Raw genomic sequence first — 58,073 nt, forward strand, 5'->3', positions numbered from 1 at the left:
GCCCAGGTCCCTGTGTGGGCTGCTTTGACTCAGCGCCGGGAGCCGATCTCAGGCAAACCACGCCGCACTGGACGTCGTTCAAGCTTTTACAGGCGCTCAAATTGGGGCTGGAGCCGGAGAGGAAATACTAAAATCCTGTGTACACAACTTCTGTCTGTGCGCGCCGGGGGCTCCAGCAGAAACGGGCGCGGCGAGGGACACATTTGCGCTCTGTGGAAGGCACCTCCCGGGTTCTGCTTTTCACCAGGCATCGCTCAGAACCCGACCCTGGGGTGGCCCTGCGTGTCCTGCTCACCCCGCTAAAAGCTGGGTCCAGGAATCCCCTGAGCCATTCATGAGCTACACATCCTGCAGGGCCCACCTCCCGTTTCCCCCCATCCTGTACCCCGCCGTGGAATACTGGGTCCTTAGAGCCAAGGACAGTGGCTCACCACCTCACAGCTATGTGACTTCAGTCAGGGCCCCCATTTCCTCATCTGTAAAATGGGTAGTTGGGGCTTTCCTGTGAAGGTAGCAGACATGAAGTAGGTAGGGAAATAGCCACAGAGCCAGGCGCATAGTATGTGCTCACTAAATGGTAACTGCAGTTATTATTTATATAAAGTAGTAGTACGAGTAGGCGCTGAGCACTTCAAACAGTTTGCTTAATCCTCACAGCAAGCCCAGGAGATAATCCTTTAACCCCATTGAGGAGCTAGAACTTCGAGCAGCTGAATGACACCCAAAGTCACACAGCTGGCGACTGGCTGTGCAGTCAACTGAACAGTTGCACCCAGGCCATCTTTTTTTTTTCTTTACTAGACCAGGTGTTTTGAGACCACTTTGAAGTTGTCACAGAGGAGGAACTGGTGGCCAGAGCTGCTGGTTAGCTGTGTGTCCATGGTGTGTTCAGCCTGGCACGAAGCTCCTCACACCTGCACGCTCCCCGGCTGTGCCAGTTCCATCCCTGCCAAGCACTCTGGAGCACCTCCTCCTTGAGCACACCAGGCTCCCAAGATCCGCTCCTGCCTCCCAGGCTGGGCTCTTCCCCTCCCCTAGCCCAAAGGACCTCTGCTGACACCCTCCAGAGACCCCATCACCCTGTCTTCCTCTGTCCCGACCCTCTCTGCCTTTGGGCCGCTCTGGTCTGTGATGGGTTTGTCTTCCTCTCACCATAGTCCCTAGGGATCGGGCCCAGTCCCTTGTGCAGAGCACCATCTCCCACTGGGGCAACGAAGAGTCTGTGGTGGCAAATCTGGGGCAATTGGTGACACTGCACTCTCTGGGGACCTGTGTGAAGAAGCCAGCTTGTGTAAGAAGGCCAGAGACAAAGCAGTATCACCTGTGTCCCTGACACCCGCTGCCACCAGGCATAAGTCAAGTGGGTGAGAGCACAGCCAGGGGTCCCCTGCTCACCTCACCCTGACTGTCCTGTCACCGGGGCCTCCCGGGAGCCTGTGTGTAGTCACAGGGAGAGGGAGACGCCCACCAGGTATCTGAGTTCCCTCTAGCTGGGTTCCCCAAAACAGCAGCCTGCAACAGACACCAATTCTGAGGTGAAGGGCCCCAGACCTGTGTGACCTGACACCAGCCTACAAACAGTGGAGCAGACCTCAGCCACACAGCTACAGCCAACACCTGCTCTCCCCACTGCCGGGAGTCCCAGGGCCCATACTCAGGAGGCTCAGATGTGCTGCAGAAATAACATGGCTTTTGGAACTGAGATCTCCGCGTTAGTCCTGGTGCTGCAGCGCACGGGGTTTTGGGCAATCACTTAACCTCTTTCTAAGCCTCAGTTTCACATCCAAGTACTAACCAGGCCTGATCCCACTTAGCCTCTGAGATCAGCTGAGATCAGGCCCGTTCAAGGTGTTATGGCCGTAGACTCTAAGCCTCAGTTTACCCATGAGAGTAAGTATGTCTACATTTCTTTGGGACTGACACATAAGAGGAAGAGTTTGTTTCAGTGGGAGTCATAGCTGGGGATACCTAGCCCCCCCCATCAAGTAGCCTGGAGAGCTGTGCTTGAGGGTGATGGAGTGACTCAGAGCACCAGCTGTGGCAGTGAGAATGGAGCAGGTGCTGTTGTCCCCTGATTTGGCCTCTGCAGAACTTGTAACTGAGTCCCCCAGCTTTCACAGAGTAAGAGGTTTTCTTTGCTTCCTTGGACCACTTTGTAGCTTTGACCCTAGGGAAGGGATCCATGTCTGTGTGTAGGCTGCTCGGAGTTTGGGATTCCACAGGTGCTGCATGGGACACCTCAGATAACTGACAGCTGCAGCAATGCCGTGTGGATGCAGACTGGTTTGGGGCCTCACTTGAGCCTCCCAGGGGCTTCCAGAGGGAGCTAAGGATCTATCAGTGGGAGCCCAAGAGAGACAGAATCTGGAACCATGTCACTGCTATGAATTGGTGAACCCCAGAGCCTGGGAGTCTGGATTGCTTTTTGAAAAGGGGGGCAGATGTTGGACACCACACGTTGCTCTCTTTGGTTTTGACTGCGGGCCATCTCAGAGCAGGAGTCCGCATGGGGTAGCAGCGCCCTCTGCTGGCTAGTCTGGGCAGGCACGACTACCCCTGTGCCCAGAAGTAGGGGATGCTGAGGGGTTCTCCTGCGAGGGTGGTGCCTGCGCAGTATGAACCAGCTGTGACACTCCAGCGCTCCTGGACTCAGGGGCCATTTCCCTACTTATGTCAAGTCTATACCCTTTACAGGGCCCTCCCCCAAGTAGCTTACCATTTTCACACCCATTTTACAGATGGGGAAATGGGTGCCCTGGCTGAAGTAGCAGCTGCAAAGCAGTGAGTGGCTGTCCTCGGCTTACCTGTCCCGGTAGGTAAGAAGTCCTTTCCCACTTTACAGGCAAGAAGCCCGAGGCTCGGTGAAGCGAGAGAAGTGGCTTGGGGCCCCACAGCTCTTAGTGGCCTCGCCTGACTCAGCCTGCAGAACTTTGCCACATTGAATCATTTATGAGACTATAACAGCACACACTGACCTAGAAATAGCACTTTTCGAATTGCACCTGACTCCATCTCTGCAAGACTGCAGAAAAGTTCCTTGGGTCTGGTACTGGAAGGTAGGAGTGGATACAGCTCTTCCCTAGGCTGTGCAACTACCCAGGAGCCCAGTGTGATGCCAGAGAAAGGGCAGGACAGGGCGTTTCCATCCATGTGTCAGGCCCTGCCCACACAGCCTGGCCCTGGCACCTGATGCCTGCCCTTGCTGGCGGGTGCTGCTGCTCCTGGGCCCTCTCAACACCTCTCTCTCAGGCCTCCTTCTCCTCCCTGAGCCCCAGCCTGGTCCCACAACAGTGTAGCTTGGTACTTGTCATTAATTGGTTCCTGGAGGTGCCGCCAGTATCAAAAACAGTAAGTACCAAACAAATTGTTTTGGCTGGAAAGGGTAGTGTTTGCAGGTTCTCCGTGGTGTGTTGAGTACTAAACAAATGACAAGTAAACAGGACAAAATTTATGTGTTAAAATGTTTCAAGTACCAAATTCCATGAGTTTCAAAGCAGTCAGGTACAAAGGTATGACTATAAATTGTTCAAGGTTCTAGAAAATAAGAGCAGGAAAGAGCCAGAGGAGGAGGAGGAGGAGGAGAAAAATATATCACTACTGTGGTATAGATCTAGAATGTTCTCCCAAAGCCTCATATGCTCAGAGGAGAGGCTTCTGGAAGGTGACTGGATTATGGGGGCACTACAGCTAACTTTCTGTAGGAAGTGGGGCCTGATTAGAGGCAGGCCATAGGGCACAAGGATATCTCTCTCCCCAGGCTTCTCTTCTCTCTCTGCTTCCTGGCTGCCATGAAGTGAGGAGTTTTCCTCCATAGTAGGTCCCTCTGCCACACTACTTCTGCATTTAACCCACCAACCATGGACTAAAACTTCCGTCCTTCTTTAAGTTATTGGTGTCTGGTATTGTGTCCCAGGAACATGAAGGTGACTAAGACAATCAGGATCAAAGGCAAGTGACAGAGGCCAGGGATTTAGCTCAGTGGTTCCACTGCCTGCCTCCAAGCTCAAGGTCCCGAGTTCAATCCCTCGTGCCAGAAAAAAGCGGGAGGCAAATGATCATCTGAGGAAAAGTTCCTGCCCCACCAAACTCTGGGCTGAGTGTGTGCCTTTGGGAAAATGTGCCTCCTTGGAGGGACATCCAGGCTCTGTCAGAAGTCAGCAAGCCACAGCTCAGACAGGGAGTAGGTTGGCTGACTCCATTTGAAAAAATTGGGGCCAGGGATTGGTTATGAAGAATATGGCCAGCCACCTCCCCGACAGAATCAGTGAAAGTTAAAAATAAATTATGGAAGACTGAATAGGGGCTGCATGCTCAGCAAGCCTGGTTTGTGAAACCAGTTCTGTCAGAAAGGAATAAACCAATTAAAAGAATCATATCATAGTGAGATATGTACCTGTATGTTTATAGCGGCACAGTCTATAAGCCCCTTTGCCCATCAGCTGGAAACTGGATAAAGAAGATGTGGTTTTTCTATAAAACGGAATACTACTCAGCCATAAAGAATGAGAAATTAGAGTCATTCATAGGGAAATGGATACATATTGAGGATATACTCCTAAGTGAAATAAAGAAGTCACACATGTGTTAATACAGAATAGTTTCTCTGGTGTGAAAAACTATGATTGTATGTAAGATCCTAATGATATAATTGACAATGTGAAATAGGAAGAAAAGGGCTAACGGTGTAGGGGAAGCAGAAAGGGTAGGGGAAAGGAAATAAGGGAAAAGAAAAAAATGAGAAAATGAAAAAATGGAAATAAAGTTTTTGTAAATAGGGAAGGGAGGAGGGGGTGAAGGGAGGGCAGGGATAAGGGGAAAAAATGAGAACCAAGACCTGTCATATAAAGGTACAAGATCCCAATGATGAATGTAACTGTACTGTATACCTAAAATGTACCAATAAACTCAATGAGAAAAGAAAAAGAAAGGAATAAATCAGAGGTCCCCTCATGTCACTGTAACTGTAAAAAGGACCTGGTGGATGAAACTGTGGCCCTCTGGACTCAGTGGCAGCCAAACCTGCAATCCTCAGTCCTGACACTGACCAAAAAGGGTCGTCTTGCAGTATACACGCATGCGCAGTGCCACCAGTTTCCAGAGGGCGGAGCTCGGCTTTCTGGAAATGGGGCATCCTCTTCTTCAAGAACACTTTTCTATCCTGAGACAGCAGTTTAGGTTTAACCATGATGATGATGGACAAGTTAAGCCTGTAAGGATCAAAACTTTCATGTTAACTTTAGGAGTAATCTGGGTATAGATGTTCCTTGTTTAACAACCTACCTGTTTAATGACTGAACTTACGATCAGGGCATGCTGTTTGGATTTACAACCCATTGCTGGGACTTATGACCCATCTATTTTTTTTGCACAGTTCTGTACATCTTGTTGGTTTTTTTCTTTTTTTTTTTTTTTTGGTACCGGGAATTGAACTCGGGTCCTTGCTCTTGCAAGGCAGGCCACCGAACCGCTGAGCTAAATCCCCGGCTGTACATCTTGTTTATAGAGTCCCAATGCCTTATTTTTGTACAGTACACCTTGGTTATACAAGACTGATATTTTTGCTGATTGTACAGTACAGTACTACAGTTTTATGTTCTATTATACATTGCAGTACTGCATGTAAGAGTTATGCACATAAAAGCAAAGTTATCAAGTTGTCATTTCCTTTGACCATTTATTGTTCTGACTACTGTAATATATATATTATATACATACAGTCCTTTATTTATCAACCAACCCATGTGATGGCTTAGTCATGTGACCATAACTGGCTGGTCTTTAAATGAGGAATGTCTCTATGTTTCTTTCTTTAAAATTTTGTAACAGTCAAGAGAATCTAAGATATTAAAGATGAACAGGTTAGTCCAAAGCCCCAGTTTTAAATAGGTAATAGAATCTAGCCTTGTGATTTTTTTTTTTGCACCGGGGGTCGAACTCTGGACCTTGTGCTTGTGAAGCAGGCAGTGGAACCACTGAGCTAAATCCCTGGCCCAAGACTTGTGATTTTTAAATTGAAAGAGGAAAGAAAGTGTGAGTCTATTCTGATCATTATTGGGATTTTAATGAAAACTAGTTATGTTAATGAATTGTATTTCTTAGACTCTTGAAAATTTATTAGTTGAAGATATTTTGCTAGTTAAGGTCACAAGTTTGCTTTGTTCAATAACTAAAGTGCTCATAAGGGAAACGTGATATATTATATTTATAATAGAGTTCAAAATGTTTATGGGAATTTAATTAATTACATTTCCAAATGATTTTTAAGGGAGCTTAGTGTTTTCAAGTTAAATTAATAGCTCATTAGCCAAAGTAAATTGAAGGTCATTGTTCTTATCTTTCTTCGTTTATAAACAGAGTAACAAGATTTGTAGACTGGATATACAATTTACGGGTAACTAGGTTACTTCTATCCTAATGAAAAGAACATTTATTTAAAGCCCAAGTAACTGTTCATGGTCCTTTCTGGACTGCTGTCAGATGTAAGAAAACAGTTCACAGTGACAGCTACTGACACTAATCACCATCATCTGGACCGTGGCTTATACCCAGGTCTCATTTCATCTCCCGTAACAGGTGAGAAACACTGAGGTTAGTGCCATGCTCTAGGGCACACCTCCAGGAGTTGGATGTGAACGTGGCTCCTGTCTCTGGAGGCTGTGCCCTCCACCACTTTTTGGAAGATGTGCGGGTCCTGGTTTCTTGGATTTGCCTTAGGTCCCTGGAGAATAAGCTAACACTCCCCTGACACAGTCATTCTTTGCTAACCACCGAGGCCTGTTCCAGGACTCCTGTGGATACTGAAATTTGCAGGTGTTCAAATCCCTTAGAGAAAATATCATACCATTTGCATATAACCTATACATATCCTCCTGGGTCCCTTAAATCATGTCTAGATTACCTGCAATACCCCATGCAATGTGAATGTTATGTAAATAGCTATACCCTTCATTTCTTAGGGAAAAATGACAAGAAAAAAAGCCTTGGACTTATTTAGTACATTCGTAACTATCAACAACATATACATGAACCAGATATGAGACAAACAACCTTCAAACAAGGAGTGCTATGGAGAACCTGAGAAATAGAGGAAGGCTACAGCAGGGTTTGCCTACATGGCTCTTCATTGGAATGATTCAGCATAGTACTCAGCACACTGCAAATTCAAGTTTTGCTTTTGGAACTTTCTGGAATTAAAAAAAACAGTTTTGATCAATGTTTGGTTGAATCAATGGATGCAGATATAATGGGGAGCACAGGCTATACCCATGAATGCAGTCTTGTTAGCACTTTCATCTGCTCAGCCTCTTGGGCGCTCAGCAGAATTGGGTGGTCAGGATCCTGCGTGCCCAGATCTGAACCCAGAGTGACGTTTGTATCAGGCATTCTCGTATCAGTCAAGGCCTGGTAACCAGCTCAAGATATGATCTGTGGGAGCTATGCACGCTTTCTTCCTTGTTGTATTCATGAATCATTTTCCCTTGCTATCTTTCCCTTAATTTACATTTTAAAAGTTGCTGGTGTTTCTTTTGGAAATGGGGTGAGGACCAAGAGATGAGAGAGAGAGAGAGAGAGAGAGAGAGAGAGAGAGAGAGAGAGAACAGAGGGAGGAGATAAAGAGAAGTAAAAAGAATTAATATGTGCCACGCACATATACCAACTCCCCATGATAAATATAATCATTATGTACTGCAAACATGTATTAATGATAAATTTTAAAATATATTTTAAAAGTTGCTGGTGTTTAGTATTACAATATAGTTTAGTAGGGTTTTTGTTGTTGTTGCTTTGAGACAGGGCCTTGCTATATGGTTCAGGCTGTCCTTAACTCACTATGTAGCATAGACTAGCTTTGAACTCAAGGTAATCCTCCTGCCTCAGCCTCCTGAATGTTGGAATTATAGGTATGCGCCACCGTGCTTTTACAATATAGTTTAAGTTACAGAAAGTTCAAGTGGGATTGATGACTGAATAAGAAGAGGAATTAAGATATCTTAAAGATGGAGGCAGTGCCCAGTAGAACTATGGATCTAATTTTTTTGTGGACAGGGTATTATTCATTAATATAAGTAATAATTGGGCACCTCTCACTTGGCTATACCATTCTCTCTACTGCCGGGACTGGAAGCCTGAAAATTACATTCCAATACTTTCGTGCCTTTCTGTCTGTTGGGTTCTGCTAAAGAGAGACAGTGGTAGGAGGTTAGAAATGAGAGAAGAAGCCTTTTTGCGGGGTGAGATATCTTGCAACAACTTTCCTAATAGCAGTGGTAGCAGGTGGGGAGTGTGGGCTACTGGGTAACAGTGGTTTTGCTTTTGCTTTTGGCAAGTGCAGCCTATACATAGTCTTACCTTCCACTTTTCTTTTTATACCAATTCTAACACCGCTATCACTAATGCTCAATATTGAATCACCTGTGTTTAAAATGTTACGGTAGTTCCCACATTGCTGCTTGGACACTGACATACATCTCGTTCTCTGGTTTGCTTGTTGTGCTCAGCTCTTGGATATTAAGTTAGATTCATTTTGCTGTCTAGACACCAAGGCTTTTGTGTCAGACTGTTGCACAGTGCTGCACATAGCCTGCATTGGCCATGTAATATCTATCTACTCACCTAGATTGCTGCCTGCTGTAGTCAGGGTTTGGCAAGGGAATAGATTTAGTCTAAGACACATAATTTGTAGGATTATTTTATAACATTCAGCCAAAAAGTCAAATGCAGGGGAGTGCAAAAGATCTGTCCACACATTAGAGACCTGAAGAATCCAGGCAAGGACCTGGGTCCCATGGCAATGTCACACCCAAGTCCAGCTAAAGACCTAAAGCCCAAGACTATGTCCTCCATGAGTCTAGCCAGAGGCCTAGAGTCCACAGCTGTGTCTCGTCCAAGTCTGTAAAGCAGATCTTCCCTGGGAAGGCCCAAAGATCAGTGGTGGATGCTGGAAAGCCTGCCCCAGCAGGGTGAAGGATTTGTGCAACCAGGCTGAGGAATCTACACTGGACCGAGGAAGCGAGACTCAAGGTGAGGATCAGAGATGAGAACAGCAGCCATTCCCAGCGACAGCGAGGACTGAGCTCTCCGACAAGGAAAACAGCTAAACTGCATCAGGAAAACCAGCTGTAGCAAGCTTCTCCAAGAAAATCTATGGCCCACTATCTTCCCCTCAAGTAGTCTTTATGCTGTTAGTAACGATAGTCGGGTGGATCCTCCACACCCGAACCACCCTGGCTTAGTTCAGCCGGGTGTTCCAAGATTACCATTAGTGAATTTACCACACTGCCCGGTGTCTTGCGATAAATATCCTTATACGTGTCCTCTTTTTGGACCTTTCTAAGAATTTCTCTGGGATAGAAATATATACCTAGGAGTGAAATCGCTTTGTTATAGATCATAGGTATGTCTACTCTGACTTGAGGTCTAATGTAGCTGCTACTCTGCCCACCGTATTTGATTCTCTTATATAACTGGACCTCAACAGGGAAGCTTAAAAAAACCTAGATGCAAACCATAATCAACTATGGAAACAACCAAAACTGTATTTAGGATAAAGTTTCAGGAATCAGACTACAAATCCCAGCTCTTCCACTTACTGGCTGTGTGATCTTATGCTAGCTGCCTAACCTTCCTGGCTGCCTGCTTTCCCATTAATTAGATGGATATAATAATGGCACTTACATCATTAGTATGTTAGGAGAATTAAATAGGATAATGCATGTATTTCAGAATATTGCCTGGCACATAGCAAGTAAATGTTGGCTATATTGTTTAACATTCATTTAGGCCCCCCCCACTGCAGTATTTTTTGCTGTTTCTCATCAATGCTGAAACTTAAGTTCAAGATTGTTTTTTAAAATTGGAAAAAAAACACATAATATTAAATCTATCTTAGAAATTTCAGATTCTTAAGTGTCTGGTGAGTACTCATAGCCAGCCTGGGTTTACCAACTCTTAGCTTTTGACACTTGGAGCTCTTTTATTTATTTATTTATTTATTTATTTATTTATTTATTTATTTATGCTTCTTCTTCTTCTTATGGTACTGGGGAACACAGGACTCTATGCTAGCAAGGCAAACACAGGGCCACTGAGCTAAATCCCCAGCCCCACTTGGAGCTCTTTTAACAGTGATGGTTTCTGTCCAATGCTGTACCATCAAGGCCTGTAGCAGGGAATTCCCTTTCTGGGTTTCCCAGTTTCTTCACAGCCAGTGTCCCTGCCAGAGGCTGCCTGAGGCCCTGAAGTGGGTGAGACTGCGTAGCCTAGGCTTAGGCCTGGCAGGAGAGTGTCTATACAAGGCTGTGTGACATGAAGCGACAGACTTGATTCAAATCCCTGCCCCATGGAAAGTGACATCATCTCTCTGAGAACTGCGGACTCAACTGTGCGATAGAGGTGACAACTGTCTCACTGTGCTGTTGGAGACGAAGAGCAGGAAAAGATGAGATAATATGTCTACATCAGGCCCAGGACCACCCACACTGGGGGGCAACCTACTTTACTGATTCAAGCGCTAATCTCAAACATAATGTTTAATGTGGGCATCCTGTGGTCTACTCAAGTTGACACATGAAATTACCCACCATAGGCTCTAGTGGAAAAAGAGGACAACATATAAAGCAGATGACAATGTAAGCACAGAAATGGAAACTCTATTAAAGAATCAAAAGGAGATACTTGGGAGGCTGAGGCAGGATAATTGCTAGTTTGAGGCCAATCTGGGTAGCTTAATGAGATCGTGTCTCAAAATAAAAAATAAAAGGGCTAGGGATATATACTTCAGTGGAGAGCATTTTCCTGGCATGCACTAGGTTCAGGGTTCTATCCCCAATACTACAGGGAGAGAAAGGAGCAGAAGAAATATGTGATTGTGATAATGGCTCAGAATTTTCAAAAATTAGTGACAGACATCAAATCACAGATCCAGGAAATTCAGATGACAGTAAACAGGAAAAATACCAGAAACAAATGAAACCCAAAAGAACTATACCTAGGCTTATTGTACTTAAACTTTAGAAAAACACAAACAAATAGAAAGTCTTAAAAGAAGCTAGGGGGCAGAGGGCAGTCACCTTACCTGCAGAAGAAAAGATGTTATTAACCATGTCAAACTTCTCATCTGAAACTGTGCAAGAAAAAGGAGTGAAGTAAAATACTTACAGTTTTAAACAAACAAACAAACAAACAAACCCAACAACCACCAAATTCTTTGTCCAGTGAAATTATCCTTCAAAAATGATGTCAAAGGGGCTGGGGATTTAGCTCAGTGGTTTGGCTGCCTGCCTCACAAGTTCAAGGTCCCAAGTTTGATCCCAGTACCAAAAGAAAAGAAGTCAAAGTAAGATTTTCTTGGCATCTGAGGGTTAGTAGCCAGTAGAACTGCTTTGCAAGTAATACCAGATGGAATTTTTTCAGCGGAAAGAAAAAATGACAGAGGTCAGAAATTTGGACTAAATAAGGCAAAGTGCCACAGAAGGAAGAAATAGAAGTAAAATAAGATCTCAGCTCATTCTTATTCTTAATGAATTCAGTGGTTCACTATGTTAGAGTAACAGCAGCAGCAATGTGTTTAGTGATCACCGCACCTAGCTAAATGAAATGAAGGACAGCAGTGATGGGAGGGGAACCAGGGAAGCTGGACCTGGATTAGTTGTTAATGTATGGTATACTCTAGGGCAACTAATAAAAAATGTAAAGAAAAAGTATAAGGTGATAAGCCAGGAGAGACAAGAAAACAGAATCCTAAGGTGGTCAGTTAAACTCAGACAAAGCAGGAAAAGAGAAGAAGATTTTTAAAAGTAAAGAATAAGTGCAGCAAAGAGAAGACAGTTGTAACATAGTAGGCGCCAATCCAATCATATTGAGTCACTAAATGGGAATAATTTAAGTAAACCAATTAAAAGAGACATTTGAATGGATCAAACAGTGGATAACATGCAGTTTATGATGAATTATATAAAGACAGATCAAAAGTAAAGGGATGGGGCTGGGGATTTAGCTCAGTGGTTCCACCACTTGCCGTGCAGGTGCAAGGTCCTGAGTTCGATCCCTGGTGTAAAAAAAAAAAAAAAAGTAAAGGGATGGAGAAAGATGAACAGTACTCTGCTGATATTAATAAAAATTAACAACAGAAATTTATTTTCTAATGGCTCTGGAAACTGAATCAGACAGCTATGTTAATTTCAGACAAAGCAAGTTTCAGAACAAGAGAAAACAAATGTTTCAAATCTCCCAAAAAACATAGTAATCCTTTCATGTAGGCACCTAGCAAGAGTGTCAAACTATGTGAAGCAAAAATGGAAGTGCAGGAAGAAAAGACAAATCTGCTATTTTACTTGGAGAGGTCCATGCCTCTCAGTAATGGATTGATTCAGAAAGGCAGAAAATCAGTGATTACATAGTGGAACTTAACATCACTATCTACTGTCTGGATCCAGTTGACATCTGTAGACTACTTCATCCAATGACGTAAGAACATACATTCTACCCAAATTTACACAGAATAGTCACCATGTTACAGACTGGCTACTTGTGTCCCTTCCAAACTCATAGGTCAAAGTTCCAGCAACCACATGGCTGTATTTGGAGATGAGGCCCCTAAGGAAGTAATCATGGTTAAATGAGACCATTAGGGTGGGACCTGATTCAATAGGCTTAGTGTCTTTCTGAGAAGAGACAGCAGAGGACTGTGACCATGTCTCCCTTTCCATTTGTGTGGTTGCACAGAGAAGAGGTCCAGAGAATACACAGCAAAAGGGGAGTCATCTGCAATGCAAGGCTCACCAGACTCCAACTTTGCTGGAACCTTGCTCTTGAGGTTTTCAGACTCCAGAACCATTAGAAAGTAAATTTCTGGCACAAGAACGTGAGTTCGATCCCTGGTACCAAAAAAAAAAAAAAAAAAGAAAGTAAATTTCTGTCATCAAGCCACCAAGCCTATGAAGTCTTATTATAGCAGCCTGAACAGCTTAAGGCACCAAGAAAGACCACATTCTGGGCAATGAGATATATTAAAACAATAGAAACCATGCAAAGTATGACCCTAGCCCACAGTGGATTGGAACAAGCCTTTACAGTGAGAGTTCTGGAGTTTAAATTCCACTGACTTCAGCCCAACCTGCTTTGCTGGGCTGGACTGGGCATAGCTGACTTTTTCAAATTTCTCTGTCTCTGTAGACAGACTCCAGGGGTGTAAAAGAAATTCTGTAGTTGTAGGGATCCAACAAAGCAAAGGAGCCAGTCTTTAGAGTGCAGCCATCCAAGAGCCAGCCAGCTTCTGTTACTATTCAGGGCCTGGAAACAGATTTCTGGCCCCAGGAGAGAGGGAACTGGGAAAGTGGCTCATGGCATGGCCTTGAAGACTCAGAGCTTCCTTTGGCCTGCCAGGGTCCTGTGCAGGAAGCTGCATGGAGACTTAGGTCTAGGGAACGATGTTGCTTCTGCTGACTGTGTGCACTTCTTAGAGTCTGCACATAAGAGTCCCCAAAGTAAGCAGCACCACCAGGCTACACTGGAGGAAGTTCCCAGTGTCCTTCACTGGCAGCTGTGCTCGGTCATTGTAGCAGCAGAATTTGCTGCATGTAGTCTCTAAGGTGCGGGAATACTTGCTGGAAGTGGGGTCCGGTCCAAGCAGCAGAAAGGACAGCTGAACCTATTCTGGGGCGGGAAGGGTGCATGGCAGGAAAGTTGGCCACATCTCAATGTGAAGAAGGTTGAATGACATTGATGTCTGACTTGCAGCACCTAAATGGCCACAAAGAGATGTCCTGGGAGGGCTGGGCATTTAGCTCAGTAGTTCTGCCACCTGTCTTGCAAGTGGAAAGTCCTGAGTTCAATCCCCAGTACAAAAAAAAAAAAAAAAAGGAGAGATATCCTGGGTTCTGCAAAGGTCACAGACAACTTCAGTGTGTTAAGGAGGACGAAGAGAACTTGAGCAATGTTTGTTTTTTTTTAATTTATTAATTTTATTGAGTTTATTGGTACATTTTAGGGATACAGTACAGTTACATTCATTGTTGGGATCATGTACCTCTACATGGGAAGTCTTGATTCTCATTTTTTCCCCTTACCTCTGCCCTCCCCTCACCCCCTCCTCCCCTTCCCATCTACAAACACTTTATTTTCATCTTTTCATTCTCTCACATTTTTTTCTTTTCCCTTTTTGTTCTTCCCCTACCCATCACACCTTCCCTGCACCTTTAGCTCCTTTCTTCCTATTTCTAAATGTCTAATGTAATCTTATTAGAATCTTATGCATTGTTGCAGAATATTCACACCAGGGAAACTATTTGGTATTTACACATGTGTGACTTATTTATTTCACTTAGGAGTATATCTTCAATATGTATCCATTTTCCTATGAATGAATCTATTTTCTCGTTCTTTATGGCTGAGTAATATTCCATTTTATAGAAAAAACCACAACTTCTTTATCCAGTTTCCAACGGATGGGCAAATAGGCTGTTTCCAAGATTTAGCTATTACAAACTGTGCCTTGAGCAATGTTTTTTTACAAAGGTTTCATTGAGATGTAATTCACGTCCACAGTTCAGTAGTTCTTAGTACACTCATAGACTTATACATCATCACTGCAATTAACTATTATTCAAAAACAAAACAAACCCAGCAGCTCCCAGCTACCACTCCGCATCTCCTCTAGGCTTAGTTGATCATTAATCTCCTTTTTTGTCTCTATAGATCCACTTATTCTAGATATTTCATAAAAATTGACATATAATATATATGATCCTTCTTTCACTTAGCATAATGTTTTCTAAGTTCATCCATCCTTTATCAGCATTTAATCCATTTTATGGCCACATAGTATTCCACCGTGTGGACAAACCACATTTTATTTATTCATTCATCGGTTGATGGACATGTGGATTATTTGTTTTTGGCTACTGTGAATAATGTCGCTATGAATATGTACCAGGTTTTTGCGTAGAAATGTTTTCATTTCTCTTGGCTATGCACTTAAGGATGGAATTGCTGATGTGGTTAATCTATACTGAACCATTTGTGAAACTGCTGTACAGCTTTTCAAGGCCGATTTCATTGTTTTACAACTCCGCAAGTCACACATTGTTGACACTTATTATTATCTGTCTTTCCTAATAAAGCCATCCTGTAGGTGTAAAGTGGTACCTCACTGCAGTGTTGACTTACAATTCTCTCATGGCTGATGCTATTGAACATCTCTTTGTGAGCTTTGGCTATTTGTATCTCTTCGTTGGAGAAGTATCTATTCAGATCCTTTGATAACTTTTAAGTTGGGCTATTTTTATGATTGAGTTGTAATCATTCTATATATATTTCAGGTGCAAATTCTTTATCAAACATGCAATTTGCAAAAAAAGGCTCCCATTCTATAGAATGCCCCCGCCCCTTTGGTACCAGGGATCAAACTGAGGTCCCTGCACTTGCGAGGCGGGCGGCGGAACCACTGAGCTAAATCCCTGGACCCCCTTTTCCCTTTCTTGATGCACAGAAGATTTAAATTATGAGGAATAATTTATCTCTTTTTTTTGTTGTTCATGCTTTTAGTGTCATATTTAAGAATACAATGCCAAATCCGAGGTCATGATTTGCCAGTAAGCTTTTTCCTGTGAGTTTTATGGCTTTAATTTTGTTATAGGTCCTCAGTCCATTTTGAGTTAGTTTTTGTGTACAGCATGAGATCTCTACCAACCTTTGTCCTTTTGCTTGAGGAAATCCAATTGTTCCAGCACCGTTTGCAGAGGGGACCATTCTTTCTTCATTGGGTCCACCTGGCATACTGATGAAATTTCATTGGCCACACATGAGGGGGTTTATTTCCAGCCCCTAAGTCCTATTCCTTGCTGTCTGTAGTCATTCTCTGGCCAGTCCCACACTGTTTTTATTACTGTTACTTTGTAGAAAGCTTTTAATTGAGAAGAGTAAATACTGCATCTTGATTTTTCTTTTTTAAAGATTACTTTGGATACTTGGGTTTTCTTGTATTTCCACATGTATTTTTGGAGGAACTTGCCTATTATTGCAAACTGGCAGTCAAAATTTTTGTAGGAATTACACTGAATTTATAGATCAATTTTGGATTATAGTAATCTTAATATTAAATTTTTGGATCTATGAACATGAGATATCTTACCATTTTTTAAGGTCATTTAAAAACTTTCAACAATGTTTTATAATTTTTTAAGTATAAATTCTGGACTTCTTTTGTTGTACATATATTAAACTATTGTATTCATTATGATGCTCTTCCAAATGGAAATGTTCCTCAATTTCATTTTGATTTGTTCACAGAACCCCAAATTACATTTCTATCATTGATTTTTGCACACTGACCTTGTATCTTGCAAACTTGTACTCTTTTATTAGTTTAGTCCTTTTTTGTGGATTCCTTAGTATTTTCAGTGTATAAGATCAAATTATCTGCAAATGGGACCATTGTGCTTCTTCCTTTTCAGTGTGGTTGGCTTTCCTTGTTTTCTTCTCTTGCCTAGTTGCCCTGGCCAGACTCTAGGGCCATGTTGACTAGATGTGGTAGGAGCAGACATCTTTTTGTCTTACTCCTGATCTTTGGGTAAAAGCATTTTATCTTTCAGTGAACACCCATTAGCTGTAGCCTCTTCCCAGATTCCCTTTATCTGGATGAGGAAATGGAGGTCTTCATTGGAAGCATTCTGTCAGCGTGGCCAGCTAGGAGGAGGCAATGTCCTGCAGAAAGTGGACTGGAGACTTAAGGGGAGTCCTCACTACAGATTTGATTTGAGTGTGAGAATAAGAAAAGGCCTTATCAAGGGGGTAGTTTGACCCCTGGACATGGATCTCCCAGGAAGTGATCACAGAGAGAAAAGGAGAAAAGAAAGATTCAAGGACAGAGACATGTGAAGAGGAAGGGAGCCCAGAGAGAAGGGTCTGAGAAGGAGGAGATCCAGCTGATGCAGAATGAGAGAAGCGGCTCAGCCGCTGGACCCCTGCGGAGTAGCAGGTCAGACTCGCCTCAGCAAACCTAACAGCCGCGCACACAGCTTCCCCACGCCAGGTGGCGCTGCGGACCACCTAACAACCACACTTGGCTCTTCTGGTTTTCTTTTCATTGAAGAGAAATTAATGTGAGCCAAGAGCCTGGTAAGGCCTTATTTAACAGATAAGAAACCAGAAGAGGGACTGTGGCTTGCCCCAAGCATGCAGGAGCATTGAGGCAGAGATAGGGCTGCCTCCTGGCTCCTGTCCTCCCTGATTTATCCACCAGTCACCTTCCAGAGAATGATCTAGTACAGCAGGATCCCGATCAGAAGGGAGCGTGTTGGGTTGAGAGGCCCACCAAGCACCCGGTCAGTGTGCGGTGAAATGCACTTCCTTGGTTTTCCCTTCCTGCAACCCTAACATCTACCTTGGTCAAATTTGTTAGACTTCTTTCCCCTGTAGACTGAACTTCCAGGACGATGTACCTGGAGTCCGTCTTGTTTGCAGCCTATCATCAGGCTCCAGCTGAGGCTCTCTAAAGTGGTCAGAATTAAAGCTGGCCATGCAAGCGGGAAACAGTGGTATACACCTGTAAGCCTAGCACTTTGGGAGGTTGAGGCAGGAGGATTGCAAATTCAAGTCCCACCTGGGCAACTTAACAAAAGCCTGTCCCACAATTAAAAAAACAAAAAACAAAAAACTTTAGTGGTATTGATCCTCAATACCACTAAAGTAAACAAACAAGCAAAGGTGGCCATGCTGGTAGGGCAGGAAGGAGCCAGCCCTGGGAGTCGGTGCTTAGCAGTATCTAAAATACATCTAGGAGTGTTTGTCTAGAATCGTGGGCAGATAATCAACTGTTTTCTGAGTTTGCACAAGTGGTGTTCAGAATAGAATGGCCTGCCAGAACCACAGAACTGAGTGTCCTCCAGAAGGGCCCACTTGGTCTCATTTCCATATCTCAGGACTTGGTGTATTTAGTGTGTGTGAAAATAAAGCCATCCCTGCATTTAATTTTATTTCTCAGTTTGGGAAATGTGGGGTACATCTGCAGTAGATAGGTCTCAAAGGGCATTTGTCCTGTTCTCCAGAGACCACTGAGCCAGACAATGACAACACAGTGGGACCCACAAGCTGATGGGTGACAAGTAGCCAGTGTGCCATTCTTTGGACACATTGACTTTGGATTGTGTCCTGTAGGACCAACACTTCAAAATACCTCCCTCTCCTCTCTTGCAACTGGTTGCATCTTGCTATCCGAGGGTTTGAGTGTTCCCAGTGTGTAGTGAGGACAGTTGCTGGCTACTGGAATGCAAGTTTGTTACCAATGGAGGCCACCAATCTCTTTACTTGAATAGAGACTGCCAGAAAAGGCATGGGGATGAAAAAATGACCTAAATACACGTTCTTTGTTTCTATTTCCTATTTCAGTGTTAAGTGATGTATAAAATTTTGCTGTATTTTTTTGAGAGTACTCAAGATTAGGTGTTAGGAAGGAAATAGAGACTCTGACCAACAAGAACAAGGCCACAGGCTTCAGATCTTCTGAAAACCATCATCTGAAACCTACTGTCTTCCTGAAGAGGGAGGGTCCATTTTGGCTGGGGAAAAGCTAAACCAATATACAGGACAGGAAATGAGCAAGGGGAGAGGGAAAGAGAGAGCAGAACTGATTCTTCATGCAGAGAGGTCTGGGGAAAATTCTGGAGACATTCTGAAGTAGCTGTAGGTTGAGATAAAAGTGTTCCACCACTAAAAGTGACTCCAAATGTCTTGGGATAAATCCTTTTAAAACATAAGTCATGAGGAACAAATATATAAAATAAAGAATATGGCAAGCATATGTCCAGAGGCAAAATCAGGAATTCTGGTTGGCTGGCTGGTTGGGCAGAGGCTGTGTGCCTCTTCCAGATGAGAAGCGCCAGGCTAACGTGCTTGGACCCAGCAGGAACTGCTTGTCTGGAAGCAAGAGACTGGGCCAGTTGATTTCTCCATTCCCTGTCCGTCTTCTGTGTGATGAACAGTGGCTATGATGGCAGAGTTGGGGAGTTTAGCAAGGGAACAAAGGCTTTGACCCTTTCGAACACTCCTTAGCTGGCTCCCTGGGATCACATTGTTCACCATGCTCTTAAGCACAGGGCAAGTATGCAGGTGGGAGTGACATAGATGAACCACAGGCACAGGAGGGAGAGGGAAAGGCCACTGAAAAAACATAACACCCAACCATTTGAGTCCAAGACTCTTGGTTTAAGTTAGAATCTAGTTTCATTTATGTGTGTGTGTGTGTGTGTGTGTGCATGCACCTATGTGCAACCTGTGAGATGTGGTCTGAATGTTTGTGCCCCACTTTCCCAATCCATACATTGACACTAACCTCCAATGTGACAGTGTTAGACAGTGGGACCTTTCGAACATGGTTAGGAAATAAGGATGGAGCACTCACAACTAGGATTAGTGCCCTTGCAGAGAAGGTGTCAGAGAGCTCCTATGTGCCCGCACCATGTAAGGATACAGCAAAAAGCCAGGAAGTGGATCCTCACCACTCAAGTTTGCCAACCCTTTATCTTGGACTTCTCAGTCTCTAGAAGAGGGACAAATAAATTTCTGTAGTTTACAAGCCACCAGCCTATGGTGATTTTTTAGCAGCTGGAATGAACTAAGACAGCGTGTGTGTGTGATTTTGAACTCACTCACTCCTCATGCTAAATATCATATTGGAGGATCAGGCAACAGTGTAACAAAATCCACAGTCAACAAATCTTTTGTCCATCACACTTTAAGAGAGCACTATATAATTACAAATTATCAGATCTTTAGTAATTACCATCTTTTAAAAATAATCTTTATTAAATAAGCAATGAGTGGCAAAAAACCAGCAGAGCAATGTTATTCAATGCAAGAATATTCTGTTGCTCTCCAAATCCCAAATAATAAACTCACTACAATGGCTTTGAATATAGAACAGAGGTTCTGATTCAGGAGCTCCCGTTAGAGTCTAAAACTCCAGCCTACACCCTGGTATATATATACTAGAATGCTCTTGGCAAGGTGAGGTGCACACACATTTTATAAACTTCAGCAGTTTTTTGAAATGGATGGTTATATGTACAGTCATTAAATGTACAGATTTTGGCACATTCTTTTAAAATATGACTTAACTAGGAAAATCACACGTATAAAAAGTGATTGCATTCATTAACCACATTCCATTCCTCTACCCAGGATTCTTAGAATCCTCAACCCAGAACCTAGACCCCAGAGCTCTTCATTATGTTCATTCTCAGACCATCTCCTGCCCATTTTTCACTTTCACTGAAGATGTAAAATCAAAATATATCTGCTAAGTGCCACCACAGGCAAGGCCTTGTTATAGGTGCGGTCGGTGGAATAAAGCATAAAGTTGCCACTAAAGGGTTCATATCTTCATTCCTAGAATTCTTATTTTCTTAGCACTGATAGTTTTTTCTACTCCAACGATCAGTCAGGTAAGAGTTGATGTGAAACCACTTTTTTTGTTTGCCTACTGTTCTTGATCAGCCTTAATTGGCTCTCATCACATATGCTTACCTTTAGGCAACTGTCATGATTGTACTAGTGTTTGACAATTCAGGGTGTGGTCTTTCTTGTCATGGACCTAATGTTTTAAATGAACTTGTCATTAATGTCAACTTTATTGGAGATTTCTTCATAAGCCAGGCAAGAAAATATGGAGTGTAAACACATTGCTCTTGTAGAACTTCCAGGTTTTTAGTGCATAACAGTGTCCTTCTGATTCACACTTTAATTTCCTGTGGTTTCAGTTACCTGGGGTTAACCATGATTGGGAATGGTTCCAACCATTCCCATGAAATGGAAAATTCCAGAAATTAGGTGACTCATACATTTAAAATAGCTTTTATTACAGTATAAGAATTATTGTTGATTTTAAAGAATTGTTTCTAATTTATAAACATTATTATAGATACAGGAAAAAAACCCCAGGATACTGTATATATAGGGCTTAGTACTCTCCATGGCCCCAGATCTCTGCCGGGGTCTTGGAATACAAGCCCTGCAGATTAGGAGGCATTTGTACAGCTATTAGAATGGCTGCCGTGAAGTATCTACTGAATGGTCAGTTTCTTTATTCTTTCTGGAAATTCATGTTTTTACATCTGCAGCTCCACAAAGGCTGTAACCATCGCCAGTTCTGGATGGCAGCCTGGCACCAGTGTGAGACTTGACATTCACTTCTTCCAGACAGAAGAAAAATTCATCAACTTGTCTTCCTTCCTACATGGTTTATTGGGCACAACTCTCTGGAAAATTTTTTAAAAAGTTACAACTAAAAGTATTGCATATTGGTGCATGATATTATTCTAATATGGTCATATTTCTTCCTTGTTAAATGGATTGCAATTCATTGTTAGTAATCAGTCAAATCTAATTATTCAGATAATGAAAATTAAGCTACTAAGACTGTAATTTCATTTTGGAGAATTTTTTAGTCAATAAAATGATGTGTGTTTGTGTGTGTAATAAACAGTCCTCCTTCACAATTTAGTTGTCTATTGTTTGTTGGAGGTAAAGAGTTAACCAGATAAATAACTTGCTTCATAAATGCAAATCCATGCTGTGCAAAATGACGTAGGAACGTGAGAAAGGAGAGAATAATCAGGAGGTTGGGCCAGGGGGTTCTGCCCTCGAGAGGCAAAGGTGGGAAGTGGCATGTTTGTGTGTGGCATCTGCTGTCCTCTCATCTGAGAGCTGAGTGTGTGTTCATCAGGGTAGCCCTCTGCAGAGTGTCAGTGCTCTGGAAGAAGGTCCTTGTCCCATGAGTCACAACACAGGGTCCTTTGATTGAGGAAGTGTTTTGTTACAATGTTTGTATGAAGAGAAGGCTCAAGGGCCCACAGTTGTTTTCTATGCACAAGTGTATATTAAAAGCTTACTTCTTTCCAAGACGAATTCAGTTAAATTCTTTCTCAGCTGGACTCACTGATGTGTTACAAAGAACGGATGGAAATGTAACTTACACTTGGATGGTCTACACCTGACAAGGACAATATTCATTGCATTCTTTAATCTTCCTACAATGCTGGTCTAAAAGTTTCTTGAGAAAGTTAAAGCCAAATTTTATAATCCCCTTTATATGTAATCTTATGGTTTAGGTCTAAAATGTTCCCTAACAAGTCTGTGTGAAGAGGTAGGGCTTTCAGGTTGATTGGGCCATGGAGGTACTGTGCTCATCAGTAGATTAATTCATGGATGAGCTCATGGCTGAATGTGCTGTTAGGAGGTGGGGCCCAGGACTTAGGTCACTTGGGGTCTGCCTCCGGAGGGCACATCTCTCTCTGGGTTTTATGTTCTGCTGCCTGGCTGTTATGGGTTGAGCAATTTTTCTCTGCATTCTACCACCCCATTTCTGTCTTGGAGCCAGCTCACCACAAACTAAACTCTTTGAAACCATGAGCCAAAATAAATCTTTTCCCCTTTAAGTGGTATATAACAGGTATCTTGTCCCAGCAATGAAAAGTGGCTAATATATCTAGCATGGGACCAGAGTGCTGGGTTAGAAGGGAGCCAAATCAAAGTGATACTTAGGCTTAGAAGTCTTTAGCATCCTAGACTATAGTCTGACCATTGCTTTTTTCTGTTATAATCAAGGCCACCTTTGCCACTCAGCCCATCATTCAACAAGGAAAGTTCAGTCATAAAAACTGGTTTGAAAGCTTATTTTAACTAACAGATCCAACAAATGAGAAAAGCCCTTCAATCTGTGGAAACAGACATTTCCAATGCCTTGCTCTTGGGGACATGTGACACAAAATGATCCATGAGAAAAGTAAGGCAAGATCTGGACTACCTGAAATTGTTTTGTAAGATCCTAGTTCAACTTTGTCTAAATACATGGACATCCCATGTCCATGAAGCATTCATCCCAGTCCCAGAAGCATTTCCGAAGGTCACCTAGGTTCCTCAAGAGGGTCGTCTCCATAGGAAAAACCAGCAAACTAAAACTCTAGAATGTAGAGGATGTCTAGTCCACTCAATGCCATCTGTGTAAGAGGGGCATGCATTTGCACTGTTAGGATGAGAGTGCAACCTGTTACTGCAGCCCAACCTTAGGACATTCTGAGATGCCAAGAAAAGGTCTGTTTTCAGAAAAGCAGGTGTCAGAGCACCAAAACAGGGGGGGAACAAAGTAGGTATTTCCAACAAAAATGCTAAAGTGTTAGAAGCCCTGAAAGATGATCTTGGGTCAACCCTTGTAAGACTGGTGGGTTCCATCCAAGGTCTAAAAGTTTATTCCTTATTTACTTATTTAGGGCATGTACTTACTGCCCGTGAGGAGGTAGCATTTGAGAGGTGTGCACAAAACATAAGGATGCAAAAGTGGGCCATGCAGAGGAGGGGCTGGGACGAGAGTAGGCCTGGCCATTGCTGGAAGCTGACCAAGTACAGGCCTAAGCTTCATGCTTCCCAGCAGCCTGGCCCGGCAGGAGGGACCCGAGTCCGCAGGTACCAGTGAAGAGGTGTCCCATATAAAGACAGTTTTCTGAGAAAGTTTCAACCGATGTTATTATTATTAAAACATGTGGGCTTTCCCAATTAATCCTAAGGGCTGAGGGGTGGGCCCAGGGCCAGATGGTGCCATCCAAGCCCAACCTGAGCTACAGGGAAACTGAACCATCTTCCTGAATCTCAATTTTCCAAATGAAGCCATATACCTAGTGAGACTTTTTGAATACTTTCTTTTAAACAAATCATCTTTTACAGTAGAACCCAAAATCCAGGCAAAATTTTATGAAAAGATACCATAGAAATACTATTTGGCTCTACGAGCCACTCTGAGCCAGAGCCCAGAGGCCTGGAGACGGAGGCCCACTAAGTGGGTGCCATGACTGGTCACAGCCACAGGTCAGCGCTGCTAGACCGTGGGCAGCAGGGCTGCAGGAGAGAGAGAGATGATGGAGAGACTGGGGTGGGGGTGGGGCAGCACAGACCTGATCTGAGACCAAGCTGGTTCCTGGGTCTGCAGCTGTCTGGATTCAAGAATCTTGCCAGGAGGGCTCTACTGAGCAGCAACATACAAAGGCAACGTTTTAGGTAGACTTGGAAACTTCTTTTCTTAAAATAAATACTCAAATTAAGACTACAGGGCTCCTCAAAAGCTTTTATTATTCTTTTTCTATTTTTTTTTTCCTGCACCAGCACATGGCTTGGTACACACTGCCAGGTAGGCATTTAAAAATCTAGGTTTTTTAAAAAATAAGCAATTTATAACACTGGGAGGATTGCATTTCAGTATTTCAAAAAATGTGGTTATTCCTGGAAAGGGTTTATTCCTCTTGACTCTGGAAAGAGAGGTTTTGTTCTCATCTTTTCAGCCACCTCAGACAGTGGCACATCTAGATAACACTTAAATGCTTTGGAAGGGTGATAAAAAAATTCTCAAGAAATTCAAGAGCCTTCACAATTGCTGGGAAGACATGGCTTCTGCAGCCTAGGGCAGCTTCACAGTACTCGGGGATACCTCCCCTGCCGGATTCGGATTCTGGGAGTCCTTGGCAGAGGACAGACTAACGGGTGGGGGTAGGGGGTCCTTGAACTTGTCCAACTGGCTCCAGGCCTCCCACAGCTGCCAGTGGTTTAGCAATTGGAAGCCTCCTTGGGCTCCCGGAGTGGCGAGGACCAATCAGGCATTCAGGGCCATCATCAAAGGGAAGCTTCCTTCTCCTTCCACTTCATTACCTGGTATTCGATGTACGCACTACATGGACAGAGTTCTCACCAATTAAATCTTAAAATAAATTTCTTAAAATAAACATCACTCCATACAATTCTCCTAGAAAAGTCTTTCCAACTCTATTCTTCAATGTAACTTACAAAATGTGCAAAAAACAAGCACTCTCTCCAAATAAATAAAAAAGTGGGAAGAGCTAAACTCTTTGTTTTCTTTAAATTAAAAGTTTAAAACACCAGCTGCACTTCAAAGTATTTGCAGGATGAAATGCATCCAGAAGATGATTCAGAACAGCTGGCGGTCCCTGCTACAGTTCCGAGCGGTCCGCCCTGCTCAGAGTTCACGCTGGATGCCCCCGCTGAGATCTGTCACCACGCCCTCACCGACCAGCTTCTGGAGGAACTTGGTCTCCGTGGTCACGTTGTGCATTGTCTGCCAGTTCATGGCAGCCATGCACAGATTGTCAAAGTAGTGCAAAGGCATTCTGGGTTGACTGAGGTCATATCCAAAACCTGCCAAGCTCACCTCATCACACAGATGTGTGGCTAAAACCACGGCAATAATGCCCATTGTGGGGACGTTCTGAAAAAGAACAAAGACCAACATTAAAAAGTTTTAACATAATTTGCTGCTTTGCAGGTACTGGATATGCTATGCAGTCATACAAGCTGCATTGGGGGCTCTAATTTTATACATCATGTAATTTTACCTATCAATTTTAAAGCCTCACACTCCATGCAGGTCAGAAATCTCTTTTTTTTTCTTTTAAATTGAATTTATTGGTACATTCTAGGTAGACAGTACAGTTACATTCATTACTGGGATCTTGTACCTTTACATGCCAGGTCTTGGGTCTCATTTTTTTACCCTTGTCCCCACCCTCCCTTTACCCCCTCTTCCCCTCCCCATCTTCAAACACTTTAATTCCATTTTTACATTTTCTCATATTTTTTTCCTTTTCCTTTGTTCCCCTTTCCCTATCCCTCTCACTGTCCCTACACCTTCGGTCCTTTTCTTCCTATTTCATGTTACTAATTTCCCATTAGGATCTTGAGTACTATTTTAGTTCTTCACACCAGAGAAACTATTCGGTATTTGCATATGAGTGACTTATTTATTTCACTTAGGAGTATATCCTCAAAATGTACCCATTTACTTATGAATGAATCTACTTTCTCATTCTTTATGGCTGAGTAGTATTCCATTTTATCCAGTTTCCAACTGATGGGCAGATGGGCTGTTTCCAAGTTTTAGCTATTACAAACTGTGCTGCTATAAACATGGGTGCGCATACTTCTCTGTGATATGATTCTTTTAAATCTTTTGGAAAGATACCCAACAGAGGGATGGCTGGGTCAAATGGAACCTCTAATCCTAGCTCTTTGAGATATCTCCATATTGACTTCCATAGTGGTTGCACCAGTCTGCACTCCCATCAACAATGGAGAAGGGTTCCTTTCTCCCCACAACTGCACCAACATTTGTTATTGTGTGATTTCTTGATAGCAGCCATTCTTTGTGGGGTAAGGTGAAATCTCAGTGTTGTTTTCATCTTCATCTCTCTAATGACCAGTGATGTGGAGCACTTTTTCATATATTTACTTGCTGCTTTTATTTGTCTGAGAAATGTCTGTTCATTTCAGATGCCCATTTTAGAATTGGGTCTTTATATTTGGGGGGCTGATTGTTTTGAGTTCTTTATATATTTTAAATAATAGTCCTTTGTCTGAGGAGCAGCTGGTAAAAAGTTTTTCCCACATTGTAGGTTGTCTCTTAGTTCTGTTGATGGTTTCTTTTGCAGTGCAGAAGCTTTTTAATAAGATGAGATCCCAGTTGTTGATTCTTTCTGCTAGTTCCTGTGCTACTGAGGATTTGTTCATAGTCTTTTCCTATGCCAATGTCTTCCAGAGTTCTGCCTAACTTATCTTCCAGCAAGTTTAGCGTTTCTGTTTTAATATTTAGATCTTTAATCCACTTGGATTTTAATTCAGTGCGTGGTGACAGATAAGGGTCTAGTTTTTGCAGGTTGAGATCCAGTTTTTCCAACACCATTTATTAAAGAGGCTATCTTTCCTCCAGTGGGGACTGTCACCTCCTTTGTCAAAGATGAGGTAGCTGAGTGCATCTGGAGTTGTTTTTGTATCTTCCAATCTGTTCCACGGATCCTCAGGTCTGTTTCTTTGTCAGTACCATGCTGATTTTATCACAGTGGCTTTGTAGGATAGTTTCAAATTGGGAATTGTTATACCCGCTGCCATGTGTCTGTTGCCTAGGATGGCTTTTGCTATTCTACATCTCTTCTGGTTCCAAATGAATTTGTGGATTCTTCTTTGTAGTTCTGTGAAGTATAATGTTGGGATTTCAATTGGCATTGCACTGAATTTGTATAGCAGTTATGGTAGTATGGCCATTTTCACTATGTTGATTCTTCCTACCCAGGAGCAGGGAACATCTTTCCATTTTCTTATATCCTCCTCGATCTCTTTTTTCAGAGTGCTGCAGTTTTCAGGGTAGAGGTCTTTTGCTTTTTTTGTTAGATTGATTCCCAGATACTTCATTTTTTGGGGTGCTATTGTGAAAGGAATTGTTTCCCTAATTTCTTTCTCAGTGAGTCTGTTATTTGTGTACAAGAAGGTTGTTGATTTTTGGGTGTTGACCTTGTATCCAGCTACTCTGCTAAAAGTGTCAATTAAGTCTAGAAGTCTTTTGGTGGAGTTTTTTGGGTCTTCAATGTAGAGTATCATATCATCAGCAAATAATGACAGTTTAACTTCTTCCTTTCCTATCTTTATTGCTTTAATTTCTTTCTCTTGTCTAATTGCTATGGCTAATGTTTCCAGAACTATATCGAAAAGGAGTGGTGATAGTGGGCATCCTTGTCTTGTTCCTGATTTTAACATGAAAGTTTTTAGTTTTTGGCCATTTAATATGATGTTGACTGTTGGCTTATCATAGATAGCCTTTATTAAGTTGAGACATAGACCATCTATTCCAACTTTTTGCACAGTTTTTATCATGAATGGGTGTTGAATTTTGTCAAATGCTTTTTTCTGCATCTATTGAAAGGATCCTGTGCTTCTTGTCCTTTACTTTGTTAATATAGTATATTATATTTATTGATTTATGTATGTTGAACCATCCTTGCATCCCTGGAATAAATCCAACTTGGCGAGGATGTATAATCTTCTTGGTGATCCTCTGTATTCTGTTTGCTAGTATCTTATTGAGGATTTTTGCATCTATATTCATTAAGGAGATTGGCCTTAATTAAGGAGATTCTCTTTTTTAGTTACATCTTTCCCAGGTTTGGGAATCAAAGTGATATTTGCTTCCAGGAATGAATTTGGAAGTATTGCTTCTCTTTCAATTTCATTGAAAAGTCTGAAGAGTAATGGCAGTAGATCTTCTCTAAATGTCTTATAAAATTCAGCAGTGAATCCATCAGGACCCGGGCTTTTCTTTGTTGGTAAGTTTTTAATTACATTTTCAATTTCACTGATTGTGATTGGGGTGTTTAAAATGTTTTTATCTTCGTTCAACTTTGGTAATTCATAAGTATGTAGAAATCTGTCCATTTCTTTTGTATTGTGCATTTTATTAGAGTACAGGTTCTCATAGTATTCTCTGGATTTCTGTGGGATCTGTTGTGACTTCGCCTTTTTCATTCCTAATTGCATGAATCTGAGCCTTTTCTTTCCTTTTTTTGATAAGGTTTGCTAAGGGTTTATCAATTTTATTTATTATTTCAATAAACCAACTCTTCGATTCATTTTTGTATCATTTTCTTAGTTTCCATTGCATTGATTTCTGCTCTAATCTTTATAATTTCCTCTCTTGTTTGAGTTTTGGGTTTTTCTTGCTCTTGTTTTTCTAGGAGTGTAAGAGTCATTGTTAGGTTGTTTATTTGAGCTTGCTCTGTTTTCCTAATGTGGGCATTCAGTGCTATGAATTTTCCACGTAGAACTGCTTTCATTGTGTCCCATAGATTCCTGTATGTTTTATTGGCATTTTCATTTATTTGTAAAAACTGTCTGATTTCTTCTTTAATTTCCTCTGTGATCCACTAATTGTTCAGGAGAGTGTTGTTCAATTTCCATGTGTTTGTGAAGTTGCTACGGTTTCTTATGCTATTGATCTCCAGCTTTATTGCACTGTGATCTGATAATATACAGGGAATAACTTCAACTCTTTTGCATTTATTCAAACCTGTTTTGTGAGCTATTATGTGATCTTGGAGAATGACCCATGTGCAGCTGAAAAGAATATATATTCTGATTTTGTGGGGTGGAACACTCTATAGACGTCTAATAAGTCCCTACGTTCAAAAGCTTGGTTCAGTTCTAGTATTTCATTGTTGATTGTTTGCCTAGATGATCTGTCTATTTGTGATAGTGGGGTATTCAGATCCCCCACTACAATTGTATTAGTGGTTATGTGGTTTTTCATGTTACTTAATATTTGCTTTATATAGTTGGGGGCATTTATATTTGGTGCATGTATGTTTATGATTGTCATTTCTTCCTCTTGGATTGTTCCCTTTACAAGGATGTAGTGGCCTTCTTTGTCTCTCTTAATCAGTTTTGGTTTGAAGTTTGCTTTGTCTGCGAATAAGACTGCTACCCCTGCCTTTTTCTGGGCTCCTGTTGCCTATAGAATTGTTTTCCATCCTTTCACTTTCAGTCTATGGGCTTTTTTGTACTAGGTGTGTTTCTTGTATACAACATGGATTTTGCTTCTTAATCCATTCTGCCAATCTATTTCTCTTGATTGGTTAATTGAGGCCACTGACATTGCCAGTTATAACTGATATGTACTGACTTATTATTGTCATGTTATTGTCCTTTTATTGACTCTTTTTTTATTTTTTTGTTATCTCCTTTTAGTTTCTTGCCTTGACTATTTGATTTGCTCTGTTGGGCCTCCTGGTGTTGTGATCTTCATTGTCTTTTTCTAGGATATTGTTTAAAATTCTTTGTAGTGCTGGTTTAGTATTCATGAAGTTTCTCAAGTGTTTTTTGTCATGGAAATATCTTATTTCTCCATCCATTTTGAAAGAGTTTTGCAGGATACATCAGTCTAGGCTGTAGGTTTTCTTTTAGGACTTGAAATACCTCACTCCAGGCTCTCCTTGACCTGAGGGTTTGTGTTGAAAAGTCTGCTGTGATTCTGATAGGCTTTCCTTCGCATGTGATTTGTTTCTTTTCTCTTTCTGCTTGTAGTATTTTGTTCTTCTGTTGGGTTTCAGGGAACTTGATTATTATATGTCTAGGTATGGTCAGAAATCTCTTAATGGGGTCTGAGATGTGAATACTTTATTTTTTAATTTTTAAATTTTTTCAGATGTGAATACTTTTGACAAACCCTCAAGGGACAACCTGAGGTTGTATTCTTCTTATGCTAAGCTTTAGTGCTCTAAGGTGTTCTTTCTTAAGCTTCCACCCACTGGCCTTGTTTTGTGGACACGGGTCTAGCTATGGCATTCAGACCAGGAAGCCACAGGTATGGAATAAAGGCATCACCATTCTGCCACCTGGTGGCAGTATCTGCTAATTGCAGGCTAGTAATTTAAAGTCATGGACAACCCAAAGCACAAAGATTCTCACCTAAGGCTAAAAATTAAAACCCATGGGGAATCTTAGAATTTCCCATTATATGCTGGGTGTGGTGATGCAGGAGGCTGAGGAAGGAGGATCACTGCGAGTCTGAGACCAGCCTGGGCTACACAGTGAGTTCAAGGCCAGGCTAAACTACATAGTGAAACTCTGTCTCAAAACAGTAAAATAAAATAATTAAATTAAATTAAATTCCCAGTGTAGGATCTAGTCATCAACTGAAAACACTGCTCTAGAAGACTGACTTTATTTAACATCATCTATAAAGTAACCATAAACATGAAATCTCACCTGAGTAAACCATAGAGTTAAAATGTAAAGAACTGTTCAGACCAACAAAGTACCTTTCTGTGTCCTGCAGTTAAACAGTCCTGGAGTAAGAATACTTTAATTAACATCTTGGTGACCTAAGTGTCATTGTGCTGACTACACCAAAGAGCACAGGCACAGGGAGAAGCTAATTAAACCATGAAGAGCCCCAAGCCAAGGTGCAGAGGGATGAACACACATGGGTGTCTAATTGATGCTCTGGGTTCAGCTGAGCCTCCATGAATTGGGAATACGACTCCCTTTGGACATAGAGAAGAATACAGTTAACTTCGAGTAGTGACACAAATACCTTATCTCGGCCCCAGAATCTTGACCGAGGCTCTGAGTACTGAAGGATGTCAAAGGCAGTCTCTTTGATAATAATTGGATTCAAAATCCTGAAGTGTTTTGGTGGTAGTGGGATTTTTTCTGCCACCTGTTTCCAAAAGAAGAGTCGGATCCAAAATGGCTAAGGAAAGAAAGCAAATAATCATTAGGGAGCATTATAAAGTTCTCCGGTCAGCAGAGGATTAGAAAGCATTCCCTGATAACTAGATCAAGGTCACGGGCACAACCCCACATAACCCTGTGCCTAGTATTTTCCAGCACAGTCATTAAGATCTGTGGAAATCTAGCACCTCAGTTTAAAAAGTAACTCTGAAAGATGCAATTTACAGAGGTGGCATTGGACAAGGAAAGAAATTATAGAACCAGTTCTTGTTTGTTTGTGGAAGAAATTTTTCAGGAAGACTTTTTTAGGATTACAGCTATCATTTTGCCCAAAGAATGGGTCCAACTGAAAGGTGTTAAATGCTGTGAGTGCCCTGCCAGATGGGCCTCACCTTGCACCCTCTCTCCATTGACTTTATTTCCTAATCCTATAAGGTTGCTAGGCAACTGATTATAAATCACTCTCTCTGTGCTTCATTTTCCCACTAGAACATCTACCCAGTGAAAACCCAGAAGATCACAACCTGTACAGAGTCAAGCTTTGGAGATGTAAACTCTCTATCACACAGAGATTATGTGAAAAGTCTAGTATGTCCTGGGAGTTAAAAAATGCACATACACTCCTCCACAGCTGGGTGCTGAAATTTATTTCAATACAGTGGGTGGAACTATACAGTAATGTAATTGATTACTGTAGACTAACAGAAGGAAGATGACCAAATGAGGGCTACAGCTTCCACATCTGCCCCCCTGGAATGCTATGAATCTACTCCAACAGAAGGACCACTGACTAAAGGATTTTGGAGAAGGTCTTTGGGGTTTTATATATATTTTAAAGATAATGGCTTACATTTATCCAAGTAAATCTCATTTCTGGAACTAATCAAAAGCCATGCAAATCCAAGTCTGGAGGATAAGGTGATGACCAACCTCAATAATAGAAGTTGATATTCCCACTGAGTAATGATCACCATTTTTACATGTGGCTCTAAGGTTCTGAAACCAATTCGCAGCAAGGAGTTCTGAGGGATTTCTAAAATGAGGGTAGTTATTGGAAAAACAACATAAAAGCATGTATTCCATTGTATATGCTTTAAAAACAAAAGCCTGTGAACATAATTAAAGATCATTTTTTAACAAGGGACACTTGATGGATGAATTTTTAGTGCTTACCAAGGTTTCATTTTTTATCATTGCTTGAAGCCATTTGAAATCAACACTCTTAAATAGAACAGTGACAAACAAGTCGTTGGCATAATATTCAGCATCAGACAGTGGTGCACCCTCTGGGTAGGTCATCCTTATGGTAGTTTTATTTCCAACATGCTCGGAATAGCCCTCGACTGGTGCACTATTTAACCTATTTAAATAAACAGGAAAAGGACACAATGACACAGGAAGCTATCCACCCTCTTTCCGTACCACACAATATTCCATGTCATGTTCTCCCATTCTTTAGGACCAGGAACTGGGATACGACTGGGGTAGCTGACCTTTCCATCAGCCTCCTCACCTAGCCCTGTCCTTTCCAGTATTTGATGAATGCACCCTTCCGTCCACACAGAGTGCTCAGACCTAACTGCTGAATGCCAAACAATTCCAACTTGCCCTGACATTTTAAGTCGATCCAAACACATTACATCTTGGAGTGCCAGTGAAGTTTCCTTGAAAACTTCTCACTGTGCTCATATAATGAGTAGTTCTTGTTAGAGTTTCAAAAAGGCAAACAGAAAAGAAAACCCTGAGACCAGAGCCAGGTGGATATAAACCATAGCTCTATGGGGCAGGGGCCAAGGTGAGGGCTGGGCCTTGGGTGTGCAACTTGGTTTTAAGGAAAAGACCTGGAGCACTGCAGTGAAGCCTTCACCAGTGTGGTAGTTAAGGAAATCTTAAGAATTCTTTCAAAAGCAGTACCACTCACCTAGTTACACTCTTTTTTAAAAAAAAAACCCGATTCTTCCTGTTACCACACTTGTGTGTGACCTTTCTTTTCTATCTACCTGGCCTGGATGCTGGCCCTTCACCTTTGTCTACAACACTGGCTAACGTGAGTGTCACTCACTGGGTAATTCTGAGGGACCAGAAAGCACTTCAGGCTCCAGCATACCAGCAGCACCCTGTGAAAGGCAGCTGCCATAGGCCGTCACCTGACCTCCTGACCCTGCACTCCGCTCTTGCTCTGTGGCATGTGCACCTAGTCGCCTTCAAACTCAGTTCCTCCCCATTTCTACTCCTTCCAAACACCTGGCTCTTTCCTAAAAATACTTTGCACCCCCCACCCCGCTCTGCTGACTCCTCAGCTTCCTGCACATTCTTCAGGAATAGCTGCAGGCATTTACTGAGCCTCCCCTGGAAGGGGTGAGCTGCTCCTGCTTATTTGACAGATGAGACACAGGACAGTTAGGAAATCTCCCAGATCACAAAGGTAATATGTGAATGGATCATCACATTTATATCAAAATGTTCAGAATGGGTCTCATCCTCTTCCTCCTGTAACCAGAGCCATTTCTCTATCCATCCCCCCCGCTTTTTGGTACCAGGGATCGAACTCAGGACCCTGTGCTTGTGAGGCATGCGGTGGACCAGTGTACCTCTCAGATTCAATCATCAGCCCCTACTCCCACTTTCTGCCTGTTCCAATTCCAACACCCTCTACACCCAGGCCTCCGAGCGGACTCTCCCATCATCAATCCAGCCACATACTCCTGCTGGATCAACAGGTTAGGACCCAACTCTCATCCCTAAGATGGAGAAGAGTAGTCTACTACAGTGTATCCATAGCCTGAAAAAAGCCACCCATTTTCAAGCCAGAGAGTGTACTCTAAAGAACTTCTCCAGGGAAATAATCAGAGATATACATATGGGTAAGAATATGCAAAGCATTTTCACAACAGCAAAGAAAAGTGGAAGCATTCAAAATGTCTTGCTGCAGAATCACTAAATAACTTTAATACTTTTATGTGAACAAATACTAAAAATGTTTAATGACCTCAGAAACTATTCATAAAGCTAAGTTCAAAAAATACCTTCTAAAAACACAAATGCAACCAGAAGTACTTGTACAGAATAAAAGTGGAAAACCAGATTAGCAGCCGTTGTGGTTATTTGCGCTCAATGATTTTTATTTGCTCCCTTATATTTTTCTAGCCTTTAATAATGAATATATTTATTTTACTTTTATAACTGGAAAACCTTTTTTTTTTTGGTAGTGCTGGGATGGAATGCAAGGCCTCACACATGCCAGGCTAATATTCTACCACAAAGCTACACTCGCAGTCTGAAATACAAGGTTTAAACATCTAAATAAAAAACAATCTGGAGACTGTCTACTGCCCGTCACGGTGAGTCCCAGCTCCCTGTGGGATTTAGGGAAATTTAGGCAGAATATAGAGAATCTGATTACTTCGTGGTTTTTTTTTTTTTAAACTTCTTAAATAGTCTCTTGAGGGCAGGGGCCCCAAGCACTTCTGGGGCCCCTTCCTGCCTTGGAGCTGCACCGACCCAGAGCACCAGGCTGGATTCTGGAGGAGAAAGCAGGTTGGAAAGCAAGGTACCTTATAACAATGTCAAACTGGTTCAGGGCGTGGCCCAGCTCTAGGCCATACAGAACTCCCCCGCTCCCGATCACCACGCAGCGCCGACAGGGCTTGGCTTTCAAGTGTTCAGGGAAGTCGTGCTCTGGCAGTATTTCCAGGAGAGACTGGACTTTATTGGAGAAAGTGTAGAATCCAAAGGGAGGATCATACTTGTACTTGGCCTCATTGGCTCCAGGGATCTTCTGCACGAAGGGCGCCAAGTCTAGGCTATATCTGTGCTCAAACAGCTGCGCCATCGCTGTCTTCACAAATCTAGGCTGACATTCCTTCTGCAGGACTTGCTGAGCACATCTCTGAGCTCTCTGGAATGGAATCACACCGATATGACTTTAAAAATCTCTTCAGCATTTTGTAGATGACATTCTGTCCTATGATGTCTGATGTAGCTACAGTGCTGACCACCGTCTTCAACACAGAACACTAGCCTTTTAGAGTTAGTTTATGTTCAAGGCTATGAAGAAACAGAGCAACCTGGGAGAATCACAGGACAGGGAGATAAACTCCACAAGGTTTCTTATTTCACTGCATAAGCAAAGCAGCCAAGACTCTCACCTCCTACTTCTGGACTAACATTGTACAAAGAAATCTGTGGTGAAAAAATACTCTGAAGTGTTTTAATCTCATGTTTCATAAATTTCTAACCCAAACTACCTGATGTTCAAACACATTATGCCAAGTGAGATAAATCAATCACAAAAAGACAAGCAGTGTATGAGTTCACTTATATGAGGTCCCTAAAGTGCTTCAAATTCATAAAAACACAAACTAGAATGGTGGTTACCAGGAACTAAGGGTGAGGGAGTTGTTTCATGGGTATAGAGATTTGGTTTTGCAAGATTAAAAAGTGCCAGAGATTTGTTTCACAACATGGGAATATATGTAACACTGCTGACCAGGACATATTGGCATGATTAAAATGGTAAATTTTATATCATATTTATTTTTTTACTAAAATTTTCAACTATGAAGGGCTTCATTTCTCAGGTTCATACCTAGCAGGTAAGGAAATGGGCTAATTTACTAGTTGGGCTAAGGAGCTTCACACAGTCTGAAAGGCAAATTACTGTCAATCCTATGAGGGAGTAATGCCCCACTACCACAGACACTGCCTGCTTTCAAACATGTGTTCCCAGAAGAGCAGTGGTTTGTATCAGCAAGGCTAACTGCTGAACACCAGCCTGAGTGCAAAGAGCTCAGAAGAAGAGGCTACAAATGATCATCTGCCCAACTCTCTCTGGCTCCAGCTGGCAGATGTGGCCTCACAGCTGTTTGGCAGGTGCTGCTCCTGAGCTCCACACTTCCTGTCCTTGTTTCCATGTCTAGCAACTTTGGTCCTGCCTCATGCACATCTCCTCCCATCAGGCGACCTTATATGCATGTGCTCATGTACTGTACGCATATATGGTGTGAAGTCGTATTTGTCTCAGGTACTTCTTTTTAGGGATTTATCAGGTGTTTTGTACTCCATCAGTATCACATAAGGACTCTACAGAGTTTCAAATGTTTGCATCATGTCTTTTCTCCTAACTCTGTTTTCATTTTTTATTTATTTTTCCTGTACTAAGGGTTGAACCCAGGGCCTTTGCACTGAACCACATCAATCTTTTTTTTTTTTAACTTTTATTTTTGAGACAGGGGTTTCACTAAGTCACTAAGTTGCCCAGGCCTCCCAGTGCTGGGATTACAGACATGTGCCACCATGGCCAGCCAGTCTTATTATTTTTAGTGTCTGATTTTTTTCAGGAACACATCTACCCTACTTAAAAAAAACATAGCTTCGGAAAAATATTAGTGCCTGCAAAGAGCACACTGTCTGCATCTTGATGCTCGGGCCCCAATTCCGCAAGGAGAACCCGCATTCTCCCAGATTCAGAGATTCGCTTCAGACTGTGTAAATTCACTGTCTCAGCTCCCTGCTGATCCCTGTGGCACCTCACAGATGGTCACTGGCATCTTCACTCTGTGGGCTCCAGGTGGCATCACAGAGGAGACCTGGGCTGACATTCACCAACCTGGTGATTGCCTCTCCAGGGCCTGAAACAACAGTCTTTTTCCACAGGAGCTGCTACTGAGCGCAGTTTGTGTGTAGACTGGCGTCATGGTGAGGAGTCAGTCAGAGGCCCAAGTAAGGACACCATCACGATCCCCACCCGGTGGAAAGCTAGCCCAACCCAGCTGGCCAAGAGGCAATGCGCAGCGTGGGTGGGTGCTTAATGGACAGAGGCAGGGCAAGTGGAAAGGGCAACTAGCGTCCAGGCCTGAAGGCCAGGGACAACAATTTTTAGAGACCAAAAGGCTTAATTCTTTCCTCTAGAATGGCATCCCAAGTTCCTGGTTCTACAGTTCTCCTCGGATAGAAAGGAACAGGTGATAAGTACCAGATGAGACTCAGAGAAGCATCCTCATTGACTACAGGACAGCCAGATCTTCCCTTTAGAAGCTGCATTTGGAAAGGAGTGAAATTTCATTCCATTTCCATCCTGGCAAAGAGCTGGATTTCAGGCTTCAAATTTAATTTTCTAGACTGTGAGCAGGGCACAAGACTCCATAGTCATGCTCCGGCTATAACCCCTCCTGTGTGATTCACAGCTGGGGCCAGTAATGACTCCTGAGTGAATAGAGCTCTAGATGCCACTGGAAACGTCTAAGTCTTTCTCCTTGTGTTTCAGCTTGCTTCAAGATGTGTGACAAGCTGTGAGAAAGTCCCCAGACAATTTCTTCTAACTGAAATCTTCCTTAGCCATCCTGCTCTTTTCACTGCTTGCCTGGGAGGCAAAGCTCAGAGGAAAAGGCCTAGAGAGGAGGCCTCACCTTATGGAGCTGACAGGAAGCAGTATAACACCCTCCTCTCTGCCCACATGGCTCCCACACTGGGAGCTAAAGCAGCTGAGCGGGGACTGACTGGGACTGAGCAACCCAGGTGCCCTGGGATTCAGGAACTGGTGATGCTCTTTTAAGATACAAGACACTTGTTTCAAATCTAGGAGGTTTCAGTTCTTAAAAGTCTTTCAGGCTAAGCTTGCAGGCTGCCCACAATTAAGGAATAACTAGATGTCTGGCAGTTCCAACTGTCAATGGTATGGCGATGTGCCATGGAAAATCACAATGTGAAAATTCACTGAAGGAATTAAAAAAAGCCAAAGTCATTTTCCTCAGTAAAATCTCCACTTTTGGGCTGGGGGTTTAGCTCAGTGGTGCTGCCGCCTGCCTTGCAATTGCAAGTGCAAGGTCCCAAGTTTGATCCCCAGTACAAAAAAAAAAAAAAAAAAAAAAAAAAAAAAAAATCTCCACTTTCATTTCTACTCTATAATTTTAAGAATCATCCTTCTAAAAAAAAAATGTAACAGGCGAATGGCATAATTCTTTGTAGTAAGAGACAATGTTTTATTATATGTATCTATTTTTAAATTTGGGACATGGGATAGGAAGGTAGATCAGTGGTAGAGCACTGCCTGGCATACATGAGGCCCTAGGTTCAATCCCTGGCACTGCAAAATAAATAAATGAAAATGTAACAAATTCAGAAGAGGGCAGAGCATTTAGATGCAAGGAAACTTTGGGTCCGGAGTTAACCAAATATGGGAAGGAGCCCAGCTCTGCAATAGTGCATGTGACCTGGAGGCTTTGGCTACCTTATAAAGTTTTATTTTCACTCCCACTTCTGTAAATGTGGATACTGCTCTCTTCCTCTTGGGTTTGTTCTGATGCCCAAAGCATTTTGCCCAGTGCCTGGCACAGGTGAAGGTTAAGATCTTCACAGAATTAGTTCACATTTAAGTCACCTATCACTTTAACTCAGATAAAAGCAGGCACAAATTAAATAACAAAGCCACAGAAAGACTTTTATAGTAAAAACTCAGGAGTCAGAATCAGTGGTTGCCTGGGGCCGGGGTCAAGTTGAGGCCTAACCAAAAAGGAGCTCAAGGGAACTAACTTGGGTGACTGAAACATCCCCAAGCTGTGCTGACCCTCTAAGGTGACTAACACTCACCAAAGCTCTTGCTTCAGAAGAGTAAATCCTATGGCGGCACAGATGCTATCAACACTAACTGTTAAGAAAATGCCATCAGAGGTAAAATGATAACAGAGGCTGGACAGTTCTAGATCTCTTTAACTAGCCTCATCATCTTGGGAAAAGCACTGGACCCCGGGCAAGGATCACCTCCACCTCTTACCTCCAGGACATTCTAGAGTGGTCTGGGGAAAAGGGCAAGTGACACCAAGAACAGAAAAGCCTGGGTGTGGGTGCTGAAGCCCCTTACTGACTGGCTCTGCCAGATGCACCTCACTTGCTGCCTATTCTACTGAGCTTATACTGAACCCCATCTGTCAGCTGTCCAGGACATGAGGACCAAACCTGCCCTTCCTCCACCCGGGGAAAGTGAGAGATGGTTTCAATTCCTGTATCAATCAATGGTGCACAACCAGACATCCAAATTAAAGGGCCTTTTGGTGTGCATTTTAAAGCCTTCCTTCCACAACATAGCATGGTTGCACTTCAGGCTCATACCCTGCTGTGTCCGTGTTCTAAATAGTGACAGGCAACTCTTTTTCTTTTTTTTTTTCCTTTAAAAAAATTTTTTTTGTGTGGTGCTGGGGATAGGACCCAGGGAGTGCTCAACTATATTCCTAGACCTTTTTGTCTGATTCTGAGACAAGGTCTTGCTAAGTTCCCCAGGCTAAGCTCTAACTTGCAATCTTCCTGACTCAGCTTTCAGAGCAGCTAAGGTTACAGGAGTGCACCACTGTGTCCGACAATGCCACATCTATCATCTTGTGTACATTGAGGCCTGCCCTTTTGCACACATCAGAAGGAAGTGAAACATGCTGTCAAGACCTTCTGAAGAGTGGGGCATTTTGATAGGGTCAAAAATGTCCAAAAGCAGTTGGGCATGGTAACTCATGCCTGTAATACCAGCACTCAGGGAGGTCAAGGAGGGGGCTTGAAAGTTTTAAGTTCCACCTTGCCAACTTAGTGAGACACAGTCTTAAAATAAAAAAAAAATAATAAAAATAAAAAGAACTGGAGATGTAGTTCTGTGGTAAAGCAAGCCTGGGTTCAATCCTGCAGAACTAGGGGAAAAGAGTTAAAAAGCCACTTAAACAATGTCTCAAGTAACAGAATAAAAGACACCTCTGGTGCCACTATGGTTATGGAGGCTTTCACACATTAGACTTATATATGCCATGTATTGGACATATTCTTTCCTCCTTCCCCACAAAAAATTTCAGGAGACATTTTCCTTTATTCCTTAGGTACTACTTGAATCTTTAGTGCTGTTTTTTAATTGGAGGAAGTAAACATTTTAGAAATCCTTCAGGCAAGGATGGGTTGGTTTATGTTGTGGACCAGGGTTTTAGGGCTGCTCAGCTTGGTTCAGGTACTGTCTCCCTTTTCCATGCTAGAAATGGGACCTGAGAGGCTGACCCCACCCCCTGGACATTCCCATCCCTCTGGACAGGAGTCCTCACTGAAGTCAATCAAGATGGGACACTGGCTAGAACCAAGACCTGTCATGTAGAGGTACAAGATCCCAATGATGAATGTAACTGTACTGTATACCTAAAATGTACCAATAAACTCAATTTAAAAAGAAAGATAGGACACTGGCACCTGTGAAGGGTTGTTATTGGTCCAGTTGTGAACCTGTGTGAATGGGCCCCATCAGTCTAAAATGAAAAGAATTACATTCCACACTTTGGAAAGAGGGGGAAGGGAAAAGTTTACTTTAGTTGTTTTAGAGTTGAACAGAAGTATCAGACCTATATCTCGAAAGAATACATATATTACTGAATGTACTCAAAATGTTTACTGTTAACTGTGGATTTTATGTACATTCAGTTCAAAGATAATGAGAGGTTACACTGTGGTTAAGGTGATACCTTCCCTCCTCTCTGGAGTTTAATATACAGAATACACACTAACTAATATAAAACTTTAGCATATAACCCCTCTCTCCCAAGACCCTGCCAGGAAGATGGGTAGAGAAGAAAAACAGTTAAAATATGACAAAAATTAGAATTAAGGTTTTAATATATGTGTTGTTTTGTTTTGTTTTTTGGTACCAGGGATCAAACTCAGGACCTTGCATTTGAGAGGCAGGCGGCAGAACCACTGAGCTAAATCCCTGGTCCTAGAATTAAGATTTTAAGAGGTTTCTAGAATCCAGACGGGGATGATCAGGGAAGGCATCTTAGAAGAGGTAAATCCTGAGCTGGATTACCTGGGTAACAGATGCAATGGACAGGGGAGGGTTTTAGGCAGAGGAGAAAAAAAACACCAATACAAGGAGTCTTTTTTAACAAAAAGTGCTGGGACAGACAACTGGAGAACCACACACAAAGAGATAAAGCTGAATCCCAACCTCACACCATAGATAAAAATTAACACAAAATGGATCAAAGATACAAATGTACAAGCTGAAACTGTAAAAATCTTAGAAGAAAATAGAAGATTAGACTATGATGTCTTAGATATAATATTAAAAGTACAAGTGACAAAAGAAAAAATAGATAAGTTGGATTTCATCAAAATTATACTTTTGTGGACTGGGCATTTAGCTTAGTGGTGCTGCTGCCTGCCTAGAAAGGGCAAGGTCCTGAGTTTGATCCCTAGTACAAAAAAAAATTATAATCTTGTGCTGAAAATTATACCATTAAGAAAGTACAAAAAACGGCCAGGGATTTAGTTCAGTGGTTCCACTGCTGCCTCGCAAGCGCAAGGACTGGAGTCTGATCCCCAGTAAAAAAAAAAAAAAAAAAAAAAATTAAGAGAATAGGTAAAATTATTTGCAAATCACATTCCTGATACAAGGGACTAGTACCCCAGTACACATAAAGGATGTTTACAAGTCAGTAATAAAAAGAGAAATAATTCAAGTGAAAATGGGCAAAGGATTTGGCTGCTACTGAAATACACATCTGTGTCATTAAAGCCACCTGGGCAGGTCCCATCCTTCCACAAACCAGGTGTCCAGATTATTAACATTACTTTTCTGAGACAGAATCTTGTTATATAGTTCAATCTGGGCTCAAACTCTCTATGTAGCCCAGGCTGGCCTCAAACTAGTGGCAACCCTCCTGCCTCAGCCTTCAAAGTGCTGGAATTACAGGTGTGCACCACCATGCTCAGCTAGCTCGTCACCATGTACCATGGACCAGCTCTTCTCTCCTTCAGGATGCAGAAATATTCCCACCCACCCTTTCAGTGGTTGTTCAGGGATGTGGTCTTGAGTCTCTTCTTGGGTCTTTCTCAGCTGTCACTATGATTCTTTCAGAGAACCTTCAAGAGTAATGGCCATCATAACCAGAGCTCTTGTCTGACCACTGCAGGGACAAGCAGACCATCCCTGGTCTGTTAAGGTAGCTTAGAGAAAAATTTGATGCAGGCAGCCAGGTCTCTAAAACTGCCATGTGGATTTTATCTAGGAAGGGCATTGTGAAAATACATTTCTATCCTGTACTTGTGAAATGGGGTCCTCAGTCCTTGCACTACAGAGCCCTACCTCTTTTACCAGTTAGCACAGACTCTAGAAAAGTTATTTTGAATTGATCAGATGGTGAGTGTCATGCTCAGTCATGAAGTGGAAGAGTGCAGCAAAGACACAAATGGAAGAATTCACAGCATATCTGTAAGTCAGACCAAATGTCATTATTTTAGGTCTTTCCCAAGGGACAAAAGCAAAAAACAGAAACAAGATGACTAAAACCATGATCCAGGAAAGTGGTGAAGAGCCTTGGAATTGAAAGGGTTTGGATGATGCAAGTCCAGACAAACTGGAGGAAGAGGGACACCCAAGCAGAAGACACTAGATGCAGCCTGCTCCACCAAAGCAGATGTGACAATGTTGAGAAATGAAAGGAGGCAGCAAACATCTGTGGACAGAAGTACAACAGGGAGAAGCCTCTGCCATCAGCAAGACTCCCACGCATTTATCAACTAAGCTCTTCACCAACATGTCTCTGCCTCTCTGTATCACAAAAAGGCTGAGGCATTTAAAACAGAAAAAGAAACTGGAACGAGAAAAGGAGCTCTGTGCATATTATCCAGCTTTTAGGGATACACAGCTATTGTTGTCTACATCTCACAGTAGAGAGAACTGAGACTCCACGCAATTCGGTCACTGTGGGTGGTTCCATGGGTGAACATTTAAGCTCACTCCTCTCTGAGGCATGCTACCTTCTGGCTTCTCCAAGAAGATGGATCAGAAGCTCAGCTTCTGAAGCCACACCACGGACCCTGCTCTGGCCCTGACCCAACATAATTTTGGCCCAGGGTTCGTCCCCACGCCCTCTGCTGCCCTCACTATGAGGTAGAGATGATTGCACACCTCTAACTCCAGGATGACCAAGAGAGTTCATTGACTTCATATCACTAATTTACCTCTAAGACAGTTCCTGGCACACAGCAAGCACTAGTAGGTGAACTAAAATAGATAAACTGGGTGTGGACTTGAGCAAGCAGCCCACCTTTCCAGGCCATAGTCTGTATGACAGAGATGACACTGGGATGTCTTCAGTCACAATGATTAAGAGAGGGCATGTATGTACAGCATTTACACGTGGCAGTGGTCATTCCTAACATGCTACCTTATTTAAAGCCACCTCTTCCTTCATCCTGAGCTGAACATTGTTGAATGATGAGTCATCAGTGAAATTTGCATTTAACATGTTAAATCAATGGTGAAAAATGAATGTCAATTGAAAGAAAAATCTTGAAAATACAATGTGAAACCATTAAAACTAAAAATACAACCCAGGAATGATCTAACAATATGACAAGCAGCATCAGGGCAAATGAACTCCATGTGCATGCCGAGTAGAAATGGTGTCACCCCACGCTACAGTGATGTAAATGGGCGGATAATACAGCAGAGGAGATGAGTCGGTTGGTTGCATTTTGGGGAAAAGGATGTCTTTGGTTTGGGAGTGCTAAGGTTCAGTATGGTATTTTCTCTTCTGTTTCAAACTTTCATTAATGTTTCTTTGTAACACATTAGAGATGATATTACAGCTTAAGTGTATGCTTGGAAATGTTTTAATTTAAACCACATCAATGGAATATCTAACCTTTATGCGGTCAGGGTCCACATAATGCTTTTTTTTCATGTCACATTCTTCAGAGGTGTAATTTAACTTGAGGATATAAAGGATCCACACTCCAAACACAAGCAACATACATCTGGAAAAAACATCAATCAGGTATAATAAGGCAGTCATGTGATAACAGAAAAAAAATGTGAAATAAGTGGAAAACAAATCCAAACAGAGCTTGCCTGCCACGTGGCATTAAGGTTACCTATCTCAAGGCTAAAAAAAAAAGGTGCCATTTCCTGGCAAGATGAATTGCTAATTTATGACTACAAGGAAATACAGGATAAACTTTTAATTTGCAAGGATATCATAATAAAATCTAAATCACAATGCAGATTACTGGGCTGAAAATAGCAAGTAATAGATTTGAACTATAGAAACTCAGGTTTAATTTTTTTTTTTTTTGCTTCTTTAAAATACTACCAGTCCTTATTAAAAAAAAAGTAAAGAACACAAAAGAAACAATGTACTTGTAGTACTTCTAAAGAATTCTATCTAGGAATGAGACTGACTGAAGTGAGATAATACTAGTTATCCTGAAGACCACCTAAAAAACCTCTTTTTAAAGATCTGATCATTTACACTTACATCATGTGTACATATATGTGTGTACATATGCAGACACAGATTTGAAGAAAATAACACAGGCTAGTGATGGTTCTAGAAATCTCATTTTTATTAAGCTTCCCAGTAATACAAACTAAAGGTTAAAAAAAAGTTTAAACCACAGTTCAATAACTACTGTTTTAAATATTCTGTGTTCCTGGAAAACAAAAAGGCAAGGAATAATTATAAGAGGAATATATTTTCTAAAGAAAGGGGAAGATTTAAAAATAAAGCAGCTAGCATAACATAATTCCCATAACTCACACTAAATACTGAATATTTGAGGAGGAGGATGTAAGGGAGAGTGGGTGGGAGTATTTTAAAGACTTCTGGTTGGGTATGGTGGGGCACACCTGTGATCCCAGCACTCAGGAAGCTAAGGCAAGAGGATTGCTGGGAATCTGAGGCCAGCCTGAGTCACAAAGTGAGTTCAAGGCCAGGTTGGACTACATAGCAAGAGCCTCTCTTATCCCCAACTCTCCTATAAAAAGACATCTGAATTCTCATTTCAATAGGTTCCCTCACACCTTAAATGTTCTCTGGTTTGAGTATACCACGCTATTAAGTGAACAGAATGCTATCATTTATATATAAAAATGGGTTGGCTGAGTGGGGAGAAGGCATATGCACACACATATACGAAATATTTCTTATATACACAAGAAACTGGTAACACTGGTCATCTTTAAGAGTGGATAGAACATCTGGGCATGGTTGTACATACCTGTAATCCCAGGACTCAAAAGACAGAAGCAGGAAGACTGCTTCTGAGACCAGCCTGGGCTACATAGTGAGTTAAAGGCCAGCCTGACCTACAAAGTGAGATCTTATCTCAAAACACAAACAAAAATAGAATAAGTAAAAAAGAGTGGAAGGGATATCTGGGTGTGTTGGCACACACCTGTAATTCAAGCACTCTGGGAGGCTGAGGCAGGAGGATTACAAGTTCAAGTCCAGCCTGAGCAAATTAGCAAGACTCTGTCTCAAATAAAAAATTTTAAAAAGGCTTAGATGTAACTCAGTGCAAAGGCCCTGGGTTCAATCCCCAGTGGCACCTTCCTCTCCTGAAAAGTGGAATGGGAAGTAAGGAAAAGGTGTTTTACTAAGTCCTTTAAATATTTTTACAATCTTGAATCTTGAAGACTCAGTAGTACCTATTCATTTCTCCAGCTCCCGTTTTATATTTAGTGCATGTAATACTTCCATTATTTTGATTCTTTAAGGAAAGTTAAAGAAAAGCGTGTTAAAAGCGAGCCAGTGTCCACAGGACGTGTCCCACAACTTGTGTGTCCTACTGAGAGTCTCTGTGCCCACATCACAAGCGGAGGAGGCCCAGGTCTATCTTATATATCCATGTGCCTGGCAATCAACACAGCAGACTGCAGGCTTCCAAGAATACTGGCCAGTTACTAAAAGGAGGTCTTTAACATGCATTTCTTTTTCTCATTTTTCCTAAATAAGTAAAGTGAAGTCAGAGACTAGATGTCAAGGTTGGATTTCTCTTTTCCTCCTAAAGATTTGCTATCTTAAGACATCTTTAGAATTTTCAATTTAGCTTGGCTGGTAGAAAAAAAAAAGCCAGACAAGTACCTCTACTCACTCTACAACGTATTAGGATATGAGGGTGGTCTGGCTGAAACATCCATCATCCTTCTCGGTGTTTACTATTTAATGGTATCCAAGTGTCCTAAGCGACTTTTATCATGTTTACAGATTAGCTTAAAATAGCTAAGGGAGAAAGCCCTCCTTTGCTAAATAGAGGCACAAAAATTACGAAGATGTAAGTTGCTCTCCTGGGCATCCTGGCTCAGGTACAGAGACCGGGCATGTACATCTGTTTATCCCTGATCCTTTGACCAAGTATACTTCTCTAGCACCTGCCATCTGCAGGGCTCTCAGTGAATTTTTTTCTTGGGATTCTATACCACTGACCTAACCAGGGTAGGTACGTACTTGAGGATGTCTTTTAACAGCAAGTTGGGTCTTCTCATCTTGTTCTGAACACAGGTGTACCATTGCAGGGAAAGCCTTGAGCAACTGATTCTCAGTTTCACAGAGTTGTAATCATTTAGCATTGCTGTGAAGAGAGGGGAAGAGGGCAGCAAGGGAAGAAAGAGGAAAGTCTTAAGTGATTATGCTTTTAAGAGAGACTTTAATGTGATACATGGGCTACTACTTGGCAATGAAATTTCTTTTTTGCTTTCTGTGATACTGGAGCTGTAACCCAGAGTCTGGTGCTGCTAGGCAAGCACTCTACCACTCAGCCACATCACCAGCTAAGGAATGGACTCCTGATATATATATAGATATAGATATAGATATCTTGGATGAAACTAGAAGGAATTATGCTGAGCTGATACTAAAAGCTTACATATTACATGATTCCTAACATTCTTGACATGACAAAATTATAGAAATGGAGGGCTGGGGATTTAGCTTAGTCATTCCAGCTCCTGCCTCACAAGCACAAGGGCCCGAGTTTGATCCCAGGTACAAAAAAAAAAAAGAACAGACTATTAGTGACAGGGGTTAGACAGGAAGGAGGGAGGAAGGTGTGGCCATGGAAGGACAGCATGAGAGATCCTGTAGTGATGGAAATGTTTTCTGTAGCGTGGCTGCATCCATGGCAACATTTCAGTTGTGATACAGCCCTAGAGTTTTTGCAAGAGGCTACCCTTCCAGAAAACTGAGTAAGGGGTACAGAAGACTTCTCTGAATTATTTCTTACAATTGCATGTGACTCTATTTAATTTTTTGAAAGAACCTTTACATTATAGAGATATATTCAGAAATATGTACAGATGAAAAATTTGCTTCAAAACAACCAGGAAGGGAAAAGTGAAGTCCAGGAGAAAGACAAGCTTTCAACTGGCAACTTGAATCTGGGAGACAGGCATATGGGGTCTACTCAATGATTTGATCCACTTTTGAGTATATTTGAAATTTTCCATAATAAAAAAAGGTTTAGAAAGAGTTATATTAAAAACAGCTGGGCATGGTGGTACATGTCTGTAATCCCAGCCCTCTGGAGGCTGAGACAGGAGGATTGCCATGAGTTTGAGGCTAGCCTGAACTCCATAATGAGACCCTGTCCCCCTAAAAAAAAATCAAGAAAAAAAGAAATTTGCTTAAAAATCATATATTCACAGGTATACTTACATACTTTTTAAATTAAAAAAAATTTTTTTTGCAGGTAAAGTCTCCCAAATGCTATGCCAGCCTTTGCACTGGGCTGCATCCCTGACTCCTACTTACATGTTTGAATTAGTTTTAGTCTCAACTTTTCAAGTTCTAAATAATATTCCAAAGAAAACTATGGCAGGAATTGGTACATTTCCCCCTTATCAGTTTCCTCCTTTCTCCCAGTAGAGCTCAGGATTTTTACTAGGGCACTTGCCCTCTGGGAACAGAGATTGTATTTCTCAGACTCCCTGTGACTAACTTCTAGCCAACGGGCTCTGAGCGGAAGCCCACTTGCAGTTCCCTGCGTGCGTCCTGTGGCACACTTCCCCTTCTCTTTCATCTTCCTTCCCTCTGACAGAATACGAAGAGTGAGGAGCCACTTCAGACCACATGGATGGAAGAAACTGTGTCAAAGGGATGGGAGGACAATAAAAGTGAAACAGCCCAGGCAGCCTTGCAGGACAGAACTGCTATTCCACCTCTGGACTTGTTTTGTTTGTGTTTTTTTTGGTACCGGGGATTGAACTCGGGTCCTTGCACTTGCAAGGCAGGCCACTGAACCGCTGAGCTAAATCCCCAGCCCAACCTCTGGACTTGGTAGGAGCAAGAAACGGACCTTCTTTTGTTTGTGTTTGTGTATGTGAGTGTGTGTGTGTCTTGGTACTGGGAATTGAACTCAGGACCTTGTACTTGCGAGGCAGGCAGCAGGAGCACTGAGCTAAATCCCCAGCCAACCCCTCTTTTTTTGAACTGGGGATCAAACTCAGGACCTTGCATTTGAGAGGCATGTGGGGTACCTCTGAGCTAAATCCCCAGCCAGGAACAGACCTTCTTAAGATACTGTTAATTAAAATATAGTTAAACCACAGCTAATATAGGCACGTTTCTATTATGATAAATTTATATATTAAGAAATAATGTATTTACTGTATTTAGCTTTTCTTGACTGACAGACTAAATACACTAAAGTTATATTTCACTGATTACTTTATTTTTCCTCATTAGAGTTTTGCCATTTTCTTTGGAAAAAAATCTCGTTATCTTAAACTAAACTACCATTGAAGTATTTCTGGGGTTGGGGATTTAACTCAATGATAGAGAGCTTGCCTAGCAAGCATGAGGCCCGAGGTTTCGTCCTCAGCACCAAAATATTTTTTTAAAGAAGAAAAAAAAACAAACCTCAAGACAAGTGTCTTTTTTTTAAATCTTTTCCTTATTACTGTAAACACAGTCCCCCTCAACTCCAATTATAACTGTGAAGCAAGATTTTTACCAATCCTAGACTGCAAGAATTTTTGTCCCGGTGTATCATTCTGTGTGAGTAGTTTAAAAAAATAGTGCCAAAGACCTTATTAGGAAACCCTTGCTGAAGAATCTACTGAATTCTTAAATAAGCAGTTAGAACAACTGAGACTGGGAAAATTTTCAAACACCACAACTTTGTGGTTACCTGACATGTGTAAGCCAAATGGTGGTACCAGCAGACTGCCTACAGCCAGTACACACATAAAACTGAAGTTTCTGAGATGCCTGAGTTTTTATATCCAGAACAACACTCAAATCACATCAAGATGGGCTTCCACAGAGTCAAGCTGACTGAGGTGAGAATAAGGATCCAGACTGACCTCTGTATGCTCTGCTGATGAGCTGGGCAGCAGATGGCTCTTAGTCCTACTCAGCCCCTTGACCATCAGCTGTGAAATACATTTCCCAGACTCTCTTGCCAGTTAAGCTGTGGCCCTGGGATGTGTTGGTGAAGACTGGGAAAGGGAAGTTGTCTATTCCATGACTTGGTAGAGCTTCTAACAAGAGCAATGGCAGCGGGCAATGGAGGCTGTTGAGGGTGCCTACAAATGACACTAGGAGCAGCAGTGGGTGTCCAGGATTCCAGGTAACTACATGGCAGAAGCCACGGCATGTCCATAGCTTTGTGACACAGACACGCCTCAGCCCAGGACTGACAGTGGCTTCCTGATCTTTGGAGAACACGTTCTTCTGACTTTGGTGTCCTGCAGCCTTCCAACACTTTTCCAGGGAATATTTAAGCCCACTCTGCCTGAATTAAGTGCAGTGCTCTCTGGTTTCCTGCAGGACACTGACTGGTCCATCAGATGATGATCATTTGCTGCCCCGGCCAGCGGGATTCGTTATTAGTAGGGCTCGAGGAGGGGAACACCCGGATCAGGAACGGGAATGACGCAGGAAGACAAGAACAAAACAGAGCTCTTTTAGTGGTCAAATTTTGACAATTTTTATTTCTCACACAGCAGCTTTTATGCAGGCAGGGATGAGCAGGGACCTTCCCGGTTGCTAGGTTACCTAACCTAGGCTGGTCTAGCTAGATAAGGTAGGGCATGGCCAGAATGTCGCTGGGAGGGGTTAGGATGTCCCCGGGAGGGTGTAAAGTTCCTATCAAGGGCGCACACACACACACACAAGGTGGAGGGGCACACACGGAGGGTGGAGGTGCACATAGGTCTTGGTCTCCAACAATTTGCCACTTACAGACCAGCGGTATCAAGCAAGGGCAGGAGTGGCTCTGGGAACCTGCCTGCTCCTACCATCACTGCCACGCAGTGGGGATTTGTTGCTTTTCAGTCACCGCGGGGAGCTCAGGAGAGCCACAGGAATATGTACCTGCAGCCCCACACCTGTGTTCAGCTCCTCTGCCTACCACTGTAAAGTCTAGGGCAAGTTACTCTCTCTGTAGCTCAGTGTCCTCATCTGTAACCTGGATACAGCATTATCTACCTCGCTGGATTACTATGAATATATGCAACCCAATGTGTGAAGCTCTAAGAGCAAGTCTTGCCCATAATAAGCACTATGGATGCACTTGTTGTCCCTACTGTCCTGACGCAGAGAGGAAGTTACAGGTGTCCAGTTTCCATTTACACAACTCATCCGGCAGGCTTTAAGGCACTTCATATCTTTTACTCACACTACTTCTTCTATAGCCGGAGGTATAGCCCAATCCTTCCATCATTCCTTCTCCTTCCCAGGTCTCTGGAGAGAGGCCACCTTCCTAAAGTCCCTCAGGCACTCACCCTAAGTCAGGACTTTGAGTGCCCTCTCCCCCTCCTCGACTCCTCTCTAAACCCACAGTTCCTCTAAGCACCCATGCTACCTTTCCAGGCCTCTCTCCCCAGTGGCCCTGCCCTGCATGATGACCAAGATGCCCTCTCCCTCCACTCAGCCCACACACCATGCCTGGGACTCCTGACAGCCAGTCTTCCCCTAATAGTCCCTGGCACTCTAAATCCCACATGCACAATTTAGGACTCCAAAGCCTAGTTTCCCCCATGCACAATCCTATTTTTTTTTTTCCTTTTTGTTTCCAGGGATTGAACTCAGGACCTTGCACTTACAAAGCAGGTGGCAGAACCACTGAGCTAAATCCTTGGCCCCACAATCCTATTCTTTTTTTTTTTTTAAGGGTTTCTTTTTATTATAAACCAAAGAAAAGAAAAATTCTTCTATGGAATAGAAATTTACATGTGTTTGTTTTTGATTATTCAGGGATAATTTAACCTATGCTAAGATATACATAGTTGAGAATCTAAACATACCCCTGATTTGACTGATTTTTTTAATGGTCCTAATTATTTTTTTTTAAATAAACTATCAGAGGGACCAGGGATTTAGTTCAGTGGTTCTGCTGCCTGCCTTGCAAATGCAAGGACCTGAGTTTGATCCCCGGTACCAAAAAATAAATAAAAATTAAAATTAAAAAAAATAAACTATCAGAAAAAGAAAGCCAGAAGAAATAGCTTAATAGTACCTAATATGAATTATTTAAAATTATTCCTCCAAAGTATATTTAATAACATGGCTTGAGTCCCTTTCTTTTTAAATAGTCATATAAAATTCTAGTACAACAAAACCAGTGAGTTTCACTTCACCTTATGTCAAAATCTTTGATCCAAAGTTAACAAAATTATACTATTAAATTTTAAGAAGCATCACTAAGATATCACCTTTCTTCAGAATGTAGGATAAATAAAATATACAAGGCAGTAAGAAAACATTTACATCACAGATCAAGACTAAAACTTTCAACACAGAATATATTTAATACTTTGTTACTAAAATTGATTTTAATTGTTTCATAAGAATTACCTACATTTCAAAAATAAATATACTCTGGGTAGCATATGCCTAGTTTAAATCTGGAGGAGACTTTTATTTTCTTAGACACATCTACAGGAAACAGTGAACATCCCAAACTAAAGCAGAGATGATGCTGGTTCTATGCTGCACAAAACCCATGATACATGACAGAAACTTCTCACCTGTTAGTCAGCGTGGCTGGCATTGGACGTGTTGTGTTAGGTGGTACAATCCACAATCCTATTCTTGAACCACACATATTCACTACAAGATTTCACCACTTTTCCTTTCACCTGTCTTTCCAAGGCACCAAGTTCACCTCTCTGCTGCAGACCCCTCACCCAAGCCCAGATCCCACAGCAAATGACCTGTCTGCTCTCCTCACCTCCACCACATTCCTAAACAGAGCCCAGCATCTCCCTCTATTCCTAATATTATCTGATAGTAGCTGCACCATCCACTGGGCCATCCATGCTAAAAGGCTGCAGTTCGACCCCAGATATTCACTGTGAACCCAAGCAATCCCCAGGCCTGCCAATAACAGCTCCTTACTTTCCCATGCCTATCACATACCTTTAGTAGTCATACACCTGAGTCCTCATGTCAACTTCATCCCCCTCAAAGCCATATGTCTAAAATACATAAATGCTTAATGGCTCCCAGATCACTTCAGGTTCTGACTCCATATGACAAACTTGTCAGTCACACTTCAAGAAGAATACTGTTAGAAGCCTGGATGTGACAAATTGTTGCCTCAGTGCCTTTGCACATGACAAATCATCAATCTGGAACCCTACTCCAACAAGCTACCAAGTGAACCACTGTGCAATCCTACACCCAGCTGAAGCATGTTCTTTTTTTTCTCTAAAGTTATTTTTCCATACAATACCTATCTGTAGTAACTTCCTTTTCTGTTTACTACAATCAGCTGGAATTTCTCTTTGCAATATCCTGGAGGCCTGAGCTGCAGGTCCAGAACTTTGTTCATCTCTGTAATCCCAACCTCTAAGACCGAAGTTGGCACATGGCAGAACCTTAAAAAACATCTTGAATGGAATGGAATGCATATTACATGTCTGTGGCCTGTCATCAAATAAGATAAATGCCTAAGAAAAGCATCTGCCCAATATTGGTTAAGATTAAAAACAAAACTGAATGTTATCAGAAATGAAAATGGCCAAGAACAAAGTGTAAGTAAGATCTACTGAAACATCTAAACTACCCAATAATAGGAAAAATGTTGCTGAATTATAGCACAAACCATGGGAATACTCTATAGTCATGAAAATCTTGTCACAATGTTGTCTCTGATGGGAATATCAGCATCACCTGGGAAAAGATTGACTATGCAGTCTTAGGACCAGCCCCAGACCTGCTGAATTAGAATCTGCATTTTAGTAAGATCCCTAGGGGACTTGTAGGAACATTAAAGTTTGTGCAGCACTTATTTAATGAACTCTTTATTGACTAGGACAGATATTACAGAAAAAGAGCAGTTTTATAAAAATTATGTATATGCACATTTATTCAGGTTCAGCATGAGAATTCAACTGCCCAAGGATCTTTGTCAAATCCTTAGCTGGGCTCAGCAGGTATTTATGTCTTTCTTCTCATCTATGAGGGACCATTTTGATTCCAAACTCCTCAACATCACAAAGGGAGGGCAAACCTGGGTCCTTGTTATAGTTTACATCTAGATGTCCCCCTAAAACCTCATGTGATCCTAGTTTAAATCTGGGACCATTGGAGGGTGACTGGAGAAGCTTATAGCTGATTTGCAGTTAGGAGGTGGGTTCAGCTGGAAGAAGCAGGTCACTGAGGTGAGACTCAAACGGCTGTATCTCCTTCCTGGCTCCTCCCCTACCTCTCTGTTGCCTGTCTGCCATGAGGTAAACAGCTATTTGTCCACTATGCCCTTGTGCTATGCTGCCTGCCTTGGACTGAAACATGAACCAAAAGAATTTCTGCTTCTTTAATTTGTAGGTGTCATGTACTGTGTCTCAGCAAAGAAGAGTGACTAAGACAGTCCCCTTCAAAGATGTACAACTGATAAACAACTCATAAACAGGCAGGTGTCCTTAAGATGCCCCCTTGGAGAACTCAGGGTTTATAATTTTCACTGTGCTGAACAAAACTATATTATTTATAGAGAAACCAAATGATACTGGACCGGAGATTTTGCTCAGTGGTTTCGCCGCCTGCTTTGCAAGCACAAGGGCCCGAGTTCGATCCCCGGTACCAAAAACAAAATAAACCAAATGATACTGATATTCAGCAAGCCCGGGTGTGGAGATTGGTCCCTCCTCCCCTTTTGTGGAAGTCTCAGAGGGCTTCAGAAGGATCAAGGGATGAACAAAGGATGGCAGAGGCTCCCTCCCCTTAGAGGGCTCATACCTGATGTGGTCTGACATTGTAGTGTCAGCTGGAAAAGCAGCGTGTCACAGATATCTCACACGCTAAAGCCACCATTCAACTAAGGTGTGAGTGTGCACACACAGCTCCGCTCATTGCCATGGACAATTCAATTTAGCAGAAACAGTAAATTCGATTTGTTATATAATGTGAAAAGTGCTTGGACCAGAATAAGAAGACAACTCTAGATGTGCCCCACCTGCCAAAATTGCTTTATGGATATTCCTGAATGCATGCTTTACTTTGTCTTTACAGCACTTAGCATCAGGAAACATACTGTTCACATTTTTAATATAATCTGTCGCATCTCCCCCACTGGCATGTAGATTCCATGCTTTTCACACCACTATCCTCACAGTGCCAAGGATGCTAAGAGGCACATAACGGTGTCCAATATCTATTTACTAAATACTTAGTTTCCTATTGAGGATTCCAGAGGCGATGGTGGTTGTAGGCATTGCTCCAAGGCTTTTACTGGCAGGCCATCACAAAGGCTACTGTATTCTGTGGCTCCCTTCTGGTTCTCCTTCTCCATCCCTTAAGTACTAGGGTCTTCAGTGTATATCAACTTAACCCTTCCTGGCTCAAGCTTCCTGAGCAATAGCCTCCACAGCATGGTTTCGCTGACCACCTGTCTCAGTTACTTTTCTTGCTGCTGAGACAAAATACCCAACACTCAAAGTTAAAGGAGGGAAAGTTTATTTGGCTCAAAGTTTGTAGAGGTTTCAATCCATAGGTGGCTGGCTCCAGGGCAAGATGGCATGGCACAGGGGATCACAGAGGAGAAACAGCTCATGGTGGGCAGAAGGCAGGAAGGAAGCAAAGCAGGAAAGTAGTGAGGAAGCAGCAGCCAGCCTGCCTTCTTTTTGTCCTTTCATGTCCATCCAGGGTGGGCCTTCTCATTATCCACACCCAGAACTATGCCAAACCAACTGGTAGACTAATTCAGTAATCATCCACCCTCAATACCAGTATCACACACTTAATCCTAGCATCACACACCCTAGATCCAGCTACCTCCAAAACACCCTACCTATGACATAAGTAGAGGAACATCTACATATAAGCTAAAATATCACCTTTATGCAGAAAAGGCTTAGTTTTGAAAATTATATTTTTTTACTCACATAAAAAAATGTAATATTCTTGGGCCAGGGATTTAGCTCAGTGGTTCCGCCACCTGCCTCAGAAGTGCAGGGACCTGAGTTCAATTCCCGGTACCAAAAAGAAAAAAAAATGTAATATTCTTGTGAAGAGTCTATGTGTCTGATGATAAATAATTTTTATTATGGCCCCAAAAAAGAAATGTAAGGGCAAGCCTGGGCTCTTGGTCCATTTAAAGAACATTTAGCTTTCATAAAATTAAAAATGATCCTTTAAAGATGAGAATAGAATAGATGCCTCAAAGCAGTATCTGATGAATTGTCAAACGAACTTATGAATAATTACTGGCATGAGTGGACAGGATTCTAATCTTTATTGGGAGGGATACACATGATCTTACTGAATTCTAAAAACACCTATTTCACTGGATTGCTGTATGCACTCAATCAGCCAAAGGACACACATGGGTAGCAGAGAAGCTCAGGACTTCGACCCACATCTTTCCACACCCACATTTGTGCCCTTCCAGTTGTGGGTTGCTTGGGAAGGAAAGGACTTGGAACAACAGGTGGTAAGCATATAATCTCTGTGTGTGTTTAAATAACAAGAGCAACCCAGGGGTGTAGCAATGACCTACATGGCAAAGATTGTACAGGATGAGGTGGGAGGCCAGCCACCGATGGTTCTGGTGGCGGCTTCCAGTTGGAGGCTAACAGCCCCCAGTTTCCTTCTTCTCTACAGATCGGGCCCCATCTCTGATGGGTGACTGACGGGCACAAAAGGCTGACCCCCACCTCAGGGTGGGATGACCTGTGAGTGGAAACCCAGCCCCTGGAACCCCTGAGGGGCCAAGAGAGCCCCAGTGTGGCTTGGCTCTGTCCTTGGCCAGCTCCCTCCAGGAAATCAGGAGCCCTGACCCCATCAGGGCTCTCTTTGGGGACAGGTGGTTAGGTTACAGTACCTAAGTTGAGCAAGAGTGCAGGAACTATCCTGATAAGGCACCCTTGAGGAATTTCTTTGGGGTGGGGGACATGAAAGATGGGAGAAAAATCCTTGGGGCCAATCCTGAGGACCATGGGGAAGATAACATAGCAGCGGGAGCGAAAGGGCTTCTGGCTGCAAGGTTGCCAGGTCTGGAACTGATCAGATGAGGCAAGAGAGCAGGATGGTGGAACCCTCTGCCAGGAGGAGGAAACACAAGGTGGTAGCAATAGAATCAGTTCAGCCTTGCTGAGGCACAAACACCTGTAGGCCACCAGAAAGGCAGTTCCATGGACAGCAGGGGTCCTCCAGAGCAGCCTAAACTGGAGTCTGAGTTAGAGATTGGTTGAGTATAGAACACCTAGACTAAGCAGAGGTCTATTTTCTCCCAGCACAAGAAGTCTTAGGGTAGCTGTGACACAGCAGCTCTGTGATGTCATGGATGTCACCAACTCCTGCCATCTTCTGCTTTTCTGGCATTAGTATGTGGCTAACCTCTGGTCCGTCTTCCAAGCAGGAAGGGGATGAGGGAGAGACAGCAAGGAACTGGCAGATCCTGGATCAGAAGAGGGAAACCTTTGCCAGAGACCCCAACAGGTTCAATTTGTATCTCTTTGGCCAGAATATCATGGCTCCTTCCAGCCACAAAGTTGGCTAGGGGCTTTTTATAAGTGGAGCAGGCTAATCCAAGTAAAACTAGGGTTCTGCCAGAAAGGAAGATGAAGAGAGCCTTTAGCAGGCTACAGTAAGGTCTGCCATAGCCAGACATAAGAACCTGGTGCCAGCCGGATGAGGACAATGGTCAAAGCTATTAAAAAAAGAAAGAGATCTCCAACTGGAAGAACAAAGCGCAGTTTGGACCTTGGAAATGTACCCTTGAAGAGCTTGGAGGAAAAAAAGAAATGTTACAATGTGTAACTTTGATGTGAGAGTTCCAGGCACAACACTGTAATTTTCTAATTTTGTTATTGTTGTTTTCTTAGACAGGGGCTTGCTATGTAGTTCAGGCTGGCTTCAAGCTCACTATATAGCCCAGGCTGGCCTTGAACTCATGGCAATTCTCCTGCCTCAGCCTCCTGAGTGCTGGGATTACAGGCATACACCACCATGCCTGGTTGAAATTCTAATTATTCAAGAAAGCAGCACACCAGCTCTTAAACAAAATGCATCTTAAATTCTTAACTGAAGGGCCGGGGATTTAGCTCAGTGGCTCGGTGGCCTGCCTTGTAAGCGCAAGGACCCGAGTTTAATCCCCGCTACCAAAAAAAATTCTTAACTGAAAAAAATAATATGGGTACCCTCCCAATGAATAAGTTTAAAAGGGTAATTTGTAAAAGTTTCATTAATCACTCTAGCGTGCTGTACAAGGAAGCAGAGGTACAGTGACAGTCTGAGTCCCAACTCTCTGGAAACCCAAGGGACAGGGAAATGGCAACAGGAGGGTGGTGAGAGCCACGTGGAAGTGGGGGCTTTCAGCAGTGTGTGTTGATAACCAGCCAGACCTGGAAAGGTTCCCTACCCATCCATAGGCACAAAGAGAAGCCTTGCAGCTTGGAGTGGGTACATTCTGATCCTGTCATTTGCACAACATGGATAAACCTGGAGGACATTACAGTAAGTGATATAAGCCAGACACAGAAAGACAAATACTGAATTATCCCACTCATATGGAATTAAAAGACAAAAACTCAAAAACAGAGCTAAAGGATGAGACGGTGATGAGTACAGCACAAGTAGGGCCTAGGGTATGGGGAGGAAATGGGGAAGCGCAGGGAAAAGGATAAAAAAAAATCAGCAAGTTTAGAGAACTAATGTACAGCACAAAAGCTAAACCTGACAAATTTTATTAGGAATTTTTGTTAAACAAGCACAATTTAGCTGCTCTTATCTCCAAGAAGTAACTATGTAGAATGAGAACTATATCAACTTGTTTCACTA

General features: G+C 42.4%; 1 protein-coding gene across 2 annotated transcripts; it reads right to left on the bottom strand.

Annotated features, from left to right (window-relative positions):
- Positions 1-12,803: 12,803 nt before the first annotated feature.
- Positions 12,804-46,444, bottom strand: St3gal5 (ST3 beta-galactoside alpha-2,3-sialyltransferase 5). 2 transcript variants are annotated; one of them, XM_010625678.3, is made up of 6 exons: positions 46,299-46,444; positions 43,716-43,827; positions 34,605-34,948; positions 32,224-32,410; positions 30,911-31,069; positions 12,804-12,875 (listed from the first exon to the last, which is right to left on the bottom strand). In XM_010625678.3, exons 1-6 carry the CDS (start codon positions 46,418-46,420, stop codon positions 12,819-12,821), a joined length of 981 nt encoding a protein of 326 aa, XP_010623980.1. In that variant the 5' UTR covers positions 46,421-46,444; the 3' UTR covers positions 12,804-12,818. The 2 variants fall into 2 exon arrangements, with proteins under 2 accessions (XP_010623980.1, XP_010623979.1); XM_010625677.3 differs by lacking the exon at positions 12,804-12,875 and adding an exon at positions 21,534-25,261.
- Between the last annotated feature and the right edge of the window lie 11,629 nt (positions 46,445-58,073).

The sequence above is a fragment of the Fukomys damarensis genome, unplaced genomic scaffold (assembly GCF_012274545.1).
Source record: "Fukomys damarensis isolate Sample0158 unplaced genomic scaffold, DMR_v1.0_HiC HiC_scaffold_2, whole genome shotgun sequence".
Classification (NCBI taxonomy): Eukaryota; Metazoa; Chordata; class Mammalia; order Rodentia; family Bathyergidae; genus Fukomys; species Fukomys damarensis.

Excerpts from the sequence above, each read along its gene's own strand:
- St3gal5 (XM_010625677.3), bottom strand. The coding sequence starts at position 46,420 with ATGCTAAATGATTACAACTCTGTGAAACTGAGAATCAGTTGCTCAAGG. Across the intron at positions 31,070-32,223 it reads TGATAAAAAATGAAACCTTG|CCATTTTGGATCCGACTCTT; the intron begins GTAAGCACTAAA and ends TTCTTTCCTTAG. Across the intron at positions 25,262-30,910 it reads GATTCTGGGGCCGAGATAAG|AACGTCCCCACAATGGGCAT; the intron begins GTATTTGTGTCA and ends GTTCTTTTTCAG.